At 30.9% G+C, this 72,089-nt stretch overlaps 4 protein-coding genes and 1 long non-coding RNA gene across 5 annotated transcripts; 3 read left to right on the top strand and 2 right to left on the bottom strand.

Moving 5' to 3' along the window:
* The first annotated feature begins 2,040 nt into the window (after window positions 1–2,040).
* Window positions 2,041–4,065, top strand: LOC145123717 (FBD-associated F-box protein At5g60610-like). The gene is made up of 2 exons (XM_079058931.1): window positions 2,041–3,706; window positions 3,830–4,065. Exons 1-2 carry the CDS (start codon window positions 2,207–2,209, stop codon window positions 3,896–3,898), a joined length of 1,569 nt encoding a protein of 522 aa, XP_078915057.1. The 5' UTR covers window positions 2,041–2,206; the 3' UTR covers window positions 3,899–4,065.
* Window positions 4,066–6,291: 2,226 nt separating this feature from the next.
* LOC145124910 (ATP synthase subunit delta', mitochondrial-like) lies at window positions 6,292–8,028 on the bottom strand. The gene is made up of 2 exons (XM_079060389.1): window positions 7,594–8,028; window positions 6,292–6,829 (listed from the first exon to the last, which is right to left on the bottom strand). Exons 1-2 carry the CDS (start codon window positions 7,876–7,878, stop codon window positions 6,485–6,487), a joined length of 630 nt encoding a protein of 209 aa, XP_078916515.1. The 5' UTR covers window positions 7,879–8,028; the 3' UTR covers window positions 6,292–6,484.
* Window positions 8,029–28,805: 20,777 nt separating this feature from the next.
* LOC145124069 (uncharacterized) lies at window positions 28,806–33,131 on the top strand. Its single transcript, XM_079059292.1, has 6 exons — window positions 28,806–29,090; window positions 30,061–30,834; window positions 32,202–32,378; window positions 32,460–32,605; window positions 32,673–32,783; window positions 32,893–33,131. Exons 1-6 carry the CDS (start codon window positions 28,953–28,955, stop codon window positions 32,975–32,977), a joined length of 1,431 nt encoding a protein of 476 aa, XP_078915418.1. The 5' UTR covers window positions 28,806–28,952; the 3' UTR covers window positions 32,978–33,131.
* Window positions 33,132–33,181: 50 nt separating this feature from the next.
* LOC145124070 (ferredoxin-like protein) lies at window positions 33,182–34,719 on the bottom strand. The gene is made up of 2 exons (XM_079059293.1): window positions 34,502–34,719; window positions 33,182–33,861 (listed from the first exon to the last, which is right to left on the bottom strand). The coding sequence occupies exons 1-2, from the start codon at window positions 34,584–34,586 to the stop codon at window positions 33,257–33,259; spliced, it is 690 nt and encodes a 229-aa protein (XP_078915419.1). The 5' UTR covers window positions 34,587–34,719; the 3' UTR covers window positions 33,182–33,256.
* A 1,803-nt stretch (window positions 34,720–36,522) lies between these two features.
* Window positions 36,523–38,852, top strand: LOC145125249 (uncharacterized). Its single transcript, XR_013715894.1, has 2 exons — window positions 36,523–37,819; window positions 38,241–38,852. It is a non-coding gene; the product is annotated as an uncharacterized LOC145125249 (long non-coding RNA).
* The last annotated feature ends 33,237 nt before the right edge of the window (window positions 38,853–72,089 follow it).

The raw sequence follows: 72,089 nt of genomic DNA, 5'->3' as shown, positions 1-72,089 counted from the left end.
GAATCAACAATGTACATTATTTTTGTTTTGAATCCGTTATAAACTAATTTTTTCAATGCAGTCTTGTCTCATTTGTACTTTTGGCAACAGATAAATCTTTTTTTAAATGCAAATAGAATGGCTCAAGAAACAGCAAAGTACTTTGCTTTGAGTTTTGGTAAATAAATGTAAATCAATTGTTTTTAAATTTTTGTAATGATCAGTAACTTAATCTTTGCCATTTAACATCCCATTTAGGTTTTTAGACAAATTATCATAAACCTTAGACACAATCTTGAAGCAGATCACTTTCAGGTGAAAAGGATTAGATTTAAATAAAAAGTCAACTGAGACTATGAAACAGGTGTTCCGATTTTGCACCTCAAAATGTAAAACTTATGCTTTTGTAAATGATGCTGCAATAATAAAAAATATTTACTCATCAACTAAAAAAGAATGGTGGAGTAGCTTAATTTCAATGGACAAGATTCGCAACTAGATATTGCATGTTTCTTCCTGCAGCATGGAAAAGCAATATTGGAGGAAATGGCTTTTAGTTGGGGTGACTTTCAATAAAAAGTCAACTGAGACTATGAAAACAAGTGTCAAACTTTCACAAGGCTTCTTCAACTGTTAAATTGATTGCTCTTACTCTACTGATATGTGTTGCAACCTTTCTAGTAAAGTGTGAGTAGTACCTTCCTATTGTTATTGATGGGGTAACTAGATCTCTACATTCATGTTGATGCTTTTTGGATTTTGATCTTTGCTTCAACAAGGAAATGTTTCTTTTCTTCATATTCTTTTACAAAAACAAAAAACTATTTATCTGTCCGCATAACTCTAATTTTGGGTTAAATGCACACCATAGAAACATAGTTTTGGCCAATTCCTTATTGTGATGAACTGATGATGATACTCAAGAAGGTTGACAAAGCTAATTAATACTCAAAAATTGTTGCTTAATGGTGATCGTTGGTGAATACACCTTATTATAGGAGTTGAGGAAGAGAAGATGTAGAATGTCCCTTTAATCAAAATGTTTGTAGATTACTATACTGGATCTAATAGGTATGTATGTGAGTATGTCTCTCATTCATGTTTTGGCTATTCTATATTTCGACCTAATTTTACCTTTATTATCAACTACATTCATCATTATCTTTTTCGGTATGAAATTTTTTATTTGAACAGTTTAATATCTAAGCAAACTAGAAATATTTTAAAGGTTGAATCACACAAACCTGGTAACACTGCCACTCAATTTTAATGTAGAATCTCAAGTAACAGAAAACTTGTTAAATTATTTTCAAGACCAAGTTACATCTTCATCTTGTCTTAAAATAAATTTAAGGCCTATCTACACTTTCTTGTTGCTTTCAAAGTTGTAAGATGTTGCTTTCTTTTTTATTTAAACTGTGTTTGAGAGACTAGCTAAAAAACTATTTTTTTTATAAGCTAGATGATAACTAATAAAATAATAACATTTGATAAAATAGTTGATAACTAAATGAAAAATATAAATCAATACTTAAAATATAAACAAGCTTATAAATTAGTTTTAAAATATAAACAACCTTATAAATTAGTTTATGCATAATTTACTTCAAATTACATGATTTGTTTTAACCCTGTAAGCCGACATAAGTATTTACGTTTTTGTATGATTTTCAAAGATTTCTCTAATTAACTATTTTTTTACTAGGTGTTAGACCCATGTATTACACTGGTTGATTTAAAATAAGATTAAACATTAAAGTGTAAACAATAAATATATTTTAATTTAAAACTTTAAAATAAGAAAGAAAGAAATCGATTCATTGCAATTTAATGTCATTTATATTATATTTAATACTTTACATATATAAGTATGTGACTTTAGTTTTAAAAATTGAAACAAACCGGAAATTAACAAGGGGATAATATTTATTTAAAAAATACTACAAAATTATAAGTGTCAATACTCATGACTAATTGCCTATGAATGATGATTTTTAAAAATTTTATTCTTTTATTTTATTAGACTGAGGTGGAAGCTGTTAGCTGACTCGATGTCTAAGGGAGAAGCGAGCAAGATGTCTTGGGAAGACTTTGTGGAACAACTCAAATTGCAATACTGCTCAGAATTTAAAGAAGGGAAAAATGATGGTTACTGAATAAAAATGATCGTTACTGAATAAAAATACGCTGCACGTTTCCCAGAAAAGATGAAAAGCAAAAGTTTAGGATGTATTGTATAAATATGCGAAAATTGGGTTTTCTGCTGTTCTTCATGGGGAAAAGCAGCGAAGCTCTGTTGCAGATGTGGGAAGAAGGACAAAATCAACCTAAATTTGCCGACAAACGGATTAAACTTCAAGAAATCATGGAGAAGGAGGATGATGATAGAGTCAGTGAGTTGCCTGATTGTTTGCTTATTGAAATCCTCTCTCGATTACCCTCAACAAAATACGCCATTAGAACAGGTACGCTCTCCAAGCGATGGGAACATCTTTGGACTTGGGTACCTACTCTGGTTTTTTTTCATCCCGCACCTCAACGTCTCAAAAACCCTAAGTCAAGGGACGAATTCGCATTATTGGTGGACAAAACCCTAACTCACTGTCGCCAATTGAAGCTCAAGAAATTCGAAGTGCATACCTTTTATGAATCGCAACTTAACAATTGGATTCGCTATGCTATAAGGTGTAACGTTGAAGAGCTTAAGTTGGACTTTTGGGCGATGAAAGATAAGCCTGAGTTTCTGTTAAATCAATTTATATTCATCAATTCATGTTTTACTGATCTGAGACTAAGAGGATGCAAGTTGAATCCAACTGGAGCAATTAGTTGGGAAAATCTTAGGAATTTGTATATTTCTGGGGTGAATGTAGATGAAGACTTGATTGTAAATGTAGTATCTGGGAGTCCTTTATTGGAAACTTTGGTGTTGGAAGTTTGCCAATGGCCCGATATTACTTCAGAGTCTGAATTTGATTTTGAATCTGAAGCCAATGATATCATCGGAATCAGTGGTCCTACTAGTTTATCACTAACTCAATGTAGCCAATTGAAGCAGTTGAAGAAATTCGAAATGTCTATTAATTATGATATTGAATTTCAACCGCAGCTCAACAATTGTATTCTCTATGCTATAAGATGTAATGTTAAAGAGCTTAACTTGGAGTTTTTGAGTAACATATATGATAATGAGTTTGTGTTAGATCAGATTTTTTTCACGAGTTCATGTTTAACTGAGCTGAGATTAGAAGGGTGCATGCTTAATCCAGTAGGGGCGATTAGTTGGAAAAGTCTTAGGAGTTTGTGTATATCCGAGTATCAGAGTTTAGATGAAGATCTGATTGAAAACATATTATCTGGGACTCCTGTACTGGAAACTTTGGAATTGAACCGTTGCTATGGTTATAGGCTGCTCAATATTACTTCAAAGAGTGTTAAAAACTTGGTGATATTTGGATATGAGGTTCCTTATGGTGAATCTGAAGCCAATATTATTGAAATCAATGCTCCTAATATTTTATCACTAACAATGGGAGGTTGGAATTTTTTGTGTAAGCCTTTGTTGCTGAATGTGTCTTCTTTAGTCAAAGCTCACTTAGATTATTCTTGTACAAAGCCCGAGCATCTCCAGACACCGCCTAATGAAGTGGAAGAAGAGGTGCTTAAAAGATGTATAATGAATCTTCGCCATGTCAAGGAGCTTCAACTTGGGCTTTTATGTTCTAAGGTAAAAAAAAAAAAAAAAAAAAAAAATGCTCTTCCATTTTTTTTTTTTTGGATCAATCAATGAATGCTCCTAATATTTTTTTTTGTCACTTTTGTTGTTGTCTTGTTTTTCTTTGGTTGGTAGGTTCTTTTTTGTTTGGAGGCTAAAGGTTTCGTTTCTCCATCAAATGTGAAAGCTTACCGGATTCTATGACCATAGCCATAACTATTTCCATCTCCTTTTCTGATCTATTTTATAAAGTAGAGTAGACTTTGTTTAATTAGGTTGTGGATCATTTCTTATCAATTGCTGTTTCATGCTATGGTGAATTATTATTATTATTATTAGCTGTTACTCCAAAGCATCTATAGTACTAGTTTTGAAGCTTCATATTTCTTAGTAATATCTCTCTCTCTTCTTCTATGAATTATGGCATTTTTCTTGTGCAAAATTTCTTGGTATGCTTTTGTTTCGAGTGACCAACATATAAGTGGTGTCAGGTGTGGTTTGGTTGTTATATATTATACTGTTGAGTTTTGGAGTATGATTTTGTCTTAAGGTTTACCTATGCCAGTTACCAATTCATTGGCTCATTGCATTACATTATATATTTAAAGTTAAAAAGTAGGATGCTTCTGTCAATTGGTTTCTACTTATGCTCCAAAGTAGGATATTAAACATGAAATTTACCCATGTATTTTGCTGCTTCAAACTAGGATGTTAAATCTGTTAGTTCTGATTAGGATCTTAAATCCAGAATCAAGTCAACAATGTACTTTTTTTTTTGTTTCGAATCTGTTTGGTTATAATCTAATTTTTAATGCAGTCAGTCTCCCATTTGTATTTTTGGCAACATGTAAATCTTTCTTCTTCTTTTTTTTTTAAATGCAAATAGAATGGCCCAAGAAACAGCAAAGTAGTTTGCTTTGAAATATGGTAAATCTATTGTTTTGAAATTTGTAATGATGGATAAACTTAATCTTTGCCATTTAAAGTGCAATGTGATTATATTTTTTGACCTTTGTAATGGTTAAATTCTAACTATGCAATAGATATGGACTATTGCTTGCACATAAATGATAAAACATCTCATGTAGAAGGCTTTTAGACAAATTATCATGAGGTAACTTTCAGGTTAAAAGGATTGGATTAAACACAGCAACTTAACTTTTACATTAATTATCCTCTTCAAACTTATTGAGCCAATAAATACATATTTCGAGAATTCCAAACATGTAAGACTTATGCTTTTATTTGATGATCTAGATATTGCATGTTTCTGCTATGAACTAGGGTAGAAATTACTCTTAACAAACAAAATCACACAGAAAACAGAATCCAAATTTCATAAGGAAATCAAAGGGATTACATATGCTAGTTTTTGAGAGCTAGCTCTCTCCCAAAAGACACCAATCACCAAAAAGATACCAAAACTTCATCCATCACCCACTATCTATAGGTCTCAGATGTAATAGAAAAAAAAAAAAAAAAAAAAAAAAAAAAAAAAAAAAGAGAGAATTCCCAAATTGCCCCTCCACTAACAGGGTGCTCTTACTTGCTGGTAACGACCACCTTGCCCCTGGAGCATGGAAATGCATTGGTAGAAATGGTCTTTAGTTGGGATTGTGATGAAGCCTTAGCCAAGTTCAATGAAAAGTCCAACTTTCACAAATACTGGACTTAACTAATGGCTGATGTTACAACCTTTCTTTATAATAAAATCTACCTATGGCTATTGTTGTTGATGAGGTAATTAGATTTTTATGTCTCATGTATGTATTGTAGATGCTTTTTGGATTTGGATATATGTTTCATTTTCCACTATTACTAGGAAATCTTTGTTTTCTTCATTTTCTGTTTTAAGAAATAGTGTTGGGAGATGTATTCAATTTTGGGATAAATGCATGCATTATGTATACCATAGCAACATAGTTTAGGCCAATTTCTTATTGTTTGTTTGTATGTAATACTAATTGGTGCGTACACTATTATAGAGAGTGGATCTCTAAAAAGGTATGTCTCTCTTCATGTAAGATTTTTTTTTTTTTTTTTTTTGTTAGTTTAATATCTAAACAAACTAAATTTTTTTTGAAGGTTAAATCACAAAAACCTGGTAGCATTGTCACTTAATTTTAATGTAAATCTCGAGTAACATAAAATTTGCTAAATCATTTTCAATACCAGATTATACCTTCATCTTCATCTTGTATTAAAACAATGTTAAAAGGCCTACCTAAACCTTCCTCCTGCTGCATTCTAAGTTGTAAGATGTTGCTATTTTTTAATTTAGCCTCTCTCAATGTTTGATAGAAGCTAAAAATGTAGTTTCATCTGATAAACTAATTTATTAACTAGATGAAAAATATAAAATGACATAAAAATATATTTATTTATAGTATGAAAATAGACATTATATTGCAAAAAACTCAAAATATAAACAACCTTATAAATCACCATCAATCATAACATTTTCGAAGTTTTCTTCAATTAACTAATTTTTCTTTATTTTTTAGCCCACATATGTATTTTGTAGGTTTTTAAAAGACCATAAAGATTGTATCACAATGTCTTTTCTATTATTTGATATTTCTTTGAACTAAACGCACTTTCAAGCAACTAGATATCATTTCTCAACATTCCGTTTCAACTTACCACAACAAAAGAGGTATAAATATGATATCAAATGAAATTCATCCCCCACAAAAATCTCCCAAATAGCCATTTAAAATGGCATATTATTATTTAATCCAAAAGGATCACAAAACAAAGCAAACCAATTACGCAATCACTCACCTTACTCTAACCAGTAAGGGCAAAGTTAAGAGCACTATGAACATCAACCCCAATTTGGGCTTCAGCTTTCTCCAAGTCAGTTGTGGCTGAACTCAGTTTCTGAGTGAACTCGCTTAGCCCTTTTTGTACCTGGGCTGGGTCGACTCGGTCAAGGGGAACAGCTTCAACAGCCAATATGTCTGCATAAGAGTTTGGGTGAATGAAAGCAAAGCCACTGCTGATGAAATATTTCTTGATTTCATTTCCTTCATGGACTGAGAGAAGACCGGGTTTGAGCTCTGCAATTGTTGGCACGTGTCCTGGTAAAATACCCATTTGCCCTGTGGTTGCTGGAACTATCACCATATCAACCTGTAACATTTCAAGGTTAAAATCGTAAAATAACTTTTAATGGATACCATTATATATTTACACTAAATACAACAACAAAATCTTGAACTAAACCAAGGCATTTAACCACAATTGAACTTGCACAGCCTCATGAATAGTGAAGACACTTGACCACTTACTGAGTTTGAAAACCAATTTCAAGGTGAACGTCTACAGATTGACTGGTTGAAACACAAATTGAGATTGAAACCAAATTGAGCACAAAACAGCTACCAAGACTAATAATATTATCTAGCGACTAATTAGTAACTTCATGGTGAGATGATAACATACAGAAACCCAAATCAAACAAGCTTCATTAGTGTATCAACCCATTTGAAACTTGAAATAGAACTAGCACGTTCAATGAAGTTTCAAATCAAGGCTAGATAAGGGTTGGTGAGATGGAAAAGGATGGAGACAGAGTGCATACATCCAGATGAAAGTCACTTGAGCACCATAAGACAGCATTGTTATACAGCGTATAAATAACAGAAAGTGAAGAACCCCAAATGAATCTGGTTTGATTACAATGCCAAATACTCAGACGGATTGTAAATTTGTATGGACTAATTAAAATAACCTAACCACGTTATTGAAACCTAACTTCAGCCTCTTTGATTATAAATAACTAAGCAATTACATTATCAGAAAACACAAACCCTAAATAATCTAATGAAATCGATTAATTTTATCATGCACAACGAAAACGAGTTTGCATAATTCATAAAATCAATAAAACTAACCTCCTTCTTAGAAAGTTCAGAAGCGTAAGGGAGGACGAAATTGACAGTGAGTTTAGTGGGCAAAGTGGAAGGGGTAGGAGGACGAGGATGCATATACTGGCTAGGAGTCTTTGGTGGATCTATGTTGGGAACAACCTTCTTCCAAGCCTCTACAAACGCTTCGTCTCCCGATGTGGTATCGGCCACAACCTCGGTGGCAAATAGACGGCGAGTGGTGGCGGAAGCGGCGGCGGAGTAAGTGGTGGTAGGACGCGTAAGGAGGCGAGAAGCTACTTGACGAAACATGATTTCGGGATCGCTCGGTCGGGAAGGTCGGAGATCTGGTGACGAGGGAATCAATCGGAGTGTATCTGCGTCGTTGATTTCTTCTCCTGCCTTTGGGTTTGTGTTTGTCTGTGAAATAGGGGAGAATGAAGAAGAGATTGAGAGCAGTAGCACTTGGCTATTCTTGAGAGGTCAAGGGCAAGAGGCCAATGGATTTTTTTTTTTTTCATTTTTTATTATTTAAATAGGATAGAAAGATAATCGTAATATATAATATACTTGCACCAAACATGTTTCATGATCAAAGATGAATAATAATTTCCTCAAAGTAAAAATAATATTATGTCCTTAATCTTGAAATTAGGTCAAACAAACATACCAAACTTAATTGGGACTTAACGTTCTATTATAGGTCAATTAGAGGTGCATATATACAGGATGTTGATTCGATCCGATCTGGTTTTGATTAGGTCATGAAAAATTTGATCCGGTCAAAATCAGATCCGGATCCGGTCAAAATCTGATCCGGTTCTAGCCAAAATCCGAATCCGATTCTAATCAGATTTCAAACTGGTTTAAACTGATTTTAGTGGGTTTTAGCGGATTTTGGGGCGGATTTTGATCCGGTTTTTAGCAAATCCGGTTTACGATCCGGTATCAAATCTGATTTTTCTATAGGATTAGGATTCGGGTTGAATCCGGTGGATCGGATCCAATCCGATCCGGTTTGGTCAAATCCGGTTTTGACCAAAATCGGTTTTCGGATCGGATCGGTTTCAAATCGAGGATCCGGTTTTGGTGTGCATCTCTAAGGTCAGTAGGTCACAAAAGGAAAGGATGCAAAGTAAGTAGGTTGAGCACAATGGGTAATAGATTTTATTTTAGACAAAATTCCAAGAATGGTCCACGTGGTATGTCAAAACTTGTATGTTTTGGCCAAAAAAGTTTGGATTAATACCGGTGGTTCAAAAGTTTCTTTTTCTTGGGGGTTTGATCCAATTTGGTTTGAACTTTTTTGTAAAGACGATTTTGCCCTTATTATTTAATTTTCATTTTTGTTTTATTACCAACATTTAAAAATAAAATATCCTCTCTCTCTCTCTCTCTCACACACACACTCAAAACACATACACTCAAATCTCGAGTTAATCTGTTGTTTTGGGAAGGGAACTACCCATGTGCAGATTGGTTTGGGATTACGTGTAACAATGGCAACATCGCCATTGTTAACTTTCAGAGAATGAGAATGGAGCTCAAAGGTTTGATTTCCCCTGGGTTTTCTACTTTGGAATCGCTTCAAAACTCGACCAGTTTTAGGGTTCGATTTCCCATCTGCTTTGACATCGCTTCAAAACTCGTCCTTGATTGTTAGAGTTGAAAGGGGGGATGGAGGATTTGTGAGAACTGTAGGTGGAGGCGGTGGATTTGTGACGAATCAAAGTACAAAGGGTTGTTGATGGGTGATTTCAGAAGGCAGTGAGAGGGGAGGTAAATCAGAGATGAAGACCCACATACAAATCGATTTTATGGGATGAAACCTGCACATAAATGGATTTCCAAAAAAGAAAAAACACACACATACACACAATGAAATCAACGACAATGATTGTTGTTGTGTTCGTCGAGATAGGGTTTGTAGAGGTGAAGACGACGGTGGCGGTGGTGGATTTTGGTTTCTAATGGATCTATTCATGTCTTCTTCTCCCTCAACCATCATTTTTTTTCGAACAAGAAAACGATTTCTACAACTGTGGATCTAGAGAAGAAAAAACAGAAAAAATGATTTCTAGAAATATTTGTGTATTTGTTTCTGGAGGCAAGAACAGACCCTTTGCGACAACCCGAAAAATTTCTATCTTGTAAGTCAAACATATCAATCAAAAGTCAGACTTGTCTTCTCTTATTTCCTTATTATCTTAAAATAGTAAGGGTAACGAGTTTATAGGTTTCTAAACCTAGTATACTTAAGGGTTGAGTGATAGGAAGTGAACCACGTAAGAAACGAGAACTACATTCGAGCCATAAACCTCAACAAGTGAGGTTCACGGCCACAATCTAGGTTCACGGCTGTGAACCCTCCCTTGGCCGTGAACTCCATATATATATATATATATATATATATATATATATATATATATATACTAGAAAAGTTTGAGGCTCATGCTAAGCACGACCCACAAAAAGTAATTTGGATAATTTTTTCACCGCTGTATAATGTATATTAGCTAGGTGGATTTTCAACGTAAAATGCTTGATTTAGATATGAAAATGAAAGCATATTCTTTTAATCACAAGAGCATTACTATGATTGGTAATCAATTGTAAGTACATTGTTATATTGGGGTTAAATTATAAGTTCAGTGCAATTACATGAAAAAAAATAATGTACAATGTCAATAGTAATATAAAAAGTGAAGTATGTTATTCCTTGCAATTTACTATGTTTAGTATATTGCTGAGAAATATCAAATGATCAATTTAGTTTTTATTTATTTATTTATTTATTTATTTGTTTGTTTGTTTATTTATTTGGCATTCAACATGATTCGTAAAAAAATATGTATCTTTGCAGGCATATCAATCACATACTGATTCATAATGAACATAATAATGGAATGTGTGATGTTATGCAAAAAGAATATGACAATAGACTAACTAATAGACGAAAATAAGTATTACATGGCGAAAAATAGGCCCATGTGATGCATAAAGTAATTTATGTCGTAATAAACAAACAAATAAGGATTTAATGAAATAAAAACTAACCAATATCATTAATAAATGAGCATAATGTTTTCTAATTGGTGGTGTCACAAAGTGATGGTCTGGTTAAAATAACGTGTGGTGTTCAAAGCCAAAAAAAGAAACATATCATAATCAAATTCAGTAACAAACATATAATTCAAATAACATGCATTGCTAAGTTATTTGATACTAAGAAATTCCATAGAAATCACAACTCAATTTCAAACATATATTAATGAACTCTGAATCATTTAACTTTGTAGCCTCCAATTTTGTTCTTATTTTAGCATTCTATGTTTAAAGACATCTAACAACGATTTTGCTCTGTTTAACTTCCTATTTCCTTTCCTCACAACACTCTCCATCTCTGAAAGCGCCTTCATAGTAGGATCTTCAGTAGCCACCTTCCCCTGTTTCAAATGTTCTGTCAGCAAAAAAATGTTCACTTTCATCTAGTCTCCCTCGTTCACTGTCAATGATTAAAAATCCAGGGAAGTGTGCAAAATGGTATTCAACACATCCAGTCCACACGGTTGAATTTATAAAAAATGGGATCTAATGATATCCCTCAATTGAGAACCATATATGACGCCAATAAATGGCATCAAGAAAAATTGGGCAAGTTCAGAAATCAAAGTGACAGTTGAAATTATCCTGAAGGAAAAAAGAAAGCCTAAAAATTTGAGGACAATAGATTTTTAGATAATACAACGAAATCATCCATTAACATTATTGTAAACCCTAAATCATAATCAAGAATCAACTTTCATATGGAGGAAAGTTAATGTGTATTCAAGCATTACTTTAGAACATGAACAGAAAAACACCTTTCATATGGAGGAAAGTTAATGTGTATTCAAGAATTACTTTAGAACATGAACATAAATAGACCTTTCATATGGAGGAAAGTTAATGTGGGAGAGAACTCACGTATAATCCTTAGCCTGTGAAGTTGCAAAAGCATCTAACCGAAACAAACTACATCAATGTGACATTGGAACTAAATCAAGACTAAATGAAACATAAACATTAGTATATCATGCAATCTTCATAGTTTTCATTCACTTTCAGTGATGGAAATGAAAGTTTTGCAAACGAAATCTGTACATTAAATGCAATTATTGAAACATCAGTTGACCCTGAATATCCACCGAATATGTGGATAAAATAAATTTATAATGTTCTCATTTATTGCTACAATTTTCTTTGATTTAGTAATCGCATCTCGTTAACATACTCCAACAAAAATTAGGAATTACATCTCATTTATTGCTTCAGTTTTGTTTGATTTAGTAATTGTTTCGGATGTTGTACTTTTATGAAGGTATAGAACATCTAACAGCCAAACATCATTTCTAATTACCTCAAAAATCCATATAAATACTAAATCTAATGTAGATCAATAATTCCATAATCGTGGAAAAATAAGATTCGAGGAAAAAGAACCCAATTTATTCAAAGCCCTATAATGAAATAAACTAAAAACAAAGTTGATAAAACTTGGGGATCGTGATGCGATAAGTGGTGATCGGTGTTAGGGTTATAGAGTGGGAGGAGAAAGAGATTAGAGAGAAATTATTCATGACGATCGAAACGAAAACAGAACAGCAAAGAACGAGAGAAGAGAAGCGGTTGTCTATTGGGTAACATAAATAAAATCGCAGAAAGGGAGTAATCACTTGTCACGTGTTATGGACCTTTATTGAAGAGAGAGTTGAAGCGATTGTGTGAAGAATTTCCAGCGCCTTGATGGAAGATGTTTATCACCATGACAAATATCGTAATCATTCAGAAACATTTTGTGCCGATAGCAAGGATTGGGGTAAAGCTTGTCGTGGTATAATGTAAGAGAAGCAAGAACGATTATAGGGTAGGAAATTGAAGACACACACGTAAAATTGATGTTGCCATGATATGAGATGAGAAGGGGAGGTCGTCTGGAGGGGAATAAGAGAATTATCTCTTGAAGAAATTTCATAGTTCATTGGGGAACATCGGCAATATCGATTGGCAATGAAACGGTGAACCGGATACGACACAGTAGAACATGAGCCATTGTGAATCGACGTTTTTGTCAATGGCATCGTTTCACAAGGCAGTTGACTTGGCGTCCAGTAAAGCCTATAAATTTGATTTTGCTGGTAGGAGAATGAAAGGGCTTTTATATATATATATATATATATATATATATATATATATATCATAAATATCATTTTAGAAAACAAATAGTTTTGTTTTTAGATAACGTATTTGTTTGTAACGAATTTTAATACTAGCTCTTATGAGCCATCTAGCATCATGAATATTATTATTGTTTAAAATCGTACCTAGATTAATAGGTTTGTAAGAATCTTTGAGATTTTGCTCAGAATTATTTATAGATTTTTGGATTTGTTGTATTCTTAAAAGAATATCTCTATTAGGAATATGATTCATCAAGATTTTGTTAGACATAATTAAATAATTCAAACATGAATTTGATTAATTTGATTATTAAAAACAAGTACTATTTTAACAAAAATTTCAAATCTTGTAGAATTAATAGTTAGAATAACTTGAAATGAAACTATCATGGAGAAATAAATTTAATAACAACAATACAACAATTGAATAAAATATTTTAGATAGTACCTTCTTGAATTAAGCTTGAATTACAATCAATACATACATCTGGAGAAAGAATTATCTGAAAATCTAGAGACTTTGAACATCTACTAGTAGAAAGAGAGACTCTTGGAGATTTTTTAGACATGAGATGAACATTTTTTAGAAAATGAATATTTTTTGCTTGCTTTCTTCTACTGACATATGATGTCTATTTATATTGATCTTGAAGTCTTCAAAGCCTTGAAATCTTGTAGTGAAATTTACCATATGATTCAATGGCCAATCAATTACTTGTAAGTGGTTGTCACTCATCTTTTGAAGAAATTGTCGTTTGTAATCAATAAATATCACCTTTTGATAAAGCATGTCATCATAGAGCATCTTCTAAAGTTTTTGTCTTCATATTATCCATCATAGAGCATCTTCTAAAGTTTTTTGTCTTCATATTATCATTGATGATAAAAATAAATAATTTTGATAATAAATTTGATAATAGTTGTTTTATACACTATAAATACATATATAGTGTATACTCACACAGTTTATACACACTCGTATTTGAAAATAATAATTTTGATAAATAAAAGAAACGAAATACCCTACATTGAAGGTATTACACCAAATTTAATGATAAGAATTTCTTATTCTTCATAAGGATCATCAAAAGGGTCTTGAGCGTCTTGAAATAAACCATTCTTTATAGATTTTGGAGAATCGTCAGAAACTGATGGAGTTTGACGAATTTCTTGAAGTAAGCTTTGAAGTTCTTCAGGAGAAGAGGTAGCAACATCTTTAATTCTTGCAATTAGATCCACATCACTTTGAGGAAGACTTTTGATAAAAGTGGCTTCAACCTCTGGTTTTTGAATATATATTTCTTGATAATGTTTAATTACTGCTTGTTCACTGGCTTGAGAAATCTTCATTTTATCCCACCATTTTGAGCGAAATTGTCGATTAAGCCAGGGAGGAGAGGAATCCTTTGCTTCTTGATAATGAAAAGTCCAAGACATTATCCATGGAACTTTGAATATCATAGTGAATTGTAGCATATATTCAAATTCTGGAATTTGTTGAATAAACAATTCCTTAAATTTGAGATATCCATCGTAAATTTCTTTTGGTAAACAATTTGGAAGAATTCCCATATATTTGTACCAATTGATAAACCATCTTGGGTATTCACAATTGAAGTTCAAATCAAAGAAGATAAACCATGAGTGTGAATAATTCCGAATAAAGAACGCCTTAGTCCAGGCATCTTGATAATCATAGTAAGAAAATTTGGGATAAGCAGGATAACTTATAAGAGGTTTTTCAGAATGAAGGTTTGGAACCCAACTTTCTGGAGAAATGATTTTGATGATATGAGCTTTGCTAAAATCAATGTTTCCCTCTTTTGAATTAGAACGATGAACAAAATTGACCAAACCAGATTCTTGCAAATGACCTTGATAATATTCTCGAATTTTATATGAATCAACATAAAAGGTTTTCCCTTGACCAAAGAGATGATTTGTGAGAATATGAAAACCTTGATGTAACTTATGGATTTGAAAATCTTCAAGAATTTGAATTCTTAAGAAATTTGGATTAAGGACATAAGGAGTTTTTGTAGAAGGGCTAGGAGTCACAGAATTTTGAGTTTGAGGAGTGATAGGTTTTACAAAAGGGTTTATCGTGTTTGTTGAAGTAACTTTTAGAGTAACAAGTTTTGACTGAAGGATATTAGAATAAAGTTGTGAATTCTTAGAAGTAGGAGTTAAAGGAGAAAAACGATTTTGAAATGGAACAAGCTTTTGAGAGACGGGCTTCTTGTCATCATGCTTGGAAGAGGACGACGAACTCATTTTCCCTGCAAAAATTCTCGAGAAAAAAGTGAGGAAGCGAATTATTTTCTCCTTTTATAAATTCTATTTCGAAATCAAAGTTACCTAAGAGGGCTTGCCATCGAGCAAAAATTTGCTTGGAAATAATATTTTTCACATCTTTTTCTAAAATAGTTTTTGCAAATTGACAATCTATTCTTAATAAAAAACTTTTCATAAATAAATCATCTTCAAATTTTTTAATACATAAAACAATGCTTAAAAATTCCTTTTTGACAGTTGAATAATTTTTTTGTGTATCATTCCATGCACCAGAGTAATATCGAACCAATTGTTCCTCTTTTGAGTTAACAAATTTTTGTTTTAGAATTCCTCTGAATCCAATATCACTAGCATCGGTTTCAACTATGATATTGGCATTGGGATGAGGTAAATTTAAACATGGCAAAGTAGGAACCTTTTGTTTTATATATTTAATTATATCTGTATGTTTTGAGTCCATGGTTCAGGATTATCTTTTAATCTATTATAAAGTGGTTTACATATAATCCCTAAATCTTTGAAAAAATCATGGATATAATTTAAGCATCCTAAAAATCTTTGAAGTTGCCTTTTATCCTTAATTTCATCAGGAAATTTAGTAGAAAACTGCAAGCTTCTTGTAATAGGTATAATAGTGTTTTTGACAATAACATGTCCTGAAAAACGAATTTCATCTTTAAATAAATGCATTTTTGCTGCAGAGACAGCTAAACCATTTTGATAAATTAAATCATGAAATTGATTTAAATGTTTGAAATGTTGATCAATTGATTTTGAAAAAATTAGGACATCGTCAATATAGACAATAGCAAAACTACTTATAGGAGTTATGATATCATTCATAATATTTTGGAATTCAGAAGGGGCATTTTTTAATCCAAAAGGCCTTACATTCCATTCAAAATGCCCGAAGGGAACATTAAAACCAGTTTTGTATTTATCTTCCTCATGAAGTTGTATTTGCCAAAATCCTGATTTCATATCAAACTTTGAAAATATATTTGAATCATAAAGTTTTTTTAGCAAATTTCGTTTATTAGGAATAGGATAACGAATCCATTCTAAAACTTTGTTTAAAGGTTTATAATTGATAACTAATCTTGGTGATCCTCTTTTTAATTATGCGGCATTCATAACATAAAATGTTGAACAAGACCATGGTGATTTAGAAGGTCTTATGAGTTTTTTATTTATTAAATCTTGAATTTCATTTTTACAATGACTTTCTAGTTCACTATTCATGTGAATGACTCTAGATTTTGAAGGAATATCCTTTTCATCAAAAAAATTTATATACGGTAATTTTACAATATGTTGTTTTCTATTCCAAAAGGCATTAGGAATATTAGAACAAATATTTTTTTCAAATTTTAATTTTAAACCTATTATTTTATTTTGAATATTATTATCATTTAATTGATTAGTTATTCGAACATTATTTATTTCGTTAATAAGATATTTGGCTTGTTGTGTTTTATAATTAAGGACATTAATCGTTGAATATAGAGGAGGTTCACAAAATTTAAATATAATTTCTTTTCCAAAAACATTGGTTCTTATACCATCATTATGAACCATAAAATGATATAGTTTTGTAATGAAAGGTGTTCCTAGAATTAAAGGAGAAGAGAGATCTTTTACTAAAATTAGGTGAGTTTTATAACAGTAATCTTGGTTATTACAAATATGAACATCGGAAACTTTATAATTTAAAATTAATTTTGTACCTCCGGCACCAGTAAGTCTAGATGCAGTTTTTTCATAGAATTGTGTAGGAAAAATTCATTCTTGAATACAATTCATATCAGCACCACTATCAATTAAAGCAGTTAGGTTGATTTTAAAATTATCCTTGACTAAAGTAATTTGAGTGTTCCATTTTTGAGAAACTTGATTATTTATAATTTTACTAATAGTTACATTTTCAATTTTATTTTCTTCTTCTTTATTAATTTCTATATTTTTGTTTTTAAAAATAGAAGGTTTTTCTTTTTCTAAAATTAAAATTTTATTTTTTATTTCTTTTATCTCTTGTTTTACTATTTTTAATTCTTCTTGAAGTTCTTGCATAGAAATTGGCTTTGCTTCAGTAAATCTTTCATATATATTTTTTAAATTAAAATTTTCATTATTAGCAGGAGTTATGTTATTAGTTTTATTAAGCATCTGCTTTATTAATAATTCTTGGATATTTTTATCTTTTATAGAATCAAGAGAGTTTAAAAGATCTTTATCATCTTGTGAAAGAACGTTAATAGAACTACTAGTAATTACATTGATTAAATTTTTACAATGACATTTACCAATACATTCGCAAACATCAGAATCTTCTGAACTTGAAGTAGTATTTTCGAGAATATTTAAATCATTTGTTTGAAAATCAGAAATACTTTCATCGGAATCTGAATCAGTATTTAAAATAATCTTTCTTATTTGTTCTTTTAAATCATCAGAAACATTTAACTCATTTATTTTTGTCTTAGCATAACAATTATTAGCTGTATGACCATTACGCCCACATTTATGACAAATAATAATATCTTTTGATTTTCTTTTAGATTTTTTATAATTTGGTTTATAAGGTTTTTTAGATTTTGACGCATAATCCTGAAATATTTTGAAGATCTTTTCTTATATACTTTAGATTTTGAAGTAGACGGACCATTCAAGGGCTGATAACCATATTGTTGGCAAAAATTTTCCAATTCATTTTTACTGTTAATTCTATCTTTTTTGAGCTTTTCTTTAAACCTAAGATCAGCACAAACTGCCAATCCCTCTTTATTAATGTAGTTTATTAGATCTCCATAAGTTAAATTTTGATAAGGGATGATATTATTAAAATTTTCTGTTAATTTTTGTCTAACTCTTTCTGCAAAGAGTTTTGGAAGGCCAGCAATAAAACGTTCTTTCCAATAAGACTCTTTACAATCAGGTCTCGAAAAAACTTTATAAAAATAATTATCTTTATACCATCTAAAATCAGTAAGTTTTCTGCAATGTAAATTCATTAAAATTTCTGAAGTTTTTTCTTGAAAAGTAGTAGGATCTCCTACAAAGTTTTTGATAATAGCAAAAATTAAAGTGTTAACAATATCATCTTCAAACGTTTGTATTTGTTGATTATTTTCTTGTTTTATAATAGTTTTCTTAGCAGATAAAATATAATCTTTTTCTTCTTGTGAAATATAGAAATCCCACCATCCTTTAAGACTGCCAGTAAAACCAGAAGTAATAATATTAACAATTTGAAGTTGAGTATTATTATGAGCTTTATAAGCATTAGCAGCCATAGTCATTTCTTGTACAATATTCATAATTTGATGCTCAGAATGGCCATCAACATTCCATTCATAAACAGAATTACCATCATATTGAGAACGATCAAATTGAAAAGTTTGTTCTTCTAGTTGAACATCTGGAAGAGAGGGCCTATTCCAATAATTTCTTATGGTTGGTTTTGGATTCTTTCCGAAAGTGCTTCGCTTTGATTGATGAATTTTATTAAGATTTGAAAAGTCATTAGTGAGTTGACTAATATCATCATTTGAATTAATAAATTGTTGAGCAAGAGTTTCAAAATTTGTTTCACTATTAATATCACTATTTTCAGATTCATCATTTGTAAGAGTATTAATATTGTTAGTGTTTGAGATATGAAGTTTTGAAAGTCTTTTTTCTAATTCGTTAATTAAATCCGTATTTCCTAGATTAAAATTACCATCGATTTAACAAGGAACAAAACTTATATTACTAGTGCTTGCCATATCTTGCTTATTATCATTCTTGTCTTTGAAAATTTTTTCTTCAATTTTAACTAAATGCTCAGTAATACTAGATAAGGTTTCGTTTGCATAATTATTTTGGTAAATAATTTTTTGAAGACCCTTTTCAGTAGTTAAATGATTTAGGGCTTGAACTAAAGGAGTCGCAATAAACATATCGTTAATAATAATTTCTCCTTTTGGTGGAAAATTAGCAATAATTTCTTTATTAGAAATAATATCTTTATATTTTTTTCTCTAAAATGGGAGTGATAGAATCATTTTTAAATGGGTAATTTATTTTATGTTTAGGGGCATAAATTAACTCAAACCATTGAAAAAAAGGAGAATGAATTTTATTTGATAAAACATAATCTTCCCAAAGGCCTAAATAGAGAAATCTTAAGTAGTATGAAAAAATTTTCTTCGTGCCAAGCTCTGTTTTTATTATTGTAATCTTTATAATACTCAATATTTTTTAAGTAATCAAAATCAACTTGATATTCTAAATTCGAGAAATTCATTTTAACAGGTTGTTTTTGTTAGGATTGAAGAAATATGTTTTATTGACTCTAAATTATGACTTCGTGATTTTTCGTATTTTTTTATTCCTATCGTTAGCTTAGAATTTTTTTTTATTTGTTTATTATATTTATTAGTATATGGAAGTATTTTGTATAAATTATAATCTTCATGAGTTCTAGTTTTTTCTAAATGTTGAATGATTTTGGATATATTAGAATTTATCTTTCAATGTCTTTTTAACATATTAGCCCAAAGCTTATTATTTTTTGAACAATTAATTTGTACTTTAGAACTCATATTTGTTGTTTAAAATTTTGAAGTTCATCAATAAAATCTGATTTAGTAGGACTAGGAAGACTATTTTCACTATTTTGATCATATTGATATAATGGTTTGGGAATAGAATTAGTATAGTCAACAGTTTTTAGTTTTAAAGATCTTGACTTTGATAACGAAGATTTTGAAGAGCTTGTTTCTGGGATAAAAGAAGTCGATAATCTGGATGATGAATTATTTAAGGAAGGAAAATTTATATCTACTGAACCATCATTATATTCTATAATATTTGAGATTTGTTTTGAAGAGTCTAGTGGTTTTGGATCGATAACATTTTGTAAATTTCAATTACATGATTGAGTTATATCAGACCATTTTAAACTTTTTGGTGTGTGGACTTTGGTATGTTAGTATTTGCTTCAAAAATAATTGTTTCATTTTTAGGACTTGATAAACGTGTTTTCGGTTCAAGTGTAGTTGTCATAGTTTTGTAACAAACACGATAAATTATTGCTAAAGGCTTTGTATCATCTTTAAATTCTAAATTTTTTGTTTCTACAGTTAACACTAAAGTATCTAAAATATTTTTATCAAATAACCCTACAGAAAAATTTGGATAACAATTGAAATAAATAGGTCCGTTAGCAATATTTGTTTCAGCCATAGCTAAAATAGAATTTTGAAAATCTTTATGTCTCTTGTCTCTTAAAATAAGGAGAACTGGGGCATCTATTCCAAGTCTAAATAGAGGCTTGATAGCAATTTGGACTAAACCGACATGTAAAAATTTATATTTCATTCTATGCTCTAAAATAGATCGTGATGATAACAAATGTAAATTTTGTTGGTTTTGACCAATAGACAAAGTTTGTTCTGTCATTTTAATAGAATAACCTTGAAAATAGTCAAAAGTTTCTATTCTATATATTGTATTAACATTAGTTTTAGGTATTGTCCAGTCATTCAAACTTTGTTCTATGTCATTAACGGTTTCTTCAATAGAATTTATTTGATTATCATAATCTTGTTCATTGTCGATATTTTTACCAGGAATATATTTTTTGGATAGTATGCCTGAAAATTTACTCATATTTAATTAATTTTGCTTTAAAATTCTATAAGAAAACTTACTTGTTTTAATAACGATGAACAGAGGCGAATCGTCCTGACGATGATTGTGGTCCGGCACCGCGACTTACGTCCTTATCTGCGCGTTTTACGCTAATCCAACCAATCACTGGTCTTGTCTCTGAATCATACTTATTAAAACTTATAAATTTCTTAGAGAATATTAAACCCAAATTAAATAAATTTGAAATAAATATATCATGCATAACCACCCCAAAAACTTTTCTTGGCTCTGATACCATTTTTTTCTTCAAAAGATGAGTGACAACCACTTACAAGTAATTGATTGGCCATTGAATCATATGGTAAATTTCACTACAAGATTTCAAGGCTTTGAAGACTTCAAGATCAATATAAATAGACATCATATGTCAGTAGAAGAAAGCAAGCAAAAAAATATTCATTCTCTAAAAAATGTTCATCTCATGTCTAAAAAATCTCCAAGAGTCTCTCTTTCTACTAGTAGATGTTCAAAGTCTCTAGATTTTCAGATAATTCTTTCTCCAGATGTATGTATTGATTGTAATTCAAGCTTAATTCAAGAAGGTACTATCTAAAATATTTTATCCAATTGTTGTATTGTTGTTATTAAATTTATTTCTCCCTGATAGTTTCATTTCGAGTTATTCTAACTATTAATTCTACAAGATTTGAAATTTTTGTTAAAATAGTACTCGTTTTTAATAATCAAATTCATGCTTAAATTATTTAATCATGTCTAACAAAATCTTGATGAATTGTATTCCTAATAGAGATATTCTTTTAAGAATACAACAAATCCAAGAATCTATAAATAATTCTGAGCAAAATCTCAAGGATTCTTACAAACCTATTAATCTAGGTACGATTTTAAACAATAATCATATTCATGATGCTAGATGGCTCATGAGAGCTAGTATTAAAATTCGTTACAAACAAATACGTTATCTAAAAACAAAACTATTTGTTTTCTAAAATGATATTTATGTCATAGTTAATAAAATATTTGTTTTCTAAAATGATATATATATATATATATATATATATATATATATATATATATATATATATATATATATATATAGGGAAAAGTTCAACAGAAAACCATAATTATTGGTTCTTCAAGGAACCAAATTTTTTTTAAAATTTCTAGAACTTATTCTTTATCGAAAAAAAAATCTAAAAATATCTAAATTTATGTATTAACATTGTGAATGTGAAAAATATTTTTCGGATTCACATTGTGAATTTGACGTAAAAAAAAATCAAATTTGATATCACTGGAAAAAGGATAAAAAGTTATGAATTTATGTATTTTCAGTTTTTTTTTTTGATAAAAAAGAAGTTCTATAAGTTGAAAAAAAGATTGGTTCCTTGGTTAATTATGGTTCTCTATTCAACCCCACCCTATATATATATATATATATATATATATATATATATATATATATATATATGAGTTTGATTCATTTTCCATTCACTTCTTCATTTCTTGGCTGAAAATGATCCCTTCTCTCTCAAGTATCATCAAACGAGAACTCTCCCCTCTCCTCAAAAACGTAAGAAACACTTTCCTTTCTTGTTGTTCATGTGAAGTTCTTTGATTTCAACCTCGATTCATCATCCTTTATCAAGATCTTCAAGTGTTCTTGGGCCGTGAACCATCCTTGGGCCGTGAACACTTCATCTTGGCCGTGAACACTTCAAGTGTTCTTAGGGCCGTGAACCTTTCATGGGGCCGTGAACCCATCAAGCTAGCCGTGAACCCCTCTTCAACCCTTAAATTTTGATTCTAACACTTCTTTGTAAGTCTTCCTTACTTCATTTGCTGTTTCCTTTACACCTTAGTTGTTAAATGCACTAATTGTATACATATATATATATATATATATATATATATATATATATATATATATATGTTATTATATGCTAAATAGGATCCGTTTGTGCTTCAGGACTTCACTCGTGAAACTTATCATCCTATATCGAATTTTCAATTGACACCCACATAAGGTGAGTTCATACCCCTATAATCTACCTTTTTAAATTGTTTTAAATGCTTTTAAGGGGGGGGGGGATACAAGTTGAACACAATCTAATTGTGTTAATATTTACATGTGATATCAACCACATAAAAGATTATCTTATGTTTTTAAATATTGTTTTTACAATAAAAGATTACCAAATACTTCCAAAATGATTTAAAGTCATGTAGACTCTTTTTAAACACTGTTAAACTCTTTTAAAATATTTTATAAACTCTTAAAACTTATTTTTCAAAATCATGTTCATATATGCATAAGTATATAATTAAGACTTAAAGGGCTTAGGACTAATGAGTTGCCTTATTTCCTTTTCCTTGTTTGGATGTGGGCTTAAGGTCGGGTTATTTGTCCGAAGGCCGTTTCCTTCTTAATTATATATATTATACATATGTGAATATAAAAGGTTACTTCAATCGGTATCATTATCTTTGTATCACGCTGAGCAAAGGGGTACATTCATGAGAGACCATGCTAACCAGATAGAACATATAAATTATAATAGGTATAATTTATGAAACAAACGAGAAATCTATTTTTACTAGATAAGTATATCAGGTTTAAACTACTTTGTTAAGAAGGGGAAATAACTCAATTTTTACTTAAGACTAGACAAACCAAAATGTGATGGTACGATTTCAGGACATAGCAATATACTTGCTATGTCATACTCTTGTAACCAGAGTCTCCTGGAGGGAGAGTGGGCATTGTGTGTATAGATCTGTACGAGACTGACAATCCCACACCTCGCTGCTAGCAACAGTGGGACCTACCGGTCTACAGGTGACAAATGTCACATCACTTTCGACGCCAGAAGGTCGTCGTGTCATTCTAGTCAATCAACATGGTTACAACTTTATCACATTTTAACCCTATTTAACCAGTTTAATAATAGGATAGTTATTACACCAGTAGTTTATTTTTAAGAAATATTACTGTATTAATCACTTTCCACAAACAAAACAGAATGGTTTTATGGTATTAAAACTACTTTACAGAACGGTTTTATGGGATTTAAAACTAATTTACAACACAGTTTTATGGGATTAAAACTACTTTTCACAAACAAAACGGAAAACATTCTTCTTATAATTTTATGGATAGTTAAAATTATGTTATACTTTATTATAAGTGTAACGCCCCGATTCTTGAATACCAATTTATGGTTATAAATTCTCATGAATTCAAGATCTACTCGACGAGTTGGTTGCCTAACTCGTCGAGTAGCAGCGGGTTTGGGTCACGTGTTTAAGTGACCAACTCGCCGACTCGGAAGAGTGGCTCGACGAGTTGGAGCTGGAGGGTGAAACCCTAATTTTCGGGGTTTGGCACCCTATTTAAGGGATCATTAGCCTCCCTTAGTTCCTTGGCAGCCTCTTGAGAGTCCAGAAACCCTAATTCATGTGTGTGCTCCATATTAGTGTAATTTCAAGCTTGGAAAGAAGACCTTGATGCAAGAAGATTGAAGATCAAGAAGTTGGAGGCAAGAATGTTTGTGGGTCTAAAGTCTATCTCAGTTAGCTTCAATTGAGGTATCAATTCATGATCTTGGCCTCATTCCTTTCTAGATCTCTTTGGATGAAGTTTAGGGCTTCTTGGCTTGGTTATGAAGCTATTCTTGGGTATGAGCTCAGATCTGAAGTTGTAACTTCAGATCTGAACTCTCTTTGATTCGTAAGTCCATAAAGCTATCAACTTTGGCAAGTATGAACCCCTCCTTAAGTGTAAAACCCCATTTCAAGCTTCGATTTGGCATTATGAGTCATTAGAGCCTTGCATGCACGTAAAGTTTGCAACTTTACGTGATAAGCATGCCTTGGGAAGTTGGATCTGTAGTATGGAGTCTTAGCATGGCTTAAAAAGCATCTGTATGGATGAAGGACTGAAGGGACTCGACGAGTCGCATGGTAGACTCGGCGAGTCATATGAAGATGGTCATGAACTCGACGGGTTGGATGAACAACTCGGCGAGTCCGATGAAGATTGCCTTGGACTCGGCGAGTGTCATGGTGACTCGGCGAGTTGGCAAGTTATGTAAGGAACTCGGCGAGTAGCTGAGGATACTCGGCGAGTTGAGGTCAACATGGACTGTTGACCTTGATAGTTGACTTTGACTTTGACCAAGGGTTGACCGTTTTGACTTTTGAGGATAATTGGTAAGCGGGTATTTATGATTGGATCATTGATGGTTATAGGTGTTGGAGTTTGGGGCAGTGTTTCGGGAGCGTGCTTTCATGGTTCGGTCCGACATTGCAAGGTGAGTTATCCTCACTATATCAACAGGGTCCAAGGCACCAATGTCGGCCCTTTATGGTTTGTATTTGGATTATTGCATGATATGCTTACTGATTTACATCCTGGTAGTTAGGATGGTGATATGCTATGCTTTAGTGACCCGGTTGGGTCGGTATCCTGGTATATAGGATGATGCTATGTTAGTGACCTGTTAGGTCGATATCCTGGTTATAGGATTGTTGATATGCTTTGTGATATGTTAGATCAGTTTGACTGTTATATATATACATGCTAGTGTTATATGATATCTATGTGCACATGATTGTCCTGGTTATAGGATGATGCTATGTTAGTGACCGGTTAGGTCTGTATCACGGTTATTGGGATGTTGCTATGATTGGTGATCTGTTAGATCGGTTTGACTGTTATATGAAATGAGCTAGCGTATGATATTTATATGCACATGTTTGTTTGGTTGGGGGTTGGGTTGAGGCGGTCCTGCCTTGTGCTGTAGGCCAACATACCCAGGACGGTCCAGATAAACTGAAGGCCCTACAAAGGGATTCAGTCAAGCCGAAGGCTCGGAGAGCGGTCAAGATAGACTGAAGGCCTGCGAGGCGGTCCAGATAGACTGAAGGCCTACGAGGCGGTCCAGTCAGGCTGATGGCTAATTATGCATGCTGTTATGTATTTGTTGATATGGTATGATTATGGTTGTATGAGGTTGGTATTTGGGGGTAACTCACTAAGCTTTCGGGCTTACAGTTTCAGTTTATTGTTTCAGGTTCAGCGGATGGCCGCGGGTAGGCGAAGGCGTGACCGTACACTTCCTCGATTGACGATTATGATTTCTGGGAACTTTGATGTATAAACTATTTTGAAAACAAATTGTAATAAATTGAATGATTTCAAATGATTTAAAAAGTTTTAAATTTGCTCGAATTTTATGTGTGTTACAATAAGTACAATAATACTTAAACAGAACGGTTTTATGGGATTAAAACTACTTTTCAGTTGTAAAGCAAAAAATATAGGATTTTCTGGAACTTAATCAATCACTTTCTTAAAACTAAAGCAACCATAACCAATACTTATGAACTCACCAACTTAAATGCTGATCCTCTCTTTCAAAATAACTTGTATTCTCCGGAATCCAGTAGACATGTATACTGTCAGAGCTTTTGAGAAGACAGCCTAGTATCGTGCTGCGTCTTTTGTCTTTTACTATATCTACTTTTGATGTCTGAATATGTAACGTTTAAACACTTATGTAAAAACTTATACATTATTAATGCAATGGTTGTTGTACTTTGATTATTATAATGCATGTGTTGTGATACTTGACATGATGTCCTCCACCCCCGAACGTTTCTGCCGTTCCGGTTTGGGGGTGTGACACCCTTCATCCTCATGGTTTTTGTTTCAAGACTAACAACAAACCCATTTATGGGGATCAATTTTCAAATCCCGGGTTTGGGGATGAACACAAATCAATTTTTAACATCACATAAATACACATCGGATACATTTATAGGTCTTGAAAATGGCCTGAAGGTTTCTTGAGTTTTGAATATTAAGTTCTTGTTACTAAAAAGAGAAAAAAAAGTGTGATCCGAGTTATTGAGTTCTCGTTCTTCATATAGTTTGAGAGAGAGAGAGGGTATTTATTTTTGTTTTATTTTTAATTGTCTTTTTATTGCCGGTAATAAAACAAATATGAAAAATTAAATAATAAGTGCAAAATCGTCTTTATAAAAAAAATTCAAACCAAATTGAACAAAACTCGCAACAAAATGAAACTTTTGGACAGCTGGTGTTAGTCCAAACTTTTTTGGCCTAAACATACAAGTTTTGACATACCACATGGACCATTCTTCCAATTTTATCTTTATTTTATAAAATAATTTTAGTGTGTTAAAAATGTTGTGTTGACTTAGAATATTTATCGTATAATATTATTTATTCTTTATATAATAATTATGTAAATCTTAATACTTTGTGCAACAATAAATTTATATAGCTAAAGTAATAATAAATATATTTTGTCAATAATATCTAAGTCATTTGTTATTAACATGTGAAATAACAAAATTTATACACTAAATCAAAATATTGATATAAAACATTTTCATTATTTTGAACCGTATGATACAAGAAACGTATTTTGTTTATTAAAAGTTGAGGTTGAAAAAGTATAATAAGTATAGCGGTTGTAGTTGATGATTACTAATTAAATATATGTATATTTTAAATTTATAATATATTATTTGTTTAATATAAAAAGTAAATAAGAAATATTGTCTAAGTAGTTAAAAAGTTTTACATTAATTTTTAAAAGTTAATAAATAAAAATATTCAAATATGTATAATAAAAAATAATTATTTATCTTAAATCATATTTATTTTGGTTGAAAAGTGGTACATTTTTTATTCTATAGTTTAAAAAACGTGTAGTTTTTTGAATTTGATACACTCTTTCTTCTACAAGCCATTGTCGAATTAGTTTGTTGAAATCAACGTACCAAAAAGACGAAATATTGTGCTCTGAGCCACTTAACCTAAATAGTTACGAATCAGGTTAGTGAGTGTGGTGTCATCCTTATCACACTCTCTTCTCTGCCATATAGACATCACATCTATGCAATGGTATTTTTACCATAAAAATGTGGTTCATTGCTACACACTAGGTGTGGATGAGTTGAAGAAAAATGAGAAAAGGATAAAGGGAAAGAGAGAAAGAGGAATCAAGAGAGAGTGTGTATGACAAGATTTGTACGACAAGATTTAGTCGAGTGTAGCCAAACTGCATTCGAAACCACAAGAAGAGGACGGTGTTCCCCTCATATGATGTGTCAAACCATGGGTGCTACCATACCCACACCCTCTAGCCTCATGGACATTCATGGCAAAAGATAAAAGTGAGTGTTTGATACGAAGCGTTTGAGAGTTTTTATTTTTTTGTTTTGACAAAACGTTCCGTTTTGAATAAAAATATTGTTTAACACTATAAACTTTTAACATTTAGTTTAAACAAATCATTCCAAATTTAAAACTATCTTACATAAACAAAACACTATCATAACAACTACGAGCTACTATCCATAAATACGCTCAAACTTTACCCTCTGCATACGAAAAGTGAAAAAGCAAATTTGCTCCGAATTTTATTCTCTTTGTTTTTTACTGTAATGTTACATTTCACAACCACATGGGTGGAAACAATGTTTTAAAAACCGGTTTGAACCGGCCGGTTTTTAGAAAAAACCGGTTGAACCGGTCAAAATAAACCGGTTGAACCGGTTAAACCGAATAAAAATACATAAAAAAGAATCATTTACATAATAAACTTTGGTGATTTTTTTTCATATCTATTTAGTTCTCTCTAAATAAAAACATATGGTAATGTTATAATTTTTTTTAATGTGTTTGTATTCATTTAAAACTATATTTTGTTAAGGTATTATACTTTATTTTATTTTTGAGGTATATAGATTAATGTAAAACACTAAAACATATGACTATGTGTTATTTTAATGTATTTGGATTCATCTACAACTTATTTTTATGTGTATTTTTAATATTTGAATTTGTAAACATCAAATTTATGATTTATATATGTATGTATGCGTAGGAAAAAACATTAAAACTATAGAAACCGGTTGACCCGGCGGTCAAACCGATTGAACCGAAACCGTTCACCATACTAGTTCGACTAAAAAAACCGGTTTTTAAAACATTGGGTGGAAGTGAAAGGCACCAAAATATTCTTGTTACCACCATCATACGAAACTCATCTCTTGTCTTCATTTTCCACCAGACGACTTTTTGTCCTCGTCGTAATCTCTTTTTCACTTGCTCCATTATCATCACCATCTTCGTCCCCAGACTCCAATTCAAATCTCTGTTTTCAATTTACACCTGGAATGGGTTCCGGCAGTAGTCGATTAGGGTCGGATCGCTCTTCAAACCCCTCGAGATTGAATCGAACAAAGCGGAAGCTCTCTTCTATTCTACTATGTGGTCACACACGCAACTCCAATTCTCCTTCGTCTGCCTTAGAGGTATGTTATTTATATAACAACCAGACTTTTTATACTCTTTTCTGTAATTGATCATCGTCGTCGTCATGTTCACTGTTACTCATCCAGAACCCTAATAATTCTGTGGTATATGGTTTATCAAATCCTTGGATGATCGTTTATAATTTGATGTTGTGTGTTCAATTGATGGTCGTTTTGATCGTCTTTCAGCCTCGTTTTGGGGTTTATATTATTTTGATTGCGATACTTTTCTCGATAATCAATTGTCTCCATCACTGGTTCTAAGCGGTGCTTTCGGCCAATTATGATTCTCAACAACAGCAGATTTGGTAAAAGTGATAATGATTATGTGAGTGTTGAGGTCAAACTAATCAGAAGCATGCAAGCAGTGAACTAGTATTAAAAGATATAGGACCTGAATTATAATGATCAGACTAGCAACAATGAAAATAATTATTCTTAGTTTTAGTTTTAATCTCTTCTTGTCTTGTGTTGTGTGATTGTTCTGTTAGATTGCCACCCGAGTCAAAATAAGGTTGCCAGCATCATTTCACATGCTGATATATCTTCTGTCTTCATATTCTGCTACCACATCTTTAATTTGAGGTGTCAGTTAAACGCCAAATGTGTCATTTCATTATCACCCACTTCAGCAGCATAAGGGTATGCTTCTAACTTCTTTTTGCCAAAAGCAGTTGTGGTAAGATCCCTTGGGCCCCGTTTGTTACACAGGACAAAACATGTATTGGACTGGGACTGAAAGTCTGAAACTAATGTTATTTGGACAAAAATTGCAATTCTTTGAATGCCCTTTTCATCCTCTCATTATGGAAAATAGCCCAATACAGTCCAGTCATGTCCCATGTAACAAACACACACTTGATGGAATACTTTGACTAATCTTTTGTATACATTAATGGAATAGTTTGACTAATCTTCTGTCTGAATGTTTGATTACTTTTGACATTGTATTCCATTCCACCACTTGCAGTTGGAATCACCAACAAGCTCTATAGAAAACCTTCCTCCTGCTAGCATCGAATCTATAACCTCTGCAGGTGTCTCCTCTTCATTCTTTGATTCCGAACCCGTGTGCACAAGTTCCAAAACTTCGGAATCAGAACCCGAAAGTTGCAATAGCAGTGCAAAGAACATTGCTATAAGTCCCATAAATAGCAGCGAGGATAAAGCAAGTACATCTTATGCTGGTCAACCAAGTCAAGAACCAGTTTCAGGAAATCATGGGTCGGAATCGGAATCAGCTTTACCTATCGACGAAGGTGCACCCATGAATGTTAATCCGATCACCGTCTCCACCGAAGAAAATCTTGATTCTGATTCCGGCCGGAATCAGAACGATATAGTTAGGAATTCCGATTCCAATACTCGGGCGCTGTTGGTTCTGTCAGATTCTTTTCTGAGTCTTCGGATATTTGGGAGTGGAATTACGGATTCCGGTTCCGGAGTTTTACCGTCTGTTGTGGAACCAGATGTGATAAGTGGTCGTATACTTCTTATGGACACCGGAAATGTTCTTTCCAGTGGTGTTTCTGAAATTAGTAGCCGAGAAGGAAGAAGGAACAGTGGAAGGCTATTTGGTGACACGTCAGCGAGACGTGGTTCTAGAAGGGACAGTGGTTTTCCAGCAATATTTTTCACAGCTGGACTCGATGATGATCGATGGCTTCTTGATATTAGTGGTCGTGAAAATGGTTATTTAACAAGTCATGGTAGAAATGAAGAGCGCAGGCGTTTTAGATCTCAGGTAAATGCACTTCTTTACTTTTTTTTTTTTTTTTTTACAAGAAATAGCAACGTGCCTTCATTTATTTGTGTATTATATCATATGATTATAATCTTTTTCTAGCATTGTGCTTTTGATTTTTTTTTCTTATTGAGACATTGTACTACGAAAATTCTACCCTGTAATAGCATTATACTTCGATTTTTTTTATCTTATTAGGACATTTTACTTTAAAATATTTTTCCAATTATAGCAGGGAAAATTGTTTTGTATCTTAACGACATTGTTGTAGTTGGGTAGAACTTTCAAAGTACATTGCTGTAATAGAAAAAAAATATGAGAATGGGATGCTATAATTAACATATCAATGGAAGTACATTGCTATTTCTTGCATTTACCCCTTTATGTTATCCTAAAATAAATGCAACATTTACCTTTTGGGTAAGGAGTCCAAATTCACTTATTTATCTATTAGTGCACAAGATTCATCTATTACTTTTCATTGTTGAAAGACAATTGAAATATTTAACTTACGTTTCAAGACTAACATATTAGCCAAGTTGACTGTTTCAAGAAATAACAACATACTTTCATTTATTTGCATATCATTGCATTCATTAGCATTGTAATATCTATTTTTATTTTTATTATTATTATTGTTATAAATCTACCAAGTTATGGCATTGTATTTCAAAAAAAAAAGTTCTTATTAGGATATTATATTTTGAAAAATCTATCCAATTATAGTATATATATATATATATATATATATATATATATATATATATATATATATATATCAAAATTAAAATTATATTAGAATGGCATTGCTATAATTAGGAATGTTTTGTAATGGCTGTAAAAGGAAAAATGGAAGAAGGATGCTATATTAGACAATTCAGCAGAATTACAATGCTATCTCCTGCATTTACCTCTTTAGGTTATCCTAGATTAATGCAACATTTACTTTTTAGGTTAGGTTTTACTTTCGATTTACTTATTTATCTATTAGTGCACAAGATTCATCCATTTTAGATTGCTTTGCTTGTCCAATACTTCATAATTCATGTAGTTTGCTCTTGAAGAACAAAATCTCTTCAAATTTTTTTTTCATTACTCCAAAAGTAGAATAGTCAATTTAGGGTAAAATGTCAAAATTTGGTAACTAGTCAAAATCATGAAAACCCAAACACCACTTCTCACCTCTCTCTCCACCTTTTTCCAACAACCACAAAAGGGAATCAACACAAATTTGTAATTAAACATTTCAAAGTACATTGATTTCTGATTTCCATAACAAAAGGCAAGTTTCTCTCATCTAAACCCAAATATTCATCCAACACCACAAATCATAAAATGGCAAACTTATGATTATATATATTTTGTAGATGTCAGAAAGAGGGTTTGGTGGTGTTGATGAGAGAGAAAACCGAACCAGATTTTGTGCATCTGGGCTACACCGTGATGGGACATGCTCATGTGGCAGTTCATCTTTCTTGGGTGAAGAAACCGGTTCATTTGGAAGTATATCACGCGTTGTTTTGCTTGCTCAAGCTTTATCTGAGGTATTTAAACAATTTATTTACTATTAGTAATTATATTTTGAAATTTGAGTTGCCAAAATTTTTGTTTTCTTTTTTTATTAGGTATTGGATGAAATCCACCGACAACCGCTATCACTTTCAATGCCAATGCTCTCTCTACCTGCACCTGAGTCTGTTGTAGATTCGTTACTCCTTAAAAGTCACAAAAAGATTGATGCATCGGAAACCGGCCCAAATTATGTTCAACAGTAAGTCCTTTACTCTATTATTTCTATTACTATTACTGTTACTGATAATGAAAACTATGTTGGACAGATGCTACATTTGCTTGGTTGATTATGAGGAAGGAGATGAAATAAGGGTTCTTCCGTGTCGTCATGAATATCATGCCCCGTGTGTCGATAAATGGCTTAAAGAAGTTAACGGGTATTTCTCTTTACCATGAATATATTATGTTTCTTTTTTACTTAATACAGAAAAAACGACTTAACAGATATAAGTCAGAACCTGACTTAATTTATTATTATTTTTTCAGTGTGTGTCCGGTATGTAGGTGCAATGTTTGTGACACACCTGCAGCTGCTGAGGGTCAGGTGTCAAACTCAGAACTCGCAGCTTGATCATGCAGCAAATTGTATTTATATATAAAATATAAATGTCAACACACACAAAAACATAGTATGTAAATATTTATAGATAGATACCTCTTGTTGTAACCGAATGTCTTTACTTTGTGATCTAGCTCCTTCATTAAACATTAACTTTCTGTTTTCAGTAGTTATAAGTTACAAGATTATTCGCAAAGTAATAAACAACAAACAATATGAATCAAAAGAATTTTTCATTGATCATCAACTGACAAACATCACGAAGAGAAAATTCTCCAAGACTTGGCATTTTCAAAAGAACCCAGTACTACTTAATACAAAAATACAAAAAATCAACAACCAAACACCATTCATCCGAAAAACAAAACTACCATTTCTCCCTCCCGAGCTACAAGAACTCCCGCTCCCACTATAACACCCTTCCTTCTGTTCAATCCCTTTGCCAAGATCTTCAAGGACAAATGTCGAATTTCTCTCGTTGCTTCCAAACAAAGCACACCATAAGTAGGGGCCTTTATGTCTTTTTGCACGGATAATCCCGACTCCAACTTCCCTATGTGTTCTATTTCTTAAAATCGACAGTGTTCCATTATCGTGTACAAGAACATTCTGGAAGGCTTCCGGGGGGTCTAGATGTTTCTGGTGACACCCCACGATGAGTCCTGAGATGGTGCCAAATGTCGGAAGCTCGACCCCACAATTTGGAGCGAATATTTCTGTGAAATCGTCTTCGGAAGGTTTACAGTTGACTGTGTTGACTTGACTGCAGTTGAATCGACATTCCTTTATGTATTGCATGGCCATGCAGCCGAGACCCGGGCTGTTGTTTAGTTGGGGAAGTCTTTTTGATGTTCGGTTTTTGTTAATCAAGTCAACAAGATCGTTTGCTTGATTTCCTGTAATATCAAGAATTGTTATATAAATTGATTAAAATTTATAAAATGTTGACTTATTATTGGAATATTTGGTTTTCAAGGAGTGTCGGATGGATTGATGGTTTGTTTTGCAGGAGTTTGTTTGTTTACCTTAGCATCTTACTTTATTTCTCTTATAACTTATTACAGTATTTTACTTCTAATTTCTTTTATTAGGATATATTAATTTCAAAAATCTACCAGATGATAGCATTTTACTATCCTTTAACCAATTACATCATTGCACATTTTTTTTAAAAAAATTTGGATTAAATTACTATAATTGGGTAGATTTTTTAAGGTACAATGTTTAATGTTGTAGTAGGAACAAATGAAAGTAAGAAGCTTTGATAAACAAATGAATGGAAGTACTTCCATATGCAACAACTTATTGCAAACTTCTCCAAATCTAATTTTCTAGATCTTAAACAGAAAAAGAAAACCATAAACCGATTTTTGGAAACAGATTATAAGCATTTCTTTTGACCGAACCACAACCAATAAATCTAAACCTAAGTTCCCCAAAAAACATATTTTTTTTACAAATTTTTACTAGGAAACAAACGTATAAAAAACCCACAATAATAAAAGCAAATGTGAGAAGAAATCAAGAGAAATTTACCATGATTCTTGGAGGAAACAACGGCAACAAGTAGAAGAAACCCTAGAGCAATTATCCATTCAAAACAATAAATTCTCTTCACCATCTTCAAAATTTCCACCCAGTAATAAAAGCCCTACTCAGGCTAAATGGAACCCCATACAAGGAAGTAGAAAAAAGAGGCAGATGAGGTCAAGGAAAAGGAGGCCTTTACACCGTTTATCCAATGCAAAATGGGGTTTAAAGAAAAAGAGCGACATGATTGAGGTTACTTGAGGGTTTTGGGGACAAAAAAGTGGAAGATGTGGGTCCAGATAGCCGTTGTACATGCGGGGGATTTTGACAATTTTGTCAAGTGGAGCTAATGATCTAATCTTATGTTACATGTTTAAATCGTAAATAGGTTATTAAATGTTTCAAGTAAGATACTTTATAAGATTAATCATTAAAATTATCAAAATGAGTAGGCTCACTCATAGAATAAATATGTTTAAATATGTTTTTATAAAAAATATAAATTTTGTAAATTAAATTAATTAATATATTTTTTTTTTGTCGAAGTTCTTACGGATGATCTTCACTGCAATTTTTTTTTTTCTATCAACCGTGTTTTTTATGAAATTATATTATAATTATCTGTGAAAATAAATTTTCTAAAGAGAAAACATGTTACAAAATAGATGATTAGTTTAATGATAACTGCTAAAAAAGTAACTTCTCAGTAGAACCACTTCTTATCATTTTACCTTTTTAGTGGTGAACCTTCTATATATACAAAGAAAACACTGATTTAAATAGAAATATGGTTAATATGTTGGTAATGCATAATTTTATCTCTCGAACTAAAAATACAATTGGTTTTTGTGTGTGTGTGCGTTTCCTTTTGGTAAAAAAAACTATTCATATTTCATACATAGAAAATGTAAACTAACGTCTAGTTCCCGAGTTCCACTTAAGGAGAGAAATGGGAGGATACGGAGGGAAAGTGAGGGGTGTCGAAGGAAAATCGTGTTCCCGAGTTTCATTAATGAAAGGAAAGTGAGGGGAGGGGAAGGATTTTGGAGTCATATTTTCCTTTCAAATTTTTCTCCCAAATTGGACGGATTTGGAAAGAAAGTGAGGGGAAGGAAAATTTTTAGTTTTATTTTCTTTTTCCTTCTATCTCGGGAACACAAAAACTTAAAATTTTCCTTTCATTTCTTTTCATTTCCTTCGAACTCGGGAACACGGAATAATGAATATTTTCCTTCACCTCCCTTTCTTTCCGTCAAAATTTTCCTTCCCTTTCCTTCAATGAATTTACAAAAAAACACGGGAACAAGGCGTAAAAGACAATTACAGTTTGCATTTATGACCTAATTGGTCCAAAAAAAAGTTACTCACCATTCATGTGAAGAACCTTAAACGTATCATTTATGATTTAACGTATCATTTATGATTTAGTGGCCTTATTTACTACTCACAAATCGCGTCCATATTCTTCATCCAAGCTCTCTTTGTCATCTTTAGATCTAAAGTTTTCGAAAAAATTCATTCAAACTTGCAAAAAAGTGACTTCAAAACTTTAGATTATCCCCATTTACAACATCGTTGAAGACACTCGTGTTGTTTTGTGGAAAAATATTAAGTCTAAGGAATGGATATCATGGATACAAAACAAGTTCAGTTATTTACACGGCCTTATATCTCTATAATCCACATAGTTCATGTAAATATGCATGAAAATTTCACCCGACCCGGTTGATCCGCCCCAATTGGGGACGGGTATTCTCCGCAAAAACGGGTACCGGGGATGGGGTCGGGGATCCCCATTATGCTAAAATCGGGGATGGGCCGGGTATACCAATCCCCAACCCGCTCGGCTGCCGCATTGATGACATTATATATATATATATATATATATATATATATATATATATATATAACTCTAATAAAAACCTCTTTCAACCGCCACATGACAGTTTTCTACGCTCTATATTTTACACGTGTCGTCCTATTAATAAGCCAACTTTTGTTTTCCTGCTCAAACCCCTAAACTCTATCTATTCATGGTCATCCCTCGATCACGACTCTATCCCTCTAATTTCGCTCTCCCCCTCGAAATCAAATCAAACCACCTGTACTCCGCTCATAGCATTTTCAGAATCTAATCCTTTTTAAAAACCACAATCGCATAAAATCCGGGATAAATGTATGGATTTCCCTTTAAATTGCATACACAAGCCATTTCAATCCTCATCTTTTATTTCTTTCTCTAAAACCCTAGCCCGAGGAAGAACAAAAACAAGAGTGAACAAGATGGTGCCATTAGGGCGATTTTGAATGAATCCTCCTGGAATCATATCACCTCTCCCTCTCCCTCTGTCTCTTCTCAATACTCTATCAGACGAAGATCCTTTGAAAACTACCTGGTTCAAACCGAAGGGAGAGCATTAAGTTTGAATTTCTCCAATTTTACTTATTTTTTGCGTTTGTGATGTTGTCGTTTTCAACTTTTTTCTTCTATTTCGCTTCCTTATATCAATTCTTGTCTTCTTTTTATCCAATCGATCAAGCGGAAAGCAAGGATTGTCTTTTTTGGTGAAGAAACGAGTAGAAGCTTCATCAGATGATTCAGTTTTATATGGAGATTCGAGCCATCAATACGCCAATTACAAATGAAACCTGCTCTGTACTCGATCGTTTGCTTATTTTGATTCTCATCCTCTTCCTTCTTTAAACTAATTCCAAACTACTCGATCTATTTTAAGATTTGGAAATTTATTTGGAAGTTCTAAACCCTTATTCCCGAAAGAAAGAAAAAGCCCATAGTTTTTTAGAGTTTTTGTTGATTTTTTACTATTGGATTAAGAAGATTTTTGCAATAATTCGATCTGAACTTTTTTTGGGTGTTGGTTTAGCTCCCTGGTTTAGATGATTCATCTGATAAAATTGATCCAAGGTTTTGTTCGTTTTTTGCGATTAAGCTTTGGAACTACAATATTTGATGCTCCAATAGTAGGTCCTGATGCTAAATCATCGTGAAATTCAAAATTGATCCAAGGTTTTGTTCGCTTTTTGTGATTAAGCTTTGGAACTAAAATATTTGATGCTCCAATAGTAGGTCCTGATGCTAAATCATCGTGAAATTCAAAATTGAAATCCCTATTTCTCCTCGCCACGGTTTTATTCCATAAATAATCTTCACATCACCTTCACCATAACCGTGTAATGAAAAACACTAATGAAAAACAGAATACCTAACCTCTCAAACCTCAGCCTTCAGTTTTTCTTCTTCATCTGGTTGGTTTTCTTTTGGCTATGAAGATCTATGTGTTCGTTCTATTATTGGCGTTTAAGGTAAATCAATTTTCAAATTCCTGAAAGAAGGATAATGTATACATGACACTTCTCCTATAAGAAATGGTGATCAGTGGTCTCTATCCATCTTTCTATCTCCAATATAATTGAAATTGGAGTTGTTTTTCCGTATGCCTACCAACTGTTTGTTAAAATGCCTTGAATCCAACACTAAAATTTTCACTTTTTATTACATTTGTGATTGGTAGGAATGATTACCGGAATAAGATTTTCAAAAGGGTTGGATCCATGGAGGCGTAGAATAACAGATGGATATGAACTTTTTTTTACTAATACTATTGTTTCTTCTTCCCTTTTGTGCATAGATATGGACTTTTCTTTTACTTTTTATATTAAATCAATGAAAGCAAGTTAGATATGTATTCTTTTACATTTGTTTCTGGTAATATTGTTCTTACAGGGAGCTAAGATGTGGTCATTTAAAAGTGGGCATGGGCTTTTACTTTTTATATTAAATCAATGAAAGCAAGTTGATATGTATTCTTTTACATTTGTTTCTGGTAACATTTGTTTCTGGTAATATTGTTCTTACAGGGAGCTAAGTTGAATGTTACTATAATCTTTTCCAATTTTGGCCTTGCAGGTTACAGAAGTAACTTATAAAAGTGGGCATGAGCTTTTGAAGGTTTATTTCCATACTTCGTTTTAACCCACAAAAAGTCAGACCTTTCTTATTTACTTATCCAGAAACTATGAGACTACATTGTGCAATATACAGATCTCTCCCAAAGATTGGGCTTTTGAAGGTTCGGAGTGTGCTGTGCATTGAGGGTTATTGATGTATTAGTGCGAGACTGATGGTATATATGGCATGGATGGTAAATTGAAGGAGCTTTCTACTTCCTTTCATTATGATGTGAATGAAGTTGATAAAGATGATTTTAAGTTCAAAACATATGTTACATTTTGTCCCGGTAACACTTATGATGTTAAGGTATGAACCATAGCTACTTTATGGTCTTTATTGTCAATAATTTTCTCAAATTATGAATTTGGAACTTATTCCATTCAACTGCGCGTTTTGGTTGCCTATTGGTCTGAAACAAATAAATAAACAATAAAGTTCAATTATATTTACTTACAATAAACTAAGAATTTTTAAGTAAAATTTTTGAATTCAAAAATTATTTGATTTTTATTATTGAATTTCTTTTTTCTTCAACTAAACGCATGAAAAACTGTGATTTCTATAGATTTTAATTCTTCCAAATTTCAATTCCCATATCAAAAAACTTTTTTATAGATAAGATTAACACCACTCGGGAAGATTAGAACAGTATTGCCTTGTGATGATTGTCTTTGGTCTAAAATATAGATATTTTTATTATTTGGTTTGAAAGATTCATCTTTTTCTGTGACAAATTTTTATATTTGCTTTCTTTTACATAAAGTTTTGATTTTTGGGTTTTTGACTATAGTTAACTGGTTATAAGCTTTGTTCTGGTGTGATGGAGCTGAAGTTGTGGTTGTGATTTTGGCAGATTGGTTTAGAGACTTATTATTTTACAAGGCGAAACTAATTAAACCAAAACATAAAAATGTTAATAATAAGAATAATTATAAGCACACCAACAACACCTATCAGATCGATGCAAAAGTTCATCATACTCATTTAAGTAATTATTTTTCTGACCACCCTTTTAATCTATTAGACTTTCGTTGCTGCAGATGGATGTGAAAATGTATAATTTTCTGAATGAGACTCCTATAAATCAACATGTTACCAAGTCATTTACTTTGTGTATTTCAACTATAAATTTCTTGAAGCCATTATGAATTCCTAAAAGTAAAAGTAAAATTTATTGGAGTAATAAAATTTCCATTTGTATTGTATACCATTATTACTATTATTACAAAATTAGCTAAGTCATACTCAAGAAAAAGTGAAGAATTGAGATCTTGACTCAGTTTACATCGAATGATTGAAGGTTTTTATTTCAAATGCTAGAACAAGTCTTTTTGTTTACTATAATTCAAGGTTGTAAAAATCGTTCGACGGTAACTCGATGGTCGACTGAGGTTAAAGAATTAATCGGTCTTGACGGGGATTAATCGTGGATTTTGAAAAAACAAGTATTTCAAAATTAGAAAATAAGAAAATTTGTAATTTGAAAATTTGAAAATACGTAACTATGAACATTTTGGTATAATATTTGACATTTAAGGTAAATCAATTTTCAAATTGCTGAAAGAAGGATAATGTATACATGACACTTCTCCTATAAGAAATGGTGATCAGTGGTCTCTATCCATCTTTCCATCTCCAATATAATTGAAATTGGAGTTGTTTTTCCGTATGCCTAGCAACTGTTTGTTAAAATGCCTTGAATCCAACACTAAATTTTTCACTTTTTATTACATTTGTGATTGGTAGGAATGATTACCGGAATAAGATTTTCAAAAGGGTTGGATCCATGGAGGCGTAGAATAACAGATGGATATGAACTTTTTTTTACTAATACTATTGTTTCTTCTTCCCTTTTGTGCATAGATATGGACTTTTCTTTTACCTTTTATATTAAATCAATGAAAGCAAGTTGATATGTATTCTTTTACATTTGTTTATGGTAATATTGTTCTTACAGGGAGCTAAGATGTGGTCATTTAAAAGTGGGCATGGGCTTTTACTTTTTATATTAAATCAATGAAAGCAAGTTGATATGTATTCTTTTACATTTGTTTCTGGTAATATTGTTCTTACAGGGAGCTAAGTTGAATGTTACTATAATCTTTTCCAATTTTGGCCTTGCAGGTTACAGAAGTAACTTATAAAAGTGGGCATGAGCTTTTGAAGGTTTATTTCCATACTTGGTTTTAACCCACAAAAAGTCAGACCTTTCTTATTTACTTATCCAGAAACTATGAGACTACATTGTGCAATATACAGATCTCTCCCAAAGATTGGGCTTTTGAAGGTTCGGAGTGTGCTGTGCATTGAGGGTTATTGATGTATTAGTGCGAGACTGATGGTATATATGGCATGGATGGTAAATTGAAGGAGCTTTCTACTTCCTTTCATTATGATGTGAATGAAGTTGATAAAGATGATTTTAAGTTCAAAACATATGTTACATTTTGTCCCGGTAACACTTATGATGTTAAGGTATGAACCATAGCTACTTTATGGTCTTTATTGTCAATAATTTTCTCAAATTATGAATTTGGAACTTATTCCATTCAACTGCGCGTTTTGGTTGCCTATTGGTCTGAAACAAATAAATAAACAATAAAGTTCAATTATATTTACTTACAATAAACTAAGAATTTTTAAGTAAAATTTTTGAATTCAAAAATTATTTGATTTTTATTATTGAATTTCTTTTTTCTTCAACTAAACGCATGAAAAACTGTGATTTCTATAGATTTTAATTCTTCCAAATTTCAATTCCCATATCAAAAAACTTTTTTATAGATAAGATTAACACCACTCGGGAAGATTAGAACAGTATTGCCTTGTGATGATTGTCTTTGGTCTAAAATATAGATATTTTTATTATTTGGTTTGAAAGATTCATCTTTTTCTGTGACAAATTTTTATATTTGCTTTCTTTTACATAAAGTTTTGATTTTTGGGTTTTTGACTATAGTTAACTGGTTATAAGCTTTGTTCTGGTGTGATGGAGCTGAAGTTGTGGTTGTGATTTTGGCAGATTGGTTTAGAGACTTATTATTTTACAAGGCGAAACTAATTAAACCAAAACATAAAAATGTTAATAATAAGAATAATTATAAGCACACCAACAACACCTATCAGATCGATGCAAAAGTTCATCATACTCATTTAAGTAATTATTTTTCTGACCACCCTTTTAATCTATTAGACTTTCGTTGCTGCAGATGGATGTGAAAATGTATAATTTTCTGAATGAGACTCCTATAAATCAACATGTTACCAAGTCATTTACTTTGTGTATTTCAACTATAAATTTCTTGAAGCCATTATGAATTCCTAAAAGTAAAAGTAAAATTTATTGGAGTAATAAAATTTCCATTTGTATTGTATACCATTATTACTATTATTACAAAATTAGCTAAGTCATACTCAAGAAAAAGTGAAGAATTGAGATCTTGACTCAGTTTACATCGAATGATTGAAGGTTTTTATTTCAAATGCTAGAACAAGTCTTTTTGTTTACTATAATTCAAGGTTGTAAAAATCGTTCGACGGTAACTCGATGGTCGACTGAGGTTAAAGAATTAATCGGTCTTGACGGGGATTAATCGTGGATTTTGAAAAAACAAGTATTTCAAAATTAGAAAATAAGAAAATTTGTAATTTGAAAATTTGAAAATACGTAACTATGAACATTTTGGTATAATATTTGACATTTAAGGTAAATCAATTTTCAAATTGCTGAAAGAAGGATAATGTATACATGACACTTCTCCTATAAGAAATGGTGATCAGTGGTCTCTATCCATCTTTCTATCTCCAATATAATTGAAATTGGAGTTGTTTTTCCGTATGCCTAGCAACTGTTTGTTAAAATGCCTTGAATCCAACACTAAATTTTTCACTTTTTATTACATTTGTGATTGGTAGGAATGATTACCGGAATAAGATTTTCAAAAGGGTTGGATCCATGGAGGCGTAGAATAACAGATGGATATGAACTTTTTTTTACTAATACTATTGTTTCTTCTTCCCTTTTGTGCATAGATATGGACTTTTCTTTTACCTTTTATATTAAATCAATGAAAGCAAGTTGATATGTATTCTTTTACATTTGTTTATGGTAATATTGTTCTTACAGGGAGCTAAGATGTGATCATTTAAAAGTGGGCATGGGCTTTTACTTTTTATATTAAATCAATGAAAGCAAGTTGATATGTATTCTTTTACATTTGTTTCTGGTAATATTGTTCTTACAGGGAGCTAAGTTGAATGTTACTATAATCTTTTCCAATTTTGGCCTTGCAGGTTACAGAAGTAACTTATAAAAGTGGGCATGAGCTTTTGAAGGTTTATTTCCATACTTCGTTTTAACCCACAAAAAGTCAGACCTTTCTTATTTACTTATCCAGAAACTATGAGACTACATTGTGCAATATACAGATCTCTCCCAAAGATTGGGCTTTTGAAGGTTCGGAGTGTGCTGTGCATTGAGGGTTATTGATGTATTAGTGCGAGACTGATGGTATATATGGCATGGATGGTAAATTGAAGGAGCTTTCTACTTCCTTTCATTATGATGTGAATGAAGTTGATAAAGATGATTTTAAGTTCAAAACATATGTTACATTTTGTCCCGGTAACACTTATGATGTTAAGGTATGAACCATAGCTACTTTATGGTCTTTATTGTCAATAATTTTCTCAAATTATGAATTTGGAACTTATTCCATTCAACTGCGCGTTTTGGTTGCCTATTGGTCTGAAACAAATAAATAAACAATAAAGTTCAATTATATTTACTTACAATAAACTAAGAATTTTTAAGTAAAATTTTTGAATTCAAAAATTATTTGATTTTTATTATTGAATTTCTTTTTTCTTCAACTAAACGCATGAAAAACTGTGATTTCTATAGATTTTAATTCTTCCAAATTTCAATTCCCATATCAAAAAACTTTTTTATAGATAAGATTAACACCACTCGGGAAGATTAGAACAGTATTGCCTTGTGATGATTGTCTTTGGTCTAAAATATAGATATTTTTATTATTTGGTTTGAAAGATTCATCTTTTTCTGTGACAAATTTTTATATTTGCTTTCTTTTACATAAAGTTTTGATTTTTGGGTTTTTGACTATAGTTAACTGGTTATAAGCTTTGTTCTGGTGTGATGGAGCTGAAGTTGTGGTTGTGATTTTGGCAGATTGGTTTAGAGACTTATTATTTTACAAGGCGAAACTAATTAAACCAAAACATAAAAATGTTAATAATAAGAATAATTATAAGCACACCAACAACACCTATCAGATCGATGCAAAAGTTCATCATACTCATTTAAGTAATTATTTTTCTGACCACCCTTTTAATCTATTAGACTTTCGTTGCTGCAGATGGATGTGAAAATGTATAATTTTCTGAATGAGACTCCTATAAATCAACATGTTACCAAGTCATTTACTTTGTGTATTTCAACTATAAATTTCTTGAAGCCATTATGAATTCCTAAAAGTAAAAGTAAAATTTATTGGAGTAATAAAATTTCCATTTGTATTGTATACCATTATTACTATTATTACAAAATTAGCTAAGTCATACTCAAGAAAAAGTGAAGAATTGAGATCTTGACTCAGTTTACATCGAATGATTGAAGGTTTTTATTTCAAATGCTAGAACAAGTCTTTTTGTTTACTATAATTCAAGGTTGTAAAAATCGTTCGACGGTAACTCGATGGTCGACTGAGGTTAAAGAATTAATCGGTCTTGACGGGGATTAATCGTGGATTTTGAAAAAACAAGTATTTCAAAATTAGAAAATAAGAAAATTTGTAATTTGAAAATTTGAAAATACGTAACTATGAACATTTTGGTATAATATTTGACATTTAAGGTAAATCAATTTTCAAATTGCTGAAAGAAGGATAATGTATACATGACACTTCTCCTATAAGAAATGGTGATCAGTGGTCTCTATCCATCTTTCTATCTCCAATATAATTGAAATTGGAGTTGTTTTTCCGTATGCCTAGCAACTGTTTGTTAAAATGCCTTGAATCCAACACTAAAATTTTCACTTTTTATTACATTTGTGATTGGTAGGAATGATTACCGGAATAAGATTTTCAAAAGGGTTGGATCCATGGAGGCGTAGAATAACAGATGGATATGAACTTTTTTTTACTAATACTATTGTTTCTTCTTCCCTTTTGTGCATAGATATGGACTTTTCTTTTACCTTTTATATTAAATCAATGAAAGCAAGTTGATATGTATTCTTTTACATTTGTTTATGGTAATATTGTTCTTACAGGGAGCTAAGATGTGGTCATTTAAAAGTGGGCATGGGCTTTTACTTTTTATATTAAATCAATGAAAGCAAGTTGATATGTATTCTTTTACATTTGTTTCTGGTAATATTGTTCTTACAGGGAGCTAAGTTGAATGTTACTATAATCTTTTCCAATTTTGGCCTTGCAGGTTACAGAAGTAACTTATAAAAGTGGGCATGAGCTTTTGAAGGTTTATTTCCATACTTCGTTTTAACCCACAAAAAGTCAGACCTTTCTTATTTACTTATCCAGAAACTATGAGACTACATTGTGCAATATACAGATCTCTCCCAAAGATTGGGCTTTTGAAGGTTCGGAGTGTGCTGTGCATTGAGGGTTATTGATGTATTAGTGCGAGACTGATGGTATATATGGCATGGATGGTAAATTGAAGGAGCTTTCTACTTCCTTTCATTATGATGTGAATGAAGTTGATAAAGATGATTTTAAGTTCAAAACATATGTTACATTTTGTCCCGGTAACACTTATGATGTTAAGGTATGAACCATAGCTACTTTATGGTCTTTATTGTCAATAATTTTCTCAAATTATGAATTTGGAACTTATTCCATTCAACTGCGCGTTTTGGTTGCCTATTGGTCTGAAACAAATAAATAAACAATAAAGTTCAATTATATTTACTTACAATAAACTAAGAATTTTTAAGTAAAATTTTTGAATTCAAAAATTATTTGATTTTTATTATTGAATTTCTTTTTTCTTCAACTAAACGCATGAAAAACTGTGATTTCTATAGATTTTAATTCTTCCAAATTTCAATTCCCATATCAAAAAACTTTTTTATAGATAAGATTAACACCACTCGGGAAGATTAGAACAGTATTGCCTTGTGATGATTGTCTTTGGTCTAAAATATAGATATTTTTATTATTTGGTTTGAAAGATTCATCTTTTTCTGTGACAAATTTTTATATTTGCTTTCTTTTACATAAAGTTTTGATTTTTGGGTTTTTGACTATAGTTAACTGGTTATAAGCTTTGTTCTGGTGTGATGGAGCTGAAGTTGTGGTTGTGATTTTGGCAGATTGGTTTAGAGACTTATTATTTTACAAGGCGAAACTAATTAAACCAAAACATAAAAATGTTAATAATAAGAATAATTATAAGCACACCAACAACACCTATCAGATCGATGCAAAAGTTCATCATACTCATTTAAGTAATTATTTTTCTGACCACCCTTTTAATCTATTAGACTTTCGTTGCTGCAGATGGATGTGAAAATGTATAATTTTCTGAATGAGACTCCTATAAATCAACATGTTACCAAGTCATTTACTTTGTGTATTTCAACTATAAATTTCTTGAAGCCATTATGAATTCCTAAAAGTAAAAGTAAAATTTATTGGAGTAATAAAATTTCCATTTGTATTGTATACCATTATTACTATTATTACAAAATTAGCTAAGTCATACTCAAGAAAAAGTGAAGAATTGAGATCTTGACTCAGTTTACATCGAATGATTGAAGGTTTTTATTTCAAATGCTAGAACAAGTCTTTTTGTTTACTATAATTCAAGGTTGTAAAAATCGTTCGACGGTAACTCGATGGTCGACTGAGGTTAAAGAATTAATCGGTCTTGACGGGGATTAATCGTGGATTTTGAAAAAACAAGTATTTCAAAATTAGAAAATAAGAAAATTTGTAATTTGAAAATTTGAAAATACGTAACTATGAACATTTTGGTATAATATTTGACATTTAAGGTAAATCAATTTTCAAATTGCTGAAAGAAGGATAATGTATACATGACACTTCTCCTATAAGAAATGGTGATCAGTGGTCTCTATCCATCTTTCTATCTCCAATATAATTGAAATTGGAGTTGTTTTTCCGTATGCCTAGCAACTGTTTGTTAAAATGCCTTGAATCCAACACTAAATTTTTCACTTTTTATTACATTTGTGATTGGTAGGAATGATTACCGGAATAAGATTTTCAAAAGGGTTGGATCCATGGAGGCGTAGAATAACAGATGGATATGAACTTTTTTTTACTAATACTATTGTTTCTTCTTCCCTTTTGTGCATAGATATGGACTTTTCTTTTACCTTTTATATTAAATCAATGAAAGCAAGTTGATATGTATTCTTTTACATTTGTTTATGGTAATATTGTTCTTACAGGGAGCTAAGATGTGGTCATTTAAAAGTGGGCATGGGCTTTTACTTTTTATATTAAATCAATGAAAGCAAGTTGATATGTATTCTTTTACATTTGTTTCTGGTAATATTGTTCTTACAGGGAGCTAAGTTGAATGTTACTATAATCTTTTCCAATTTTGGCCTTGCAGGTTACAGAAGTAACTTATAAAAGTGGGCATGAGCTTTTGAAGGTTTATTTCCATACTTCGTTTTAACCCACAAAAAGTCAGACCTTTCTTATTTACTTATCCAGAAACTATGAGACTACATTGTGCAATATACAGATCTCTCCCAAAGATTGGGCTTTTGAAGGTTCGGAGTGTGCTGTGCATTGAGGGTTATTGATGTATTAGTGCGAGACTGATGGTATATATGGCATGGATGGTAAATTGAAGGAGCTTTCTACTTCCTTTCATTATGATGTGAATGAAGTTGATAAAGATGATTTTAAGTTCAAAACATATGTTACATTTTGTCCCGGTAACACTTATGATGTTAAGGTATGAACCATAGCTACTTTATGGTCTTTATTGTCAATAATTTTCTCAAATTATGAATTTGGAACTTATTCCATTCAACTGCGCGTTTTGGTTGCCTATTGGTCTGAAACAAATAAATAAACAATAAAGTTCAATTATATTTACTTACAATAAACTAAGAATTTTTAAGTAAAATTTTTGAATTCAAAAATTATTTGATTTTTATTATTGAATTTCTTTTTTCTTCAACTAAACGCATGAAAAACTGTGATTTCTATAGATTTTAATTCTTCCAAATTTCAATTCCCATATCAAAAAACTTTTTTATAGATAAGATTAACACCACTCGGGAAGATTAGAACAGTATTGCCTTGTGATGATTGTCTTTGGTCTAAAATATAGATATTTTTATTATTTGGTTTGAAAGATTCATCTTTTTCTGTGACAAATTTTTATATTTGCTTTCTTTTACATAAAGTTTTGATTTTTGGGTTTTTGACTATAGTTAACTGGTTATAAGCTTTGTTCTGGTGTGATGGAGCTGAAGTTGTGGTTGTGATTTTGGCAGATTGGTTTAGAGACTTATTATTTTACAAGGCGAAACTAATTAAACCAAAACATAAAAATGTTAATAATAAGAATAATTATAAGCACACCAACAACACCTATCAGATCGATGCAAAAGTTCATCATACTCATTTAAGTAATTATTTTTCTGACCACCCTTTTAATCTATTAGACTTTCGTTGCTGCAGATGGATGTGAAAATGTATAATTTTCTGAATGAGACTCCTATAAATCAACATGTTACCAAGTCATTTACTTTGTGTATTTCAACTATAAATTTCTTGAAGCCATTATGAATTCCTAAAAGTAAAAGTAAAATTTATTGGAGTAATAAAATTTCCATTTGTATTGTATACCATTATTACTATTATTACAAAATTAGCTAAGTCATACTCAAGAAAAAGTGAAGAATTGAGATCTTGACTCAGTTTACATCGAATGATTGAAGGTTTTTATTTCAAATGCTAGAACAAGTCTTTTTGTTTACTATAATTCAAGGTTGTAAAAATCGTTCGACGGTAACTCGATGGTCGACTGAGGTTAAAGAATTAATCGGTCTTGACGGGGATTAATCGTGGATTTTGAAAAAACAAGTATTTCAAAATTAGAAAATAAGAAAATTTGTAATTTGAAAATTTGAAAATACGTAACTATGAACATTTTGGTATAATATTTGACATTTAAGGTAAATCAATTTTCAAATTGCTGAAAGAAGGATAATGTATACATGACACTTCTCCTATAAGAAATGGTGATCAGTGGTCTCTATCCATCTTTCTATCTCCAATATAATTGAAATTGGAGTTGTTTTTCCGTATGCCTAGCAACTGTTTGTTAAAATGCCTTGAATCCAACACTAAATTTTTCACTTTTTATTACATTTGTGATTGGTAGGAATGATTACCGGAATAAGATTTTCAAAAGGGTTGGATCCATGGAGGCGTAGAATAACAGATGGATATGAACTTTTTTTTACTAATACTATTGTTTCTTCTTCCCTTTTGTGCATAGATATGGACTTTTCTTTTACCTTTTATATTAAATCAATGAAAGCAAGTTGATATGTATTCTTTTACATTTGTTTATGGTAATATTGTTCTTACAGGGAGCTAAGATGTGGTCATTTAAAAGTGGGCATGGGCTTTTACTTTTTATATTAAATCAATGAAAGCAAGTTGATATGTATTCTTTTACATTTGTTTCTGGTAATATTGTTCTTACAGGGAGCTAAGTTGAATGTTACTATAATCTTTTCCAATTTTGGCCTTGCAGGTTACAGAAGTAACTTATAAAAGTGGGCATGAGCTTTTGAAGGTTTATTTCCATACTTCGTTTTAACCCACAAAAAGTCAGACCTTTCTTATTTACTTATCCAGAAACTATGAGACTACATTGTGCAATATACAGATCTCTCCCAAAGATTGGGCTTTTGAAGGTTCGGAGTGTGCTGTGCATTGAGGGTTATTGATGTATTAGTGCGAGACTGATGGTATATATGGCATGGATGGTAAATTGAAGGAGCTTTCTACTTCCTTTCATTATGATGTGAATGAAGTTGATAAAGATGATTTTAAGTTCAAAACATATGTTACATTTTGTCCCGGTAACACTTATGATGTTAAGGTATGAACCATAGCTACTTTATGGTCTTTATTGTCAATAATTTTCTCAAATTATGAATTTGGAACTTATTCCATTCAACTGCGCGTTTTGGTTGCCTATTGGTCTGAAACAAATAAATAAACAATAAAGTTCAATTATATTTACTTACAATAAACTAAGAATTTTTAAGTAAAATTTTTGAATTCAAAAATTATTTGATTTTTATTATTGAATTTCTTTTTTCTTCAACTAAACGCATGAAAAACTGTGATTTCTATAGATTTTAATTCTTCCAAATTTCAATTCCCATATCAAAAAACTTTTTTATAGATAAGATTAACACCACTCGGGAAGATTAGAACAGTATTGCCTTGTGATGATTGTCTTTGGTCTAAAATATAGATATTTTTATTATTTGGTTTGAAAGATTCATCTTTTTCTGTGACAAATTTTTATATTTGCTTTCTTTTACATAAAGTTTTGATTTTTGGGTTTTTGACTATAGTTAACTGGTTATAAGCTTTGTTCTGGTGTGATGGAGCTGAAGTTGTGGTTGTGATTTTGGCAGATTGGTTTAGAGACTTATTATTTTACAAGGCGAAACTAATTAAACCAAAACATAAAAATGTTAATAATAAGAATAATTATAAGCACACCAACAACACCTATCAGATCGATGCAAAAGTTCATCATACTCATTTAAGTAATTATTTTTCTGACCACCCTTTTAATCTATTAGACTTTCGTTGCTGCAGATGGATGTGAAAATGTATAATTTTCTGAATGAGACTCCTATAAATCAACATGTTACCAAGTCATTTACTTTGTGTATTTCAACTATAAATTTCTTGAAGCCATTATGAATTCCTAAAAGTAAAAGTAAAATTTATTGGAGTAATAAAATTTCCATTTGTATTGTATACCATTATTACTATTATTACAAAATTAGCTAAGTCATACTCAAGAAAAAGTGAAGAATTGAGATCTTGACTCAGTTTACATCGAATGATTGAAGGTTTTTATTTCAAATGCTAGAACAAGTCTTTTTGTTTACTATAATTCAAGGTTGTAAAAATCGTTCGACGGTAACTCGATGGTCGACTGAGGTTAAAGAATTAATCGGTCTTGACGGGGATTAATCGTGGATTTTGAAAAAACAAGTATTTCAAAATTAGAAAATAAGAAAATTTGTAATTTGAAAATTTGAAAATACGTAACTATGAACATTTTGGTATAATATTTGACATTTAAGGTAAATCAATTTTCAAATTGCTGAAAGAAGGATAATGTATACATGACACTTCTCCTATAAGAAATGGTGATCAGTGGTCTCTATCCATCTTTCTATCTCCAATATAATTGAAATTGGAGTTGTTTTTCCGTATGCCTAGCAACTGTTTGTTAAAATGCCTTGAATCCAACACTAAATTTTTCACTTTTTATTACATTTGTGATTGGTAGGAATGATTACCGGAATAAGATTTTCAAAAGGGTTGGATCCATGGAGGCGTAGAATAACAGATGGATATGAACTTTTTTTTACTAATACTATTGTTTCTTCTTCCCTTTTGTGCATAGATATGGACTTTTCTTTTACCTTTTATATTAAATCAATGAAAGCAAGTTGATATGTATTCTTTTACATTTGTTTATGGTAATATTGTTCTTACAGGGAGCTAAGATGTGGTCATTTAAAAGTGGGCATGGGCTTTTACTTTTTATATTAAATCAATGAAAGCAAGTTGATATGTATTCTTTTACATTTGTTTCTGGTAATATTGTTCTTACAGGGAGCTAAGTTGAATGTTACTATAATCTTTTCCAATTTTGGCCTTGCAGGTTACAGAAGTAACTTATAAAAGTGGGCATGAGCTTTTGAAGGTTTATTTCCATACTTCGTTTTAACCCACAAAAAGTCAGACCTTTCTTATTTACTTATCCAGAAACTATGAGACTACATTGTGCAATATACAGATCTCTCCCAAAGATTGGGCTTTTGAAGGTTCGGAGTGTGCTGTGCATTGAGGGTTATTGATGTATTAGTGCGAGACTGATGGTATATATGGCATGGATGGTAAATTGAAGGAGCTTTCTACTTCCTTTCATTATGATGTGAATGAAGTTGATAAAGATGATTTTAAGTTCAAAACATATGTTACATTTTGTCCCGGTAACACTTATGATGTTAAGGTATGAACCATAGCTACTTTATGGTCTTTATTGTCAATAATTTTCTCAAATTATGAATTTGGAACTTATTCCATTCAACTGCGCGTTTTGGTTGCCTATTGGTCTGAAACAAATAAATAAACAATAAAGTTCAATTATATTTACTTACAATAAACTAAGAATTTTTAAGTAAAATTTTTGAATTCAAAAATTATTTGATTTTTATTATTGAATTTCTTTTTTCTTCAACTAAACGCATGAAAAACTGTGATTTCTATAGATTTTAATTCTTCCAAATTTCAATTCCCATATCAAAAAACTTTTTTATAGATAAGATTAACACCACTCGGGAAGATTAGAACAGTATTGCCTTGTGATGATTGTCTTTGGTCTAAAATATAGATATTTTTATTATTTGGTTTGAAAGATTCATCTTTTTCTGTGACAAATTTTTATATTTGCTTTCTTTTACATAAAGTTTTGATTTTTGGGTTTTTGACTATAGTTAACTGGTTATAAGCTTTGTTCTGGTGTGATGGAGCTGAAGTTGTGGTTGTGATTTTGGCAGATTGGTTTAGAGACTTATTATTTTACAAGGCGAAACTAATTAAACCAAAACATAAAAATGTTAATAATAAGAATAATTATAAGCACACCAACAACACCTATCAGATCGATGCAAAAGTTCATCATACTCATTTAAGTAATTATTTTTCTGACCACCCTTTTAATCTATTAGACTTTCGTTGCTGCAGATGGATGTGAAAATGTATAATTTTCTGAATGAGACTCCTATAAATCAACATGTTACCAAGTCATTTACTTTGTGTATTTCAACTATAAATTTCTTGAAGCCATTATGAATTCCTAAAAGTAAAAGTAAAATTTATTGGAGTAATAAAATTTCCATTTGTATTGTATACCATTATTACTATTATTACAAAATTAGCTAAGTCATACTCAAGAAAAAGTGAAGAATTGAGATCTTGACTCAGTTTACATCGAATGATTGAAGGTTTTTATTTCAAATGCTAGAACAAGTCTTTTTGTTTACTATAATTCAAGGTTGTAAAAATCGTTCGACGGTAACTCGATGGTCGACTGAGGTTAAAGAATTAATCGGTCTTGACGGGGATTAATCGTGGATTTTGAAAAAACAAGTATTTCAAAATTAGAAAATAAGAAAATTTGTAATTTGAAAATTTGAAAATACGTAACTATGAACATTTTGGTATAATATTTGACATTTAAGGTAAATCAATTTTCAAATTGCTGAAAGAAGGATAATGTATACATGACACTTCTCCTATAAGAAATGGTGATCAGTGGTCTCTATCCATCTTTCTATCTCCAATATAATTGAAATTGGAGTTGTTTTTCCGTATGCCTAGCAACTGTTTGTTAAAATGCCTTGAATCCAACACTAAATTTTTCACTTTTTATTACATTTGTGATTGGTAGGAATGATTACCGGAATAAGATTTTCAAAAGGGTTGGATCCATGGAGGCGTAGAATAACAGATGGATATGAACTTTTTTTTACTAATACTATTGTTTCTTCTTCCCTTTTGTGCATAGATATGGACTTTTCTTTTACCTTTTATATTAAATCAATGAAAGCAAGTTGATATGTATTCTTTTACATTTGTTTATGGTAATATTGTTCTTACAGGGAGCTAAGATGTGGTCATTTAAAAGTGGGCATGGGCTTTTACTTTTTATATTAAATCAATGAAAGCAAGTTGATATGTATTCTTTTACATTTGTTTCTGGTAATATTGTTCTTACAGGGAGCTAAGTTGAATGTTACTATAATCTTTTCCAATTTTGGCCTTGCAGGTTACAGAAGTAACTTATAAAAGTGGGCATGAGCTTTTGAAGGTTTATTTCCATACTTCGTTTTAACCCACAAAAAGTCAGACCTTTCTTATTTACTTATCCAGAAACTATGAGACTACATTGTGCAATATACAGATCTCTCCCAAAGATTGGGCTTTTGAAGGTTCGGAGTGTGCTGTGCATTGAGGGTTATTGATGTATTAGTGCGAGACTGATGGTATATATGGCATGGATGGTAAATTGAAGGAGCTTTCTACTTCCTTTCATTATGATGTGAATGAAGTTGATAAAGATGATTTTAAGTTCAAAACATATGTTACATTTTGTCCCGGTAACACTTATGATGTTAAGGTATGAACCATAGCTACTTTATGGTCTTTATTGTCAATAATTTTCTCAAATTATGAATTTGGAACTTATTCCATTCAACTGCGCGTTTTGGTTGCCTATTGGTCTGAAACAAATAAATAAACAATAAAGTTCAATTATATTTACTTACAATAAACTAAGAATTTTTAAGTAAAATTTTTGAATTCAAAAATTATTTGATTTTTATTATTGAATTTCTTTTTTCTTCAACTAAACGCATGAAAAACTGTGATTTCTATAGATTTTAATTCTTCCAAATTTCAATTCCCATATCAAAAAACTTTTTTATAGATAAGATTAACACCACTCGGGAAGATTAGAACAGTATTGCCTTGTGATGATTGTCTTTGGTCTAAAATATAGATATTTTTATTATTTGGTTTGAAAGATTCATCTTTTTCTGTGACAAATTTTTATATTTGCTTTCTTTTACATAAAGTTTTGATTTTTGGGTTTTTGACTATAGTTAACTGGTTATAAGCTTTGTTCTGGTGTGATGGAGCTGAAGTTGTGGTTGTGATTTTGGCAGATTGGTTTAGAGACTTATTATTTTACAAGGCGAAACTAATTAAACCAAAACATAAAAATGTTAATAATAAGAATAATTATAAGCACACCAACAACACCTATCAGATCGATGCAAAAGTTCATCATACTCATTTAAGTAATTATTTTTCTGACCACCCTTTTAATCTATTAGACTTTCGTTGCTGCAGATGGATGTGAAAATGTATAATTTTCTGAATGAGACTCCTATAAATCAACATGTTACCAAGTCATTTACTTTGTGTATTTCAACTATAAATTTCTTGAAGCCATTATGAATTCCTAAAAGTAAAAGTAAAATTTATTGGAGTAATAAAATTTCCATTTGTATTGTATACCATTATTACTATTATTACAAAATTAGCTAAGTCATACTCAAGAAAAAGTGAAGAATTGAGATCTTGACTCAGTTTACATCGAATGATTGAAGGTTTTTATTTCAAATGCTAGAACAAGTCTTTTTGTTTACTATAATTCAAGGTTGTAAAAATCGTTCGACGGTAACTCGATGGTCGACTGAGGTTAAAGAATTAATCGGTCTTGACGGGGATTAATCGTGGATTTTGAAAAAACAAGTATTTCAAAATTAGAAAATAAGAAAATTTGTAATTTGAAAATTTGAAAATACGTAACTATGAACATTTTGGTATAATATTTGACATTTAAGGTAAATCAATTTTCAAATTGCTGAAAGAAGGATAATGTATACATGACACTTCTCCTATAAGAAATGGTGATCAGTGGTCTCTATCCATCTTTCTATCTCCAATATAATTGAAATTGGAGTTGTTTTTCCGTATGCCTAGCAACTGTTTGTTAAAATGCCTTGAATCCAACACTAAATTTTTCACTTTTTATTACATTTGTGATTGGTAGGAATGATTACCGGAATAAGATTTTCAAAAGGGTTGGATCCATGGAGGCGTAGAATAACAGATGGATATGAACTTTTTTTTACTAATACTATTGTTTCTTCTTCCCTTTTGTGCATAGATATGGACTTTTCTTTTACCTTTTATATTAAATCAATGAAAGCAAGTTGATATGTATTCTTTTACATTTGTTTATGGTAATATTGTTCTTACAGGGAGCTAAGATGTGGTCATTTAAAAGTGGGCATGGGCTTTTACTTTTTATATTAAATCAATGAAAGCAAGTTGATATGTATTCTTTTACATTTGTTTCTGGTAATATTGTTCTTACAGGGAGCTAAGTTGAATGTTACTATAATCTTTTCCAATTTTGGCCTTGCAGGTTACAGAAGTAACTTATAAAAGTGGGCATGAGCTTTTGAAGGTTTATTTCCATACTTCGTTTTAACCCACAAAAAGTCAGACCTTTCTTATTTACTTATCCAGAAACTATGAGACTACATTGTGCAATATACAGATCTCTCCCAAAGATTGGGCTTTTGAAGGTTCGGAGTGTGCTGTGCATTGAGGGTTATTGATGTATTAGTGCGAGACTGATGGTATATATGGCATGGATGGTAAATTGAAGGAGCTTTCTACTTCCTTTCATTATGATGTGAATGAAGTTGATAAAGATGATTTTAAGTTCAAAACATATGTTACATTTTGTCCCGGTAACACTTATGATGTTAAGGTATGAACCATAGCTACTTTATGGTCTTTATTGTCAATAATTTTCTCAAATTATGAATTTGGAACTTATTCCATTCAACTGCGCGTTTTGGTTGCCTATTGGTCTGAAACAAATAAATAAACAATAAAGTTCAATTATATTTACTTACAATAAACTAAGAATTTTTAAGTAAAATTTTTGAATTCAAAAATTATTTGATTTTTATTATTGAATTTCTTTTTTCTTCAACTAAACGCATGAAAAACTGTGATTTCTATAGATTTTAATTCTTCCAAATTTCAATTCCCATATCAAAAAACTTTTTTATAGATAAGATTAACACCACTCGGGAAGATTAGAACAGTATTGCCTTGTGATGATTGTCTTTGGTCTAAAATATAGATATTTTTATTATTTGGTTTGAAAGATTCATCTTTTTCTGTGACAAATTTTTATATTTGCTTTCTTTTACATAAAGTTTTGATTTTTGGGTTTTTGACTATAGTTAACTGGTTATAAGCTTTGTTCTGGTGTGATGGAGCTGAAGTTGTGGTTGTGATTTTGGCAGATTGGTTTAGAGACTTATTATTTTACAAGGCGAAACTAATTAAACCAAAACATAAAAATGTTAATAATAAGAATAATTATAAGCACACCAACAACACCTATCAGATCGATGCAAAAGTTCATCATACTCATTTAAGTAATTATTTTTCTGACCACCCTTTTAATCTATTAGACTTTCGTTGCTGCAGATGGATGTGAAAATGTATAATTTTCTGAATGAGACTCCTATAAATCAACATGTTACCAAGTCATTTACTTTGTGTATTTCAACTATAAATTTCTTGAAGCCATTATGAATTCCTAAAAGTAAAAGTAAAATTTATTGGAGTAATAAAATTTCCATTTGTATTGTATACCATTATTACTATTATTACAAAATTAGCTAAGTCATACTCAAGAAAAAGTGAAGAATTGAGATCTTGACTCAGTTTACATCGAATGATTGAAGGTTTTTATTTCAAATGCTAGAACAAGTCTTTTTGTTTACTATAATTCAAGGTTGTAAAAATCGTTCGACGGTAACTCGATGGTCGACTGAGGTTAAAGAATTAATCGGTCTTGACGGGGATTAATCGTGGATTTTGAAAAAACAAGTATTTCAAAATTAGAAAATAAGAAAATTTGTAATTTGAAAATTTGAAAATACGTAACTATGAACATTTTGGTATAATATTTGACATTTAAGGTAAATCAATTTTCAAATTGCTGAAAGAAGGATAATGTATACATGACACTTCTCCTATAAGAAATGGTGATCAGTGGTCTCTATCCATCTTTCTATCTCCAATATAATTGAAATTGGAGTTGTTTTTCCGTATGCCTAGCAACTGTTTGTTAAAATGCCTTGAATCCAACACTAAATTTTTCACTTTTTATTACATTTGTGATTGGTAGGAATGATTACCGGAATAAGATTTTCAAAAGGGTTGGATCCATGGAGGCGTAGAATAACAGATGGATATGAACTTTTTTTTACTAATACTATTGTTTCTTCTTCCCTTTTGTGCATAGATATGGACTTTTCTTTTACCTTTTATATTAAATCAATGAAAGCAAGTTGATATGTATTCTTTTACATTTGTTTATGGTAATATTGTTCTTACAGGGAGCTAAGATGTGGTCATTTAAAAGTGGGCATGGGCTTTTACTTTTTATATTAAATCAATGAAAGCAAGTTGATATGTATTCTTTTACATTTGTTTCTGGTAATATTGTTCTTACAGGGAGCTAAGTTGAATGTTACTATAATCTTTTCCAATTTTGGCCTTGCAGGTTACAGAAGTAACTTATAAAAGTGGGCATGAGCTTTTGAAGGTTTATTTCCATACTTCGTTTTAACCCACAAAAAGTCAGACCTTTCTTATTTACTTATCCAGAAACTATGAGACTACATTGTGCAATATACAGATCTCTCCCAAAGATTGGGCTTTTGAAGGTTCGGAGTGTGCTGTGCATTGAGGGTTATTGATGTATTAGTGCGAGACTGATGGTATATATGGCATGGATGGTAAATTGAAGGAGCTTTCTACTTCCTTTCATTATGATGTGAATGAAGTTGATAAAGATGATTTTAAGTTCAAAACATATGTTACATTTTGTCCCGGTAACACTTATGATGTTAAGGTATGAACCATAGCTACTTTATGGTCTTTATTGTCAATAATTTTCTCAAATTATGAATTTGGAACTTATTCCATTCAACTGCGCGTTTTGGTTGCCTATTGGTCTGAAACAAATAAATAAACAATAAAGTTCAATTATATTTACTTACAATAAACTAAGAATTTTTAAGTAAAATTTTTGAATTCAAAAATTATTTGATTTTTATTATTGAATTTCTTTTTTCTTCAACTAAACGCATGAAAAACTGTGATTTCTATAGATTTTAATTCTTCCAAATTTCAATTCCCATATCAAAAAACTTTTTTATAGATAAGATTAACACCACTCGGGAAGATTAGAACAGTATTGCCTTGTGATGATTGTCTTTGGTCTAAAATATAGATATTTTTATTATTTGGTTTGAAAGATTCATCTTTTTCTGTGACAAATTTTTATATTTGCTTTCTTTTACATAAAGTTTTGATTTTTGGGTTTTTGACTATAGTTAACTGGTTATAAGCTTTGTTCTGGTGTGATGGAGCTGAAGTTGTGGTTGTGATTTTGGCAGATTGGTTTAGAGACTTATTATTTTACAAGGCGAAACTAATTAAACCAAAACATAAAAATGTTAATAATAAGAATAATTATAAGCACACCAACAACACCTATCAGATCGATGCAAAAGTTCATCATACTCATTTAAGTAATTATTTTTCTGACCACCCTTTTAATCTATTAGACTTTCGTTGCTGCAGATGGATGTGAAAATGTATAATTTTCTGAATGAGACTCCTATAAATCAACATGTTACCAAGTCATTTACTTTGTGTATTTCAACTATAAATTTCTTGAAGCCATTATGAATTCCTAAAAGTAAAAGTAAAATTTATTGGAGTAATAAAATTTCCATTTGTATTGTATACCATTATTACTATTATTACAAAATTAGCTAAGTCATACTCAAGAAAAAGTGAAGAATTGAGATCTTGACTCAGTTTACATCGAATGATTGAAGGTTTTTATTTCAAATGCTAGAACAAGTCTTTTTGTTTACTATAATTCAAGGTTGTAAAAATCGTTCGACGGTAACTCGATGGTCGACTGAGGTTAAAGAATTAATCGGTCTTGACGGGGATTAATCGTGGATTTTGAAAAAACAAGTATTTCAAAATTAGAAAATAAGAAAATTTGTAATTTGAAAATTTGAAAATACGTAACTATGAACATTTTGGTATAATATTTGACATTTAAGGTAAATCAATTTTCAAATTGCTGAAAGAAGGATAATGTATACATGACACTTCTCCTATAAGAAATGGTGATCAGTGGTCTCTATCCATCTTTCTATCTCCAATATAATTGAAATTGGAGTTGTTTTTCCGTATGCCTAGCAACTGTTTGTTAAAATGCCTTGAATCCAACACTAAATTTTTCACTTTTTATTACATTTGTGATTGGTAGGAATGATTACCGGAATAAGATTTTCAAAAGGGTTGGATCCATGGAGGCGTAGAATAACAGATGGATATGAACTTTTTTTTACTAATACTATTGTTTCTTCTTCCCTTTTGTGCATAGATATGGACTTTTCTTTTACCTTTTATATTAAATCAATGAAAGCAAGTTGATATGTATTCTTTTACATTTGTTTATGGTAATATTGTTCTTACAGGGAGCTAAGATGTGGTCATTTAAAAGTGGGCATGGGCTTTTACTTTTTATATTAAATCAATGAAAGCAAGTTGATATGTATTCTTTTACATTTGTTTCTGGTAATATTGTTCTTACAGGGAGCTAAGTTGAATGTTACTATAATCTTTTCCAATTTTGGCCTTGCAGGTTACAGAAGTAACTTATAAAAGTGGGCATGAGCTTTTGAAGGTTTATTTCCATACTTCGTTTTAACCCACAAAAAGTCAGACCTTTCTTATTTACTTATCCAGAAACTATGAGACTACATTGTGCAATATACAGATCTCTCCCAAAGATTGGGCTTTTGAAGGTTCGGAGTGTGCTGTGCATTGAGGGTTATTGATGTATTAGTGCGAGACTGATGGTATATATGGCATGGATGGTAAATTGAAGGAGCTTTCTACTTCCTTTCATTATGATGTGAATGAAGTTGATAAAGATGATTTTAAGTTCAAAACATATGTTACATTTTGTCCCGGTAACACTTATGATGTTAAGGTATGAACCATAGCTACTTTATGGTCTTTATTGTCAATAATTTTCTCAAATTATGAATTTGGAACTTATTCCATTCAACTGCGCGTTTTGGTTGCCTATTGGTCTGAAACAAATAAATAAACAATAAAGTTCAATTATATTTACTTACAATAAACTAAGAATTTTTAAGTAAAATTTTTGAATTCAAAAATTATTTGATTTTTATTATTGAATTTCTTTTTTCTTCAACTAAACGCATGAAAAACTGTGATTTCTATAGATTTTAATTCTTCCAAATTTCAATTCCCATATCAAAAAACTTTTTTATAGATAAGATTAACACCACTCGGGAAGATTAGAACAGTATTGCCTTGTGATGATTGTCTTTGGTCTAAAATATAGATATTTTTATTATTTGGTTTGAAAGATTCATCTTTTTCTGTGACAAATTTTTATATTTGCTTTCTTTTACATAAAGTTTTGATTTTTGGGTTTTTGACTATAGTTAACTGGTTATAAGCTTTGTTCTAGTGTGATGGAGCTGAAGTTGTGGTTGTGATTTTGGCAGATTGGTTTAGAGACTTATTATTTTACAAGGCGAAACTAATTAAACCAAAACATAAAAATGTTAATAATAAGAATAATTATAAGCACACCAACAACACCTATCAGATCGATGCAAAAGTTCATCATACTCATTTAAGTAATTATTTTTCTGACCACCCTTTTAATCTATTAGACTTTCGTTGCTGCAGATGGATGTGAAAATGTATAATTTTCTGAATGAGACTCCTATAAATCAACATGTTACCAAGTCATTTACTTTGTGTATTTCAACTATAAATTTCTTGAAGCCATTATGAATTCCTAAAAGTAAAAGTAAAATTTATTGGAGTAATAAAATTTCCATTTGTATTGTATACCATTATTACTATTATTACAAAATTAGCTAAGTCATACTCAAGAAAAAGTGAAGAATTGAGATCTTGACTCAGTTTACATCGAATGATTGAAGGTTTTTATTTCAAATGCTAGAACAAGTCTTTTTGTTTACTATAATTCAAGGTTGTAAAAATCGTTCGACGGTAACTCGATGGTCGACTGAGGTTAAAGAATTAATCGGTCTTGACGGGGATTAATCGTGGATTTTGAAAAAACAAGTATTTCAAAATTAGAAAATAAGAAAATTTGTAATTTGAAAATTTGAAAATACGTAACTATGAACATTTTGGTATAATATTTGACATTTAAGGTAAATCAATTTTCAAATTGCTGAAAGAAGGATAATGTATACATGACACTTCTCCTATAAGAAATGGTGATCAGTGGTCTCTATCCATCTTTCTATCTCCAATATAATTGAAATTGGAGTTGTTTTTCCGTATGCCTAGCAACTGTTTGTTAAAATGCCTTGAATCCAACACTAAAATTTTCACTTTTTATTACATTTGTGATTGGTAGGAATGATTACCGGAATAAGATTTTCAAAAGGGTTGGATCCATGGAGGCGTAGAATAACAGATGGATATGAACTTTTTTTTACTAATACTATTGTTTCTTCTTCCCTTTTGTGCATAGATATGGACTTTTCTTTTACCTTTTATATTAAATCAATGAAAGCAAGTTGATATGTATTCTTTTACATTTGTTTATGGTAATATTGTTCTTACAGGGAGCTAAGATGTGGTCATTTAAAAGTGGGCATGGGCTTTTACTTTTTATATTAAATCAATGAAAGCAAGTTGATATGTATTCTTTTACATTTGTTTCTGGTAATATTGTTCTTACAGGGAGCTAAGTTGAATGTTACTATAATCTTTTCCAATTTTGGCCTTGCAGGTTACAGAAGTAACTTATAAAAGTGGGCATGAGCTTTTGAAGGTTTATTTCCATACTTCGTTTTAACCCACAAAAAGTCAGACCTTTCTTATTTACTTATCCAGAAACTATGAGACTACATTGTGCAATATACAGATCTCTCCCAAAGATTGGGCTTTTGAAGGTTCGGAGTGTGCTGTGCATTGAGGGTTATTGATGTATTAGTGCGAGACTGATGGTATATATGGCATGGATGGTAAATTGAAGGAGCTTTCTACTTCCTTTCATTATGATGTGAATGAAGTTGATAAAGATGATTTTAAGTTCAAAACATATGTTACATTTTGTCCCGGTAACACTTATGATGTTAAGGTATGAACCATAGCTACTTTATGGTCTTTATTGTCAATAATTTTCTCAAATTATGAATTTGGAACTTATTCCATTCAACTGCGCGTTTTGGTTGCCTATTGGTCTGAAACAAATAAATAAACAATAAAGTTCAATTATATTTACTTACAATAAACTAAGAATTTTTAAGTAAAATTTTTGAATTCAAAAATTATTTGATTTTTATTATTGAATTTCTTTTTTCTTCAACTAAACGCATGAAAAACTGTGATTTCTATAGATTTTAATTCTTCCAAATTTCAATTCCCATATCAAAAAACTTTTTTATAGATAAGATTAACACCACTCGGGAAGATTAGAACAGTATTGCCTTGTGATGATTGTCTTTGGTCTAAAATATAGATATTTTTATTATTTGGTTTGAAAGATTCATCTTTTTCTGTGACAAATTTTTATATTTGCTTTCTTTTACATAAAGTTTTGATTTTTGGGTTTTTGACTATAGTTAACTGGTTATAAGCTTTGTTCTGGTGTGATGGAGCTGAAGTTGTGGTTGTGATTTTGGCAGATTGGTTTAGAGACTTATTATTTTACAAGGCGAAACTAATTAAACCAAAACATAAAAATGTTAATAATAAGAATAATTATAAGCACACCAACAACACCTATCAGATCGATGCAAAAGTTCATCATACTCATTTAAGTAATTATTTTTCTGACCACCCTTTTAATCTATTAGACTTTCGTTGCTGCAGATGGATGTGAAAATGTATAATTTTCTGAATGAGACTCCTATAAATCAACATGTTACCAAGTCATTTACTTTGTGTATTTCAACTATAAATTTCTTGAAGCCATTATGAATTCCTAAAAGTAAAAGTAAAATTTATTGGAGTAATAAAATTTCCATTTGTATTGTATACCATTATTACTATTATTACAAAATTAGCTAAGTCATACTCAAGAAAAAGTGAAGAATTGAGATCTTGACTCAGTTTACATCGAATGATTGAAGGTTTTTATTTCAAATGCTAGAACAAGTCTTTTTGTTTACTATAATTCAAGGTTGTAAAAATCGTTCGACGGTAACTCGATGGTCGACTGAGGTTAAAGAATTAATCGGTCTTGACGGGGATTAATCGTGGATTTTGAAAAAACAAGTATTTCAAAATTAGAAAATAAGAAAATTTGTAATTTGAAAATTTGAAAATACGTAACTATGAACATTTTGGTATAATATTTGACATTTAAGGTAAATCAATTTTCAAATTGCTGAAAGAAGGATAATGTATACATGACACTTCTCCTATAAGAAATGGTGATCAGTGGTCTCTATCCATCTTTCTATCTCCAATATAATTGAAATTGGAGTTGTTTTTCCGTATGCCTAGCAACTGTTTGTTAAAATGCCTTGAATCCAACACTAAAATTTTCACTTTTTATTACATTTGTGATTGGTAGGAATGATTACCGGAATAAGATTTTCAAAAGGGTTGGATCCATGGAGGCGTAGAATAACAGATGGATATGAACTTTTTTTTACTAATACTATTGTTTCTTCTTCCCTTTTGTGCATAGATATGGACTTTTCTTTTACCTTTTATATTAAATCAATGAAAGCAAGTTGATATGTATTCTTTTACATTTGTTTATGGTAATATTGTTCTTACAGGGAGCTAAGATGTGGTCATTTAAAAGTGGGCATGGGCTTTTACTTTTTATATTAAATCAATGAAAGCAAGTTGATATGTATTCTTTTACATTTGTTTCTGGTAATATTGTTCTTACAGGGAGCTAAGTTGAATGTTACTATAATCTTTTCCAATTTTGGCCTTGCAGGTTACAGAAGTAACTTATAAAAGTGGGCATGAGCTTTTGAAGGTTTATTTCCATACTTCGTTTTAACCCACAAAAAGTCAGACCTTTCTTATTTACTTATCCAGAAACTATGAGACTACATTGTGCAATATACAGATCTCTCCCAAAGATTGGGCTTTTGAAGGTTCGGAGTGTGCTGTGCATTGAGGGTTATTGATGTATTAGTGCGAGACTGATGGTATATATGGCATGGATGGTAAATTGAAGGAGCTTTCTACTTCCTTTCATTATGATGTGAATGAAGTTGATAAAGATGATTTTAAGTTCAAAACATATGTTACATTTTGTCCCGGTAACACTTATGATGTTAAGGTATGAACCATAGCTACTTTATGGTCTTTATTGTCAATAATTTTCTCAAATTATGAATTTGGAACTTATTCCATTCAACTGCGCGTTTTGGTTGCCTATTGGTCTGAAACAAATAAATAAACAATAAAGTTCAATTATATTTACTTACAATAAACTAAGAATTTTTAAGTAAAATTTTTGAATTCAAAAATTATTTGATTTTTATTATTGAATTTCTTTTTTCTTCAACTAAACGCATGAAAAACTGTGATTTCTATAGATTTTAATTCTTCCAAATTTCAATTCCCATATCAAAAAACTTTTTTATAGATAAGATTAACACCACTCGGGAAGATTAGAACAGTATTGCCTTGTGATGATTGTCTTTGGTCTAAAATATAGATATTTTTATTATTTGGTTTGAAAGATTCATCTTTTTCTGTGACAAATTTTTATATTTGCTTTCTTTTACATAAAGTTTTGATTTTTGGGTTTTTGACTATAGTTAACTGGTTATAAGCTTTGTTCTGGTGTGATGGAGCTGAAGTTGTGGTTGTGATTTTGGCAGATTGGTTTAGAGACTTATTATTTTACAAGGCGAAACTAATTAAACCAAAACATAAAAATGTTAATAATAAGAATAATTATAAGCACACCAACAACACCTATCAGATCGATGCAAAAGTTCATCATACTCATTTAAGTAATTATTTTTCTGACCACCCTTTTAATCTATTAGACTTTCGTTGCTGCAGATGGATGTGAAAATGTATAATTTTCTGAATGAGACTCCTATAAATCAACATGTTACCAAGTCATTTACTTTGTGTATTTCAACTATAAATTTCTTGAAGCCATTATGAATTCCTAAAAGTAAAAGTAAAATTTATTGGAGTAATAAAATTTCCATTTGTATTGTATACCATTATTACTATTATTACAAAATTAGCTAAGTCATACTCAAGAAAAAGTGAAGAATTGAGATCTTGACTCAGTTTACATCGAATGATTGAAGGTTTTTATTTCAAATGCTAGAACAAGTCTTTTTGTTTACTATAATTCAAGGTTGTAAAAATCGTTCGACGGTAACTCGATGGTCGACTGAGGTTAAAGAATTAATCGGTCTTGACGGGGATTAATCGTGGATTTTGAAAAAACAAGTATTTCAAAATTAGAAAATAAGAAAATTTGTAATTTGAAAATTTGAAAATACGTAACTATGAACATTTTGGTATAATATTTGACATTTAAGGTAAATCAATTTTCAAATTGCTGAAAGAAGGATAATGTATACATGACACTTCTCCTATAAGAAATGGTGATCAGTGGTCTCTATCCATCTTTCTATCTCCAATATAATTGAAATTGGAGTTGTTTTTCCGTATGCCTAGCAACTGTTTGTTAAAATGCCTTGAATCCAACACTAAATTTTTCACTTTTTATTACATTTGTGATTGGTAGGAATGATTACCGGAATAAGATTTTCAAAAGGGTTGGATCCATGGAGGCGTAGAATAACAGATGGATATGAACTTTTTTTTACTAATACTATTGTTTCTTCTTCCCTTTTGTGCATAGATATGGACTTTTCTTTTACCTTTTATATTAAATCAATGAAAGCAAGTTGATATGTATTCTTTTACATTTGTTTATGGTAATATTGTTCTTACAGGGAGCTAAGATGTGGTCATTTAAAAGTGGGCATGGGCTTTTACTTTTTATATTAAATCAATGAAAGCAAGTTGATATGTATTCTTTTACATTTGTTTCTGGTAATATTGTTCTTACAGGGAGCTAAGTTGAATGTTACTATAATCTTTTCCAATTTTGGCCTTGCAGGTTACAGAAGTAACTTATAAAAGTGGGCATGAGCTTTTGAAGGTTTATTTCCATACTTCGTTTTAACCCACAAAAAGTCAGACCTTTCTTATTTACTTATCCAGAAACTATGAGACTACATTGTGCAATATACAGATCTCTCCCAAAGATTGGGCTTTTGAAGGTTCGGAGTGTGCTGTGCATTGAGGGTTATTGATGTATTAGTGCGAGACTGATGGTATATATGGCATGGATGGTAAATTGAAGGAGCTTTCTACTTCCTTTCATTATGATGTGAATGAAGTTGATAAAGATGATTTTAAGTTCAAAACATATGTTACATTTTGTCCCGGTAACACTTATGATGTTAAGGTATGAACCATAGCTACTTTATGGTCTTTATTGTCAATAATTTTCTCAAATTATGAATTTGGAACTTATTCCATTCAACTGCGCGTTTTGGTTGCCTATTGGTCTGAAACAAATAAATAAACAATAAAGTTCAATTATATTTACTTACAATAAACTAAGAATTTTTAAGTAAAATTTTTGAATTCAAAAATTATTTGATTTTTATTATTGAATTTCTTTTTTCTTCAACTAAACGCATGAAAAACTGTGATTTCTATAGATTTTAATTCTTCCAAATTTCAATTCCCATATCAAAAAACTTTTTTATAGATAAGATTAACACCACTCGGGAAGATTAGAACAGTATTGCCTTGTGATGATTGTCTTTGGTCTAAAATATAGATATTTTTATTATTTGGTTTGAAAGATTCATCTTTTTCTGTGACAAATTTTTATATTTGCTTTCTTTTACATAAAGTTTTGATTTTTGGGTTTTTGACTATAGTTAACTGGTTATAAGCTTTGTTCTGGTGTGATGGAGCTGAAGTTGTGGTTGTGATTTTGGCAGATTGGTTTAGAGACTTATTATTTTACAAGGCGAAACTAATTAAACCAAAACATAAAAATGTTAATAATAAGAATAATTATAAGCACACCAACAACACCTATCAGATCGATGCAAAAGTTCATCATACTCATTTAAGTAATTATTTTTCTGACCACCCTTTTAATCTATTAGACTTTCGTTGCTGCAGATGGATGTGAAAATGTATAATTTTCTGAATGAGACTCCTATAAATCAACATGTTACCAAGTCATTTACTTTGTGTATTTCAACTATAAATTTCTTGAAGCCATTATGAATTCCTAAAAGTAAAAGTAAAATTTATTGGAGTAATAAAATTTCCATTTGTATTGTATACCATTATTACTATTATTACAAAATTAGCTAAGTCATACTCAAGAAAAAGTGAAGAATTGAGATCTTGACTCAGTTTACATCGAATGATTGAAGGTTTTTATTTCAAATGCTAGAACAAGTCTTTTTGTTTACTATAATTCAAGGTTGTAAAAATCGTTCGACGGTAATTCGATGGTCGACTGAGGTTAAAGAATTAATCGGTCTTGACGGGGATTAATCGTGGATTTTGAAAAAACAAGTATTTCAAAATTAGAAAATAAGAAAATTTGTAATTTGAAAATTTGAAAATACGTAACTATGAACATTTTGGTATAATATTTGACATCTAAGGTAAATCAATTTTCAAATTGCTGAAAGAAGGATAATGTATACATGACACTTCTCCTATAAGAAATGGTGATCAGTGGTCTCTATCCATCTTTCTATCTCCAATATAATTGAAATTGGAGTTGTTTTTCCGTATGCCTAGCAACTGTTTGTTAAAATGCCTTGAATCCAACACTAAATTTTTCACTTTTTATTACATTTGTGATTGGTAGGAATGATTACCGGAATAAGATTTTCAAAAGGGTTGGATCCATGGAGGCGTAGAATAACAGATGGATATGAACTTTTTTTTACTAATACTATTGTTTCTTCTTCCCTTTTGTGCATAGATATGGACTTTTCTTTTACCTTTTATATTAAATCAATGAAAGCAAGTTGATATGTATTCTTTTACATTTGTTTATGGTAATATTGTTCTTACAGGGAGCTAAGATGTGGTCATTTAAAAGTGGGCACGGGCTTTTACTTTTTATATTAAATCAATGAAAGCAAGTTGATATGTATTCTTTTACATTTGTTTCTGGTAATATTGTTCTTACAGGGAGCTAAGTTGAATGTTACTATAATCTTTTCCAATTTTGGCCTTGCAGGTTACAGAAGTAACTTATAAAAGTGGGCATGAGCTTTTGAAGGTTTATTTCCATACTTCGTTTTAACCCACAAAAAGTCAGACCTTTCTTATTTACTTATCCAGAAACTATGAGACTACATTGTGCAATATACAGATCTCTCCCAAAGATTGGGCTTTTGAAGGTTCGGAGTGTGCTGTGCATTGAGGGTTATTGATGTATTAGTGCGAGACTGATGGTATATATGGCATGGATGGTAAATTGAAGGAGCTTTCTACTTCCTTTCATTATGATGTGAATGAAGTTGATAAAGATGATTTTAAGTTCAAAACATATGTTACATTTTGTCCCGGTAACACTTATGATGTTAAGGTATGAACCATAGCTACTTTATGGTCTTTATTGTCAATAATTTTCTCAAATTATGAATTTGGAACTTATTCCATTCAACTGCGCGTTTTGGTTGCCTATTGGTGTGAAACAAATAAATAAACAATAAAGTTCAATTATATTTACTTACAATAAACTAAGAATTTTTAAGTAAAATTTTTGAATTCAAAAATTATTTGATTTTTATTATTGAATTTCTTTTTTCTTCAACTAAACGCATGAAAAACTGTGATTTCTATAGATTTTAATTCTTCCAAATTTCAATTCCCATATCAAAAAACTTTTTTATAGATAAGATTAACACCACTCGGGAAGATTAGAACAGTATTGCCTTGTGATGATTGTCTTTGGTCTAAAATATAGATATTTTTATTATTTGGTTTGAAAGATTCATCTTTTTCTGTGACAAATTTTTATATTTGCTTTCTTTTACATAAAGTTTTGATTTTTGGGTTTTTGACTATAGTTAACTGGTTATAAGCTTTGTTCTGGTGTGATGGAGCTGAAGTTGTGGTTGTGATTTTGGCAGATTGGTTTAGAGACTTATTATTTTACAAGGCGAAACTAATTAAACCAAAACATAAAAATGTTAATAATAAGAATAATTATAATCACACCAACAACACCTATCAGATCGATGCAAAAGTTCATCATACTCATTTAAGTAATTATTTTTCTGACCACCCTTTTAATCTATTAGACTTTCGTTGCTGCAGATGGATGTGAAAATGTATAATTTTCTGAATGAGACTCCTATAAATCAACATGTTACCAAGTCATTTACTTTGTGTATTTCAACTATAAATTTCTTGAAGCCATTATGAATTCCTAAAAGTAAAAGTAAAATTTATTGGAGTAATAAAATTTCCATTTGTATTGTATACCATTATTACTATTATTACAAAATTAGCTAAGTCATACTCAAGAAAAAGTGAAGAATTGAGATCTTGACTCAGTTTACATCGAATGATTGAAGGTTTTTATTTCAAATGCTAGAACAAGTCTTTTTGTTTACTATAATTCAAGGTTGTAAAAATCGTTCGACGGTAACTCGATGGTCGACTGAGGTTAAAGAATTAATCGGTCTTGACGGGGATTAATCGTGGATTTTGAAAAAACAAGTATTTCAAAATTAGAAAATAAGAAAATTTGTAATTTGAAAATTTGAAAATACGTAACTATGAACATTTTGGTATAATATTTGACATTTAAGGTAAATCAATTTTCAAATTGCTGAAAGAAGGATAATGTATACATGACACTTCTCCTATAAGAAATGGTGATCAGTGGTCTCTATCCATCTTTCTATCTCCAATATAATTGAAATTGGAGTTGTTTTTCCGTATGCCTAGCAACTGTTTGTTAAAATGCCTTGAATCCAACACTAAAATTTTCACTTTTTATTACATTTGTGATTGGTAGGAATGATTACCGGAATAAGATTTTCAAAAGGGTTGGATCCATGGAGGCGTAGAATAACAGATGGATATGAACTTTTTTTTACTAATACTATTGTTTCTTCTTCCCTTTTGTGCATAGATATGGACTTTTCTTTTACCTTTTATATTAAATCAATGAAAGCAAGTTGATATGTATTCTTTTACATTTGTTTATGGTAATATTGTTCTTACAGGGAGCTAAGATGTGGTCATTTAAAAGTGGGCATGGGCTTTTACTTTTTATATTAAATCAATGAAAGCAAGTTGATATGTATTCTTTTACATTTGTTTCTGGTAATATTGTTCTTACAGGGAGCTAAGTTGAATGTTACTATAATCTTTTCCAATTTTGGCCTTGCAGGTTACAGAAGTAACTTATAAAAGTGGGCATGAGCTTTTGAAGGTTTATTTCCATACTTCGTTTTAACCCACAAAAAGTCGGACCTTTCTTATTTACTTATCCAGAGAAACTATGAGACTACATTGTGCAATATACAGATCTCTCCCAAAGATTGGGCTTTTGAAGGTTCGGAGTGTGCTGTGCATTGAGGGTTATTGATGTATTAGTGCGAGACTGATGGTATATATGGCATGGATGGTAAATTGAAGGAGCTTTCTACTTCCTTTCATTATGATGTGAATGAAGTTGATAAAGATGATTTTAAGTTCAAAACATATGTTACATTTTGTCCCGGTAACACTTATGATGTTAAGGTATGAACCATAGCTACTTTATGGTCTTTATTGTCAATAATTTTCTCAAATTATGAATTTGGAACTTATTCCATTCAACTGCGCGTTTCGGTTGCCTATTGGTCTGAAACAAATAAATAAACAATAAAGTTCAATTATATTTACTTACAATAAACTAAGAATTTTTAAGTAAAATTTTTATATTAAAAAATTATTTGATTTTTATTATTGAATTTCTTTTTTCTTCAACTAAACGCATGAAAAACTGTGATTTCTATAGATTTTAATTCTTCCAAATTTCAATTCCCATATCAAAAAACTTTTTTATAGATAAGATTAACACCACTCGGAAGATTAGAACAGTATTGCTTTGTGATGATTGTCTTTGGTCTAAAATATAGATATTTTTATTATTTGGTTTGAAAGATTCATCTTTTTCTGTGGCAAATTTTTATATTTGCTTTCTTTTACATAAAGTTTTGATTTTTGGGTTTTTGACTATAGTTAACTGGTTATAAGCTTTGTTCTGGTGTGATGGAGCTGAAGTTGTGGTTGTGATTTTGGCAGATTGGTTTAGAGACTTATTATTTTAGAAGGCGAAACTAATTAAACCAAAACATAAAAATGTTAATAATAAGAATAATTATAATCACACCAACAACACCTATCAGATCGATGCAAAAGTTCATCATACTCATTTAAGTAATTATTTTTCTGACCACCCTTTTAATCTATTAGACTTTCGTTGCTGCAGATGGATGTGAAAATGTATAATTTTCTGAATGAGACTCCTATAAAT

The sequence above is a fragment of the Lactuca virosa genome, chromosome 7 (assembly GCF_052849685.1).
Source record: "Lactuca virosa cultivar CGN04683 chromosome 7, Lactuca_virosa_CGN04683_v6, whole genome shotgun sequence".
In the NCBI taxonomy this organism is placed as follows: Eukaryota; Viridiplantae; Streptophyta; class Magnoliopsida; order Asterales; family Asteraceae; genus Lactuca; species Lactuca virosa.
This window is presented reverse-complemented; position numbering and strand designations above follow the sequence as displayed.

What these genes read in the sequence shown, in the direction of transcription:
- LOC145123717 (XM_079058931.1), top strand. Translation starts at nt 2,207, where the DNA reads ATGTATTGTATAAATATGCGAAAATTGGGTTTTCTGCTGTTCTTCATG. An exon ending in TTGGGCTTTTATGTTCTAAG is followed by an intron (nt 3,707 to 3,829) that starts GTAAAAAAAAAA and finishes TTTGGTTGGTAG; the next exon opens with GTTCTTTTTTGTTTGGAGGC.
- LOC145124910 (XM_079060389.1), bottom strand. Translation starts at nt 7,878, where the DNA reads ATGTTTCGTCAAGTAGCTTCTCGCCTCCTTACGCGTCCTACCACCACT. An exon ending in CTGAACTTTCTAAGAAGGAG is followed by an intron (nt 6,830 to 7,593) that starts GTTAGTTTTATT and finishes GAAATGTTACAG; the next exon opens with GTTGATATGGTGATAGTTCC.
- LOC145124069 (XM_079059292.1), top strand. Translation starts at nt 28,953, where the DNA reads ATGGGTTCCGGCAGTAGTCGATTAGGGTCGGATCGCTCTTCAAACCCC. An exon ending in TTGCTCAAGCTTTATCTGAG is followed by an intron (nt 32,379 to 32,459) that starts GTATTTAAACAA and finishes TTTTTTTATTAG; the next exon opens with GTATTGGATGAAATCCACCG. An exon ending in TGGCTTAAAGAAGTTAACGG is followed by an intron (nt 32,784 to 32,892) that starts GTATTTCTCTTT and finishes TTATTTTTTCAG; the next exon opens with TGTGTGTCCGGTATGTAGGT.
- LOC145124070 (XM_079059293.1), bottom strand. Translation starts at nt 34,586, where the DNA reads ATGGTGAAGAGAATTTATTGTTTTGAATGGATAATTGCTCTAGGGTTT. An exon ending in TGTTTCCTCCAAGAATCATG is followed by an intron (nt 33,862 to 34,501) that starts GTAAATTTCTCT and finishes TTGATATTACAG; the next exon opens with GAAATCAAGCAAACGATCTT.